Source organism: Sus scrofa, chromosome 2, assembly GCF_054392235.1.
Source record: "Sus scrofa isolate SSC_HxYL_T2T_F1_AM1 chromosome 2, Sscrofa_HxYL_maternal_Yorkshire_Landrace_v2.0, whole genome shotgun sequence".
Classification (NCBI taxonomy): domain Eukaryota; kingdom Metazoa; phylum Chordata; class Mammalia; order Artiodactyla; family Suidae; genus Sus; species Sus scrofa.
This window is the reverse complement of record NC_139384.1, coordinates 12,977,295-13,049,383: the sequence shown is the minus strand read 5'-3', so window position 1 is coordinate 13,049,383 and position 72,089 is coordinate 12,977,295. Positions and strand designations below refer to the sequence as shown.

The window sequence follows — 72,089 nt, the reverse complement described above, 5'->3', positions numbered from 1 at the left end:
AGGGTGAGAGTTTATGAGTCCCTAAAGAGGTAGATCTGAGATTTAGGACCAACAGCAATACTTTTGGCCAAGGAATTTGGAAGGACTCTACAAATTTTGCCAATTGAGTCTTAGCAATGCCATTTTTGTGTTCAACTAAACCAGCAGATTGAGAGTGTTAAACACAGGGAAAATGTTACAAAACTGGTCAAACAACACAAACTCATTTAGGCACCTGGCTATCATGATTCCCTCAATCACTATGAAGTCAGAAGAAATTATGCAGGTAGAGACAATATTTTCCAAAGGAATTTTAGCCACAGAAAAGGCAGTAGCATGTCTGCAAGGGAAGGTTTCTATCCAGTGTGAAAACATAAAAAATACCATGTTTAAAGCATATTTGTATCTATTATTCAAGAAGTTGTATAAAATCCATTTGCCAGACCTCAGATGGTTTGTTTGGCAATTTATAAAGTCCAGGGGCAGTAAAAACAGGTTTTCTGGGTTGTATTTCAGACAAGTGGGACAAATGAGATTGTCACTACGGCAGTCTTGCTAAAATTTACCTGCTAGTATTGATTCAAGAAGGCTATCATTTTGTTAGTCGATTAATGGTTTAATGCATATTCAGTGATGAAGAGTGGGAAATTAAGAGTGTTCAGTAAGAATTGGTTATTACTTGGTCCAAACCACAGCTTGCTCTTTCTACCGAACCAAGAATTGTTGAATTTCCAGTCATTTTCTCTTTTCTGAGGTCAATTATTGAGCCTATCTAGACAGTTTTTCTAAATTATCATTGGGGGAAATATCTCATGATGGAGGTTTGGCTGATGTTGGTCCCTTTAAAGGCAGCATTCCTTGCAGAAGTATCAGCAAGGTGATTTCCCTTCACTTGCAGAGAGTCAAGTTTAGAATGCAGCAGAATCCTAGTAATAGCTAAAGTAGCATATAAAACTATTGAATTCAATAATTCCTGAACATAGGGCCCCATTGTGATTTTATTTCCATTGGAACCAAGGAAGCCACATTGCTTTCACAACATTCCAAAATCATGAGCTATTTTACTGTCAACATAAATATTGAGAATTTTGTCCTTGGCTAAAATACAGGCCTGTTTAAGAGCATGTAATTTAGTCTGTTGGGCTAACATAACCACAGATTAAAAATACTCCCTCCATAATATCAAAAAGAATCATAGTAGCATACCTAGCACAATATTTGCTTTTGTCACCTTTTAAATAAGAACTATCAGTGAACAATGAGAAGTCAGTGTTACCCGACAAGATTTCTTGCAGATCATCATGAAGAGTCAGGAGGTAGTCCATCAGCGTTATGTGGTTGTAGATAATTGGTCAGTGTTGGAGGGGAGAAGAGTAACAAGGTTAAGGTTATTAAAGAATTAATTGAGGGGAAATTAACAAAATTTTTTCATAGGAGGTGAGGTGGCTGGTTGAAAAATACTGGGTGTGATGAGAATTTAGGACAGCTTCTATTGTATGAGGTACAAAATAGTTAAAGGGGAACCCGCACTTATTTTCTCAGTGACCTAAATCCAGAAGGGCAGTGGCCATAATGGCTCTAAGGCAAAGGTCATATCCCTGTGCCAAAGGTCCAGTTACTGGTTATAATACCCTGTATGTCAATGGTGGTCCCTGCTTTCTGGGGCGAGTACTCCAAGGGCATTTCCTTCCTTTTCATATAAAAAAAGGAAAAAGGCAATCTAATCATTGGACTGCCCAAGGGCATCTGGGTTTATCCATCTTTCCCTTAATGCCTTAGGGCCTTGAAGGATCTATCATCCAATTCTTTCCATAAAATTGAGCGGGAGTTGTTATTATCGAATAAAACACATAAAGGTTTGGCCATAAAAGAGAAATTGGAATCCAATTTTGGCAATAACAAAGCAACTGAGAAAACCTTTCAGTTAGTGCTTAGTTTTGGGAAACTTGGAACACTATGGCATCTATATGGATCTAGGTGTGGCCTTTGTTCTGATTAATATTGAATCTGGGTTTGGGCAAATTGCAATTTTTCTTTGGTGACCTTCTGTCCATTTAAGGCTAAATGAATACTGTCTTCCTGCAAGGAGGATTAAAAAGGAGAGCAAAGAAACAAATCATCCCCATACTGCAATGAAGTAGACACTCTAGGGAACTTTACACCAGCCAGATCGGCCTTCAGGATTTGCAAAAATAAGATGGACAGTTGGTATAACCCTGAGGCATTTCTGTCCAGGTGAAATGTTTTTCTGCTCAAGTGAAGGCAAAAAGTTTTGGCTAGCTTCATCAAATGGAATACCAAAGAATGCACTGCTGCATAAATCAATTACAGTAAAGAATTTACTTCCTGTGGGAATGGATATTAGTAATGTATGAGGGTAGGAGCAACACGGTCTTGAGGGATGACAATGTTGTTTATTGCTCGAAGGTCCTGAACAAACCTCCCAACTCAGCCCTTACATTTTCTCACTAGGAATGGGAGTGTTACAAGGACTAGTACAAAGGATAATGAGCCTTGGAATCTTCTATTATGGGATTTATGCCTTAAAGGGCTTCTTTATTTATAGGGTATTGATTAATTCTGGGAAGACTGAGGGGTCTATTTGAATTTTAATGGGAGGTGTGCTGTGAATTTTGCTAACATTGGTTGGAGATTTTGCCCATAAGGGAAGTGGTAGCTGAATTAATAGGGACAAATGATCAGTGTTTACAGAGGAAGCTCTAGTATTGTCAGAAACAGAACAAATAAAAAATGTCAAAGTGTCATTTAATTTACCTCATTCGTCACTTTGATGACTACTGTAAAATTCTAGAATTATTTTCTCTTTTTTTTTGAGAAAGAAATTCAATCATTATAGTCTCTCTAAGAAGCCTCAGCCTAAAAAATGGGTAGGGGTGGAGGAACCAAGGAGAAGAGGGTGCATATCTCTCAGAGGGCTTCAAGAAATGGGTTCAGATTCAGGAATCTCACTAAAAGGCAGTGGGGTTCAGAACCAAGAATGTGGCTTTGGTGTCAATCAGAACTGGAAGAGTTTCACCTCCAATCTGGAGAAATGTTTCTCCAAACCCATTAAGAGGGAGGATTGGGAAGGGCCCCTCGTACTTCCTTGGAGCCTCATCATTGAGAATTAGGTGAACAGTGTAAAGAAAGATTGGTTAGAAGGCAGAAGTTGCCTAATCTAAGCACTTCAATTTGTAACATTCTTTTTCCAGTGTCCTAACTTTGCAATAGCAGAAGCTGGGAGGGCTTTGACTTCGTTGAGGGGGCCTCACTTCTGGAGGTGAAGTTTAAGACTTTTATCCGTCTTCCTCTGAGATGACTCATCTAGAGCATGACCAAGCTGGTTGGCCAGATTAACCAAATCTGGAGGGGATATAGTTTCCCATTCCATCCTGGTCCTTTTTTTCTAGAAGGGGAAGGTCCTGGTTCAGCTCAGTAATAAACAGAGTTAAAAGCCACTCAGCTGGAATCAACTTCTGAAAGAAGACAAGCATTTTCTTTCAAAATAATCTGAAATCAACTGTAATAATCATGAACAGCCTCATCAGATTTTTTTGCGCTTGCAAGCCTGAATTTTCTTCCAGTTAAGAGACTATAACCAATCACTTGTGATAGAATATGATAGAAGATAACATGAGAAAAAGAATGTACATATATGAATGACTAGGTCACTTTGCTGTACAGAAGAAATTGGCAGAACAGTGTAAATCAAATAAAATAATTTTTAAAAAAAGAGTTTGGAAAAGTCCTAAGAGTTGCTTGATGAAGCCCCCTAGTGATTGCCTAAACCTGTTTATATAATAAGTTAGTGGGCTAGTCTCCCTGCTGTAATTCTAGAGAACTTTCAGGACTTTCAGTGATTTTCATCCAGTGTTGAGCCTGGCCTTCACCGACAAGCATGTGAACTAGATGATAGAAGTCAGAGAAACCAGGTGGATAAGTTTGAATGGCTATATTAAATTTCAGGGAAGAAAAGGAGTCACTCTTCCTGCTGGGCTATCTCATAGGGTGTGAGAGCTCCCCCTTCTGGTCTCCTGACTCTAATTGGGGTTTCTACATTTTTTTACAGTGAGAATTGATGGTGGTGGTCAAAAGCCAGTGCTTAAAATCCCCAAATATCACTTGACTGAAATTAAGGTCTCAATTTTGGAAATATTAGTTCAACTTTCAGATCATTTATGATTATTTTGTGGCCACTGTCAATCTTTCCTTTATGGCACCATCATGACTCCTAAGAGGTCTGGCAGAAGCTTTAGAGGATTTGACCCATGCAGTCCTCTGCATGTCACCTTCTTCCTCTCCTTCGATGGCCTTTATCAACTGATTTTATTTTCTGTGACTTTCCATTGCTGCTGGCACAGACCTGGGAGATGGCTTCTTTTAGTACCTGCTGCTAAATATGATTTCTCTCTATATAATTTCTGATACGAAAGCTATGATTGGCTTTCTGTTTGATTCTGACCAGACCAGTTGTGATTCTGTTCACCTACCTGTTCATCAACAAATCCATCTAAACATCTGCAAATTAGATCGCCACGCAAAGACCTGCTCTACCTTTGCTTCCTACCTTACTATTGTAGGGTTGACCTTTGCGACTTGACCTTTAACCTATGTATGCAATGATTTAGGCCAATCCCTGGAAGGAAAAAATATCATGATCATGTTCTATACAATCATGAGCCCCAGACTGCACTCTCTGAGTTTATAGCCTGAGGACCAATGAAGTAAAAGAGGCCTGGAGGAAAACTCTTAATAAAGCCACATTGTACTAATTATCTTCACAGTTCCACAAAGCGCTGATCAAAATCCTCCTCTCTTGTGCTAACCATCTGGGCTCCCATTATCATTTGCAAGTGGTGGCAGCACATGAGCATGGAACCAGCCCCCAGAGGTAGAGAGTCTTCTAGTAAGGAGTTTCTCATGAAGCCTGACTCCAGGGAAAGCAATGAAGGATAGAGGCAGAATATCAACAAAGCAATTCTGTATTTTAAGGGGGAGAAATATTGATAAAGATTTGAAATTAAATTGTGTAGTCACAACTGGCATGCTCAGTGATCTTTCCCTGTCTTCCCCTATAGTAACAATCTTTTTTTTTGTTGTTGTTGTTTTTTTAGGGCTGTACCCACGGCATATGGAAGTGCCCAAGCTAGGGGTTGAATGGGAGCTGCAGCTGCCAGCCTGTGCCACAGCCACAGTAATGCAGAATCTGAGCCTTGTCTTGACCTACACCACAGTTCATGTCTATGCGGGATCCTTAACCCACTGAGAGAGGCCAGGGATCGAACCTGTGTCCTCGTGGATACTAGTCCGGTTTCATTACCACTGAGCCACAATGGGGGCTCCTACACTAGCAATCTTGAAGGGCGCCTCTTCTAAGTTGTTTCACTGTAAGACAGAGGAGAAATTCCTAACCCACACTGGATTTTTCATGGGCAAATATAAATTTATTGTGTAAAGTCACTGTAATTTTAAGGTAATTTGTTAATACAGTATTGCCCAGAGGACTTACCTTTCCACCCAGTGAGCTCTGGCATCCATGTGCATGTGTATGTCATCATAAAAAAAAAATGTCTTTTTGGGCAGTAGGGACGGTAGCCAAGGCAGAGTCCATTGACAACCAGTGTGGATAGGACAGACACAGTTTCTAGTCCACTCACCAGGTAACTATGATCCTGAGATTTGCTTTTCCATGTTTCCTCATCAGTGCAAATGAGAAGCTCGTTATCTCTCTCAGTCCCACAGGGATCTTGCGAAGAGGAAAAAAGCACTCCGAAATAGTTAAAAGATACTCTGCAAGTATTAGATCGAATTTAGTTGGCTTTCCTACATTTTCTTTTTGTAAGTGGAGAGTAGAGAGGAAAGAAAGGGAATATTCTTTGGTGATTAAGAGGCACTTGTTAAGCCTGTTCCCTGGAAGCTCTTCGGTCTTGCCCTCCGTTTTCAAGCATATCTCCTGGGACCAGTGCGATGCTGAACTCTATTGGAGACTGAGGCAAAACGAAAATCAGTAATACTGGTGCTCTTTAAAATTTTGATATTTTATTCTTCATAGATTTTTTTTGCATTGGTTTTTATTTTTTAGTAATATTCTGGAGGCCCCACTGAGGCGCAGTGGGTTAATGATCCATCTTGTCTCTGTGGAGGCATGGGTTCGAGCCCCAGCCCGGTGCAGTGGGTTAAGGATCTAGCATTAGGTACAGGTCACAGCTGTGGCTTGGTTTCAGTCCCTGGCCTGGGAACTTCCACGTGCTGTGGGTGAGGCCAAAAAAATTCCATTATTATTTATTTTGTTTACTAGAGTTTTTGGTGTCACCTTGGCTTTTGAACCCCGCCAGGGTGAGGCACTCACCTTGCCCTAGTCTCAGACTTGCCTAATACCACCCTGTAGTGCTGCCAAGTCCCACTCATTGTCCCAGGAGTATCCTGGGCTTTCCTGCCCTTGTGAATTTGCTCATGATGATCCCCCTTCCCGAGGAGTTTTCCTCATCATTCCTCCACCCTCCACTTCCATCTACACTGATGTCAAAGTCCACCCCCTCTGGGAAGCCATCGCCCATCTACCCTGCCTATAAGCCATCTTGCCTTACACCGACTCCCCATGGCACCTTACCCACACCTCGCTTATGAACTTATCTTGTAGGAGGGATAATTATGTAACCTATTAGGCTGCCTAGTTCTTGTTAACAGGCATTGTGTTTTCTCTTTCAGAGGCATTTGTTTAACTTTGTATCTCTTGTTCTTCATTTAGAATGCTTAGCATAGTGATGACTCAATGATCGATGTGGTCTCATTTTCTCTTGGTTCACATAATTGTCCAAGAGAACAATTATTCCATAATTATTCTGTTCTTCCCTGTCTTCCTTGTTTCCTTTTCTGAATTGAGACATCTTGAAATTCAATGGCCTAACAAAATGCCTCTGAATGTGGGGCTAAAGAAAGACTGCCGTGTTTCAGATGCAGAGAGCTGGCAAAGGCCATGCCAATTTCTCCTCTGGGCAACATCCCAAGCTTTTGTTTTCTCTGCGATTTCATTTGCTTTGAAAGGAAAAAAAAAGGGGGGTGGGGGTGATGGGGATGGGGAGACAATGAAACACCTGACTTCCAGAAAGGGCAGACTTAGAAGGCATGATATGTCTTGCTGAGGTCTCTGTGTAAAGTCCCCATAGCATCCATCTGAATAATGTGACCAAAGCCCTGTGTTTTCAAAACACCATTATTCTTTCCAGGATGTGGCCATAGATTTTGACATTGCTCTGATTAGAAAAACTAAAGCCAGAGACAACTTACTCCTCAAGGGACCATGTAGAACTGGGATTCATGCTTTTTAGATCCCACCCACTTAGTGGGACTGTTGAAGGGCTTTGGGAGCTAGGACTGGGACCAGAAGCCTTGTTAAGAATCCACGTGAGCAATCATTGCCTTTCCTCAGAGACCAATTCAGCCACCCACTGGGGACTGCAAACTTTCAGACTAGTAATGTCTTCTCCAAAAGGGATTTGCACTGGAGTCGGGAGCTCATAGGAAGTGGCTCTTCTCCAATCTTTGCTCTCCAAGCCTGGAACTGAACAGAAATCAGAGTGAGGAAGGCATATTAACCAAGTTTAGTAAATCATGGAAGCAGAAATAGTAAGGGAAGAGACAGAAGAAAGTGCTTGACAGACCAGAACTGGCAAGGGGCTGGAGGATAACATGATGCAGAGAAGACATTCAGGCAGCTGTGACATTATTGTCCCCAAGTTGATTCCCTAATGTGTGCGTGTGCATGTGTGTGTGTCTGATGGGAGTGTAGGAGGAGGAGGGACACTGGAGCCTGGAGAGATTAAGTAACTTGCTCAGTGTCATAGCTGAGCAGGTCATAAGTGGAGGACAAGATCCACCCAGACCGCCCCCTCCCCACGCCACCAAGCACAGGAGTCTCTCCCCAGACCCTTAGGATACTCCTCAAACAGTGGAAGAGAAATGGTTTTTTAAGAGACAAAAGGAAAATTGTGGACAAAGAGAGAAGAGGACAGGCCAGGTAAAGGTAAAGTGAATTCAGGAGGGAAAACCGTTCTGGTCCTTTGGGTTCATGCTCTGTTTGGATCACCAGATCCAATTTCTTTTATTTATCATTTTCTTCAATATGTCAGTCCAACACTCACCTATCTGCCAAAGCCCAGTGCTTTAAAGATGATCAAATATCTTTTCTACCACTGCACCGCACCTCTGCTGAAGGACTTTCTATCCATTAACACAATAGTTCCCATCAGCCTTCAAGTAGGAACAGACTGCAGTGCTGGTGTTCACGCTGATCTATTTACAGGCAAACATTTCCCGAGTCCTCTTGGGCTGTTGGGATAGACTCGTGATGCGTGTAAAATCCTGTTTTAAGATAAATAGGGCTTCTGTGTGCAGTTCTGTTCCTAAAGGCATTTCTACCATTTCCTAGCTGTGCAATCTTGAACACGAAATTGAGTTACTTAAACTCTGTCTCAGTTGCCTCATCTGTGAACTGGGGATAATAAAAATTCCTACCTCATAAAGTTGGATGTGGGGATTAAATGACCTAATATATAAACCACTTAGAATAGTGTCTATCCATATGTTCTCTGTTATTGAGGACAATAGCTATCCTTTTCAAATCTATTCTTGGTAAATTAAGAGGATCTAAAGGTATCCGCTTTCTGTGAGGTAAGCCCACTGTTATGTTGAGAGTGGTAGGGTAAACCCAAAGATTGCTTAGGACCTCTGTGAATATGCATCGATTTTAATGGGTTCTTAGACTTCAGACAGTTTTTGTTTTTAAATATTTTCATAAAAATAAACATAATCACTTAAAGACTTGCACAATGACTTTCCCTTTGTAATGTGATTTACATCTCATTTGGTAACTTTATTTATTCCACAAAACATACTTTTGTTGTTTAAAATTTTGTTGGCATATAGATGACTTACGTTGTGTTAGTTTCAGGTGCACAGCAAAGTGAATCAGTTATACATATACATATATCTGTTCTTTTTCCAGATAGGCCACTATAGAGTATTTAGTAGCTTTCCCTGTGCTATACAGTAGATCTTTTTTACTTATCGATTTTGTATATAGTAGTGCGTATATGCCAATTCCAACCTCCCAGTTTACCCCTTCTCGCAATATTTCCCTTTTGGTAACTATAGTTTGGTTTTGAAATCTTTGAGTCTATTTCTACATAAATACATATTGAGGCCCTTTTATGTGCTGAGCTTCAGGGACACATAACCTGACCAGAGAAAACAGACTCAAGAGAGAATTCTTGTGGGAAGTAGGATCTGAGCTGGCTTTGAGGGTAGTGTAGGAGTTGGGTAGGACCCTGAAGATGGGAAAGATAAAGTGATTAAAGATAAAGTGACTTTTGGAAAGCACAGAGATGTGAGCAAACGAAAGGGATTAGGTGGGTGGAGAGAAGGGTGCAAGGTGGCTGTGGCTGTGGGTTGGAAGTAAGAAAGGGAAACGAGGAAGTAAGTAGGGAGGCCTCATGAAGGTCATTCTCTGACCCTCATGAAGGTTAAAGACTGTCCTGTCCTTGATGCAGCGTCATGCCTGGATTTTTTAATGGGGGCGTGAGATGTGACCAAATTAAAGTCTTAGAAATGTCCCTCTGGCCACAATAAGTAGCAAGAACTGGCAAGGAGCACATCTGAGGGCAGGGAGAGCTGTTAGTGATGCTCTTGTTTTGATCCAGGCAAGAGATGAAGAAGGTTTGAAATAAGGGAGGAACTGCAGTTAGGGAGAAAAAAGGACAGAGTCCTGAAATGGATATTTCCATGGTAGGCAGGACCCCGCGTACCAACCCCTATTGGAATGATAGGGAAATTTTGGTTGAGTGGTTATCTAATGTGCAGGGGGTCACACAGCTAGTTAGCAATAAAGGTGGGAGAATAAGCACTCCTACTATGAAGATACTTACCTGTATCAGTTTTCTTGACATGCTAAGATGACTCCATGTCACAGAACTCCCTTGGAGATAGAAGCTAAGACTAGTCATCTCCAGAGCCTACATGGCACTTGGCATATTCTGTCTGTAGTACATATTCAATACAGATAAGTCAGAAGTACGGTTAAATACTAATTATAGCTTTCAAACTTGCTTCTCATCCTAGCCCGCTCAGGTACCTCTGGCTTCATGGCAGAGAAGAACTTCACCTTGGTGACTGAATTCCTCCTGATCGCATTCACTGACTGTCCTGAAAGGGCACTGCCTCTCTTCCTCCTGTTTCTATTTATCTATCTCACCACCCTTTGGGGGAACTTGGGCATGATTATCCTGATCCGCGTGGATCTCCGGCTCCACACCCCAATGTACTTCCTTCTGAGTCACCTCTCGTTCATGGACATCTGCTACTCATCCGTCACCGTGCCTCAGATGATGGCCGTGTTGCTGGAGCATGGGGTGGCTCTATCCTACACACGCTGTGTCACCCAGTTCTTCCTCTTCACCTTCTTCGGCTCCATTGACTGCTACCTCCTGGCCCTCATGGCGTATGACCGCTACCTGGCCGTGTGCCGACCCCTGCTCTACGTCACCATCATGACGCAGAAGGCCCGGTTGGGTTTTGTGGGTGGGGCTTACGTCGCGGGTGTCTTCAGCGCCTTGGTTCGCACGGTCTCAGCTTTCACGCTCTCCTTCTGTGGAACCAATGAGATCGACTTCATTTTCTGTGACCTCCCTCCCCTCTTAAAGCTGACCTGTGGGGACAGCTACACTCAGGAAGTGGTAATTATTGTGTTTGCCATTTTTGTCATCCCGGCCTGCATGGTGGTGATTTTAGTGTCCTACTTGCTTATCATCCTGGCTATTTTGAGGATCCCCTCCGTGGGAGGCAGGGCCAAGACCTTCTCTACCTGTGCCTCCCACCTCACCTCCGTGTCACTCTTCTTTGGGACCCTCATCTTCATGTATCTGAGAGATAAATCCGGCCAGTCCACTGAGGAAGATCGGGTGGTGTCTGTGTTTTACACCGCAGTGATCCCCATGTTGAACCCCCTCATCTACAGCCTGAGGAACAAAGAAGTGAAGGAGGCCCTGAAGAAAGCTCTTAACAGAGCCAGGCTGTCCTAGCCACCCAAGGTCATCCAACCTTGGAAAATCTGAGAATCAAGCCCCCTGCAGGGCCAGCATCCTGGGAACTCATTATTTATAGCACGCTCAATGTTTAAACGACTATGTCATCATACAGGGTATACAGAAGAACCAGATCTTTTATTTCTGGGGAGAGAAAAGAAAGAAAGGAAGAGGCAGCCTGAGAAGAGATTGGAGCGAGAAATCTAACTCCCAGGACAAGTGACAAAAGAATCTGAAGTTAAACTGTATGCAATTCAGTTGTGTCACACCTCACAGGTCTTGTCTACAAAACAAGACTACAAAAAAATTTCCATCATACAGAAATGTTGAAAATAATGCGTTCCCCCATGCATTGTGAACTCCCTATATCCAGTACTTAGATGCTTTATCACACACACATACGCACACACGTGTGCGTGTGTGTGTATGTGTATAATCTATCTATTCATTTGTCCATCCATCACTGCAGCCACCAATCTGCCTTATTTTTTGATGCAGTTCAAAGTGAGTTGCAGACGTCAGTATTAGTACTTTTCAATTGTATATACTCCAGGACTATGTCAGCAGTTAGGATTCAATATTTAGATTACATTTATTTAAAAATTAAAAAAATTGAAGTATAGTTGATTTACAATATAGTGTTAGTTTCAGGGGTACAGCATAGTGTTTCAGTATTTTCACACATTATACTCCATTTATTTATTACAAGATAATGGCTATATTTCCCTGTGCTACACAATATATCTTTATTGCTTATCTATTTATACATAGTAGTTTTTATGTGTTAATGTCATACCTCTAATTTGTCCCTCCTCTTTCCCTCTGTACTTGGTGACCGCAAGTTTATTTTCTAATCTATTTGAGTCTGTTTCTGATTTGCACTCATGTGTATTATTTTTTAGATTCCACATATAAGTGATATCATACAGCATTTGTCTTTCTCTGTCTGACTTATTTCACCAAGCATAATATTCTCAGGTCCATCCATATTGCTGTAAATGGCAGTATTTCTTTTTAAATGACTGAATAATATTCCATTGTCTATGGATAGCACATCTTAATCCAATCTGTTAATAGGCACTTGGGTTGCTTCCATGTCTTGACTATTGTAAATACTACTCCTATGAACACTGGGGTGCATGCATCTTTTTGAAAGAGTGTTTGCATTTTTTTTCTAGATGTATTGCTGGATCCTATGGTAGTTCTATTTTTAGTTTTTTGAGGAACCTCCATACTATTCTCCATAGTGGCTGCACCGATTTACATCCCCAACAGTGTTGCAAAAGTTTCGTCTTCTCCACAACCTCTCCAACATTTGTTGTTTGTAGACTTTTTGATGCTAGCCATTCTGACAGGTGTAAGGTGATACGGTTGAAACAAACTCAAAATGGTTTAAAGATCTAAATGTTAGAACAGAAACCATACACTCCTAGAAGAGAACATAAGCAGGATGCTCTTTGCAATAAATTGTAGTATATTTTCTTGGATCAGTCTCCTAAGGCAAAAGAAATAAAAGCAAAAATAAACACATGGGGCCTAATTAAACTTAAAAGCTTTTGCACAGCAAAGGAAACCACTGACAAAAACCAAAAGACAACGTGGAAGGGTAGAAAATACCTGCAAATGATTGGATGGATAAGGGTTAATATCCCAAATATATAAACAGATCATATACCTCAATATTAAAACAAACAAACACCACAATCAAAACATGGGCGGGCGCTCTGAATAGGTGTGTTTTTTTTTTAAAGACGATGTATAGATGGCTAATAGGCAAATGAAAAGATGCTCAACATCACTTCGTCAGCGAAATGAAGATCACGCTTATTTTTAATGATTAAATTGAGGTAGTAGTTTGATAGTCCAGTTAGTAAAGCTGACCCTGCTCAAAGTATTCTTCAGACTCCTGTAGTCATTTCTAAGGATTCCTCACACAAATGACGCTCTACATGCTCACACTAACATGTCCATCATTTGCTGTCACCACTGGAACTATGCCCTGTTCGTTTCTTTTCCCCACCTGTTCCAGTACCATTTTGTCACATTTGCCTATGAAACCATCTGGTGATTTATTCATATCATTATTTCCACCGCCCATAGTGGTATCTGCAGGGTCTGTATCATGTTGTCTCTAGATGTTCTTAAAGCTTTTGACCCTGGAGAGGCCAAGCTTTGCTGCATTCCAAGCATGGGTGGGCAGGAGGGAATTCTGGTCTGTACGGGGTCCCTGGGCTCTGCAACAACTCAGCCTGCATCTGAAGCCTCCCAGAATTCACTGGGTCTTGCTCTTCACCTACCCGACTGTAGGTACCTCAATCAAATCCAAAGCACTGGAGGGAACGAGCCCCACCTACTCATCATTTTCTGTTTTTCCTTTGATATCTATTCTTAGAACCCAATCTCCTTTTCTCCTTATCCCTTGGATTCGAAAAACAAACAAATGAACAAAGCCCAAACAAGAACCAAGATCCCAAGAATATGAATGATATAAACCATCATGGGAGGGGATAAAGCGAGTAAAAGTATCTTACAAACATAGGATGATCTCGGACTCAGCCAACCCAAAATGATGCGTCACACCTGCAATTCCAGTAATAGTCTTTTAAATTGAAAGGAGCAGGTAAGTGAAATGTGGAAGATTCAAGGTGAAGGCATCCAAAGAATATTCAGTTTAAGATCATTTATAATAAAACATTTAGATCCTCAAAGACATGATGTTTATCCTAGAAGGCAGGGTGCTTTAAAATATGTATTATAATTTTCATAAGAAATGTTTGATCCCTTTAATGATAGTATGTCTAGTCATTAAAACCCTGGCTGAAAATGTATAGTTGCTCTAAAAGGGGATGTCTAACAAATTGTTCCTGTGTCAATTGTGTTACAGGTGGTGGGAAAAAATTAAGGAAGTAGTTAGAGAGCTTGTATTACCTATAAGAAATTCCCTCTTGACTGAAAAAGACAATATAGGGTCTGTTTGAATAAAAGGAGTACACTGCAGAGTTATTTGCTCTCTTGGAATCTGCCAGAAGGAAGGGAGAACACAATGAAATGAAAAGAACTACTAAGGGAGTAGGTTGCCAGATCTAAGGAGACAGTTTAATGCCTCTTTCTGATTAAATTTGAAGCAGATGAAAACTTTTATTTAAGAAGGAAGGGGTAACTGAAAACACTCTAGGAACCAGTGGTTACAAAGCCCCAACACTTCATTTGAGACTTTATATACCTTTTACCCGTAGAAGGAACTTAGGGGAGTTCTGTCGTGGCTCAGTGGTTAAGGAACCCAATTCACATCCATAAGGATGTGGGTTTGATCCTTGGCCTCGCTCAGTGGGTTAAAGATCTGGTGTTGCCATGGGCTATGGTGTAGGTTGCAGACATGGCTTGGATCTGGCATTGCTGTGGCTGTGGTATAGGCTGGCAGCTGCAGCTCTGATTTGACCCCTAGCCTCGGAAACTTCATATGCCGTGGGTGTGGCCATAAAGAGACCAGAAAAAAAAAAAACAAAAAACAACTTAGGGAAAGTTAAAAAAAATGCTTTCCGGAGTTCGCATCGTGGCGCAGTGGTTAACGAATCCGACTAGGAACCATGAGGTTGCGGGTTCGGTCCCTGCCCTTGCTCAGTGGGTTAACGATCTGTTGCCGTGAGCTGTGGTGTAGGTTGCAGACGCAGCTCGGATCCTGCATTGCTGTGGCTCTGGTGTAGGCTGGCAGCTACAGCTCTGATTAGACCCCTAGCCTGGGAATCTCCATATGCCATGGGAGCGGCCCAAGAAATGGGAAAAAGACAAAAAAAAAAAAAAAAAAAAAAAAAAAAGCTTTCCATTTATGTATGGGAAGGGAAGCAGGGTTAAATTAGGTAACTAAAAAGAACAGGTAATAATAGGGGGGTTACCTTGTAAGTAGTTGTTAGTATTTACTTGTATCGGGCTATATCTTATGTTGTCATCCAAATAAAGCAAACTGTGATTGTTTTTATTATTTTAATTCTGAAATTCCTGTTTTAATAGAAAATATATAGCTGATGAGAGAGCATTCAAAATAGCTTTTGGAAATATATGCTTAGGGAATGCTAGGCTCTTCAGATCAGAAAACACCATCTGCTGGAAGGTTTTGAGTTTGGCTATCATTCCTAAAAGGAGACAGCAAAGGTCTGGAAAGATGAACTTGGAGGGAGTTCCCATTGTGGTGCAGTGGAAACAAAACTGAGTAGTATCCATGAGGAGGCTGGTTTGATCCCTGGCCTTGCTCAGTGGGTTAAGGATCTGGTGTTGCTGTGAGCTGTGATGTAAGTGGCAGATGTGGCTTGGATCCCTCATTGCTGTGGATGTGGTGTAGGCCAGCAGTAGCAGCTGTGGTTGGACCCCTAGCCTGGAAACTTCCATATGCCAAGGGTATGGCCCTAAAAAGACAAAAAAAAAAAAGACAAAAAAAAAAATAATTGCCCTGATCCTTGCCAATCTTGAAAGCAAGATTGTTTCAAGGAGGCAAAGACTATGAAAGCAGGTACAAAGTTTATTGTTAGAAATTCAGTTCACCATACACAAAAATAAACTCCAAATGGATTAAAGACCTAGACATAAGACCAGATACTATAAAACTCTTAGAGGAAAATATAGGCCAAACACTCTCTGACATAAACGACAGCAACATCTTCTCAGATCCACCTCTTAGAGTAATGACAGTAAAAACAAAAATTAACAAATGGAACCTAATTAAACTTAAAAGTTTCTGCACAGCAAAGGAAATCCTAAACAAAATGAAAAGACAACCCACAGAATGGGAGAAAATCTTTGCAACTGAATCAACTGAAAAGGGATTAATCTCTAGAATATATAAACACCTCCTACCGCTCAATACCAAAAATCAAACAACCCCATCAAACAATGGGCAGAAGATCTAAACAGACAATTCTCCAAAGAAGACATACAGATGGCCAAAAAACACATGAAAAGATGTTCAATATCACTCTTCATTAGAGAAATGCAAATCACAACCACTATGAGGTACCACCTTACACCAGCCAGAATGACCATCATCAAAAAGTCACAAACAATAAATGCTAGAGAGGGTGTGGAGAAAAAGGAACCCTATCACACTGTTGGTGGGATTGTAAATTGGTACAACCACTGTGGAAAACTGGATATTCCTCAGAACACTAAAAATAGAACTACCAGTTGGCTCAGCAATCCCACTCCTGGGCAACTGCCCAGAGAAAACCATGACTTGAAGAGACACATGTACTCCAGTGTTCATTGCAGGACTATTTTCAAGAGCCAAGGCATGGAAACAACCTAAATGCCCATTGACAGAGGAGTGGATAAAGAAGAAGTGGTAAATATACACAATGGAATATTACTCAGCCATTAAAAGGAACTAAATAATGGCATTTTTAGCAACATGGATGGACCTAGAAATTATCATGCTAAGTGAAGTCAGTCAGACAATGAGACACTAACATCAAATGCTTTCACTGACATGTGGAATCTGAGAAAAGGACAGACTGAACTTCTTTGCAGAACAGATACTAACTCACAGACTTTGAAAAACTTATGGTTTCCAAAGGAGACAGGTTGCGGGGGGGATGCACTGGGGGGTTGGGATGGAAATGCTATAAAATTGGGATGTGGTGATCATTGTATAACAATAAATGTAATAAATTCATTGAGTAATAAAAAATACGTAAAAAAATAAAAAATAAAGCTTAAAAAAGAAAAAAAAAAGAAACTCAGTACAACATGTGGGAGAGCACACAGAGACATAGTCTATTTAAGAAGAAGCCTCTTGGTTTCGAACGTGATGGAAAATGAAAAAAAAAAAGAGAATGTATGGGTGGCTGGGTCACTGCTGTACAGCAGAAATTGAAGGAACATTGTAAATCAACTATAATAAAACAATTTAAAAAATCTTTTGAATCAAAAAAAAAAAGAAAAAAGGACAGGAGAAAGACAGTAATACACAGCAAAAGAGGAGTGTGGGTGTGGGCACTCTCCTGAATGAGGAGTGCACCAGCGAGGGGATTTAAATCACTTATATAGGACAGTTCTCTTCCAGTCTTTGTTTTCCTTTGGCCAGTTATTTTATTTCTCACACCTGACCAGAGCCAGAGCCCTCCCCAATATGCGTGGGCATTTTTTGGCCAAGATGGATGCCAGAGCTATGATTTGTGGGAAGGTTAGCTTGACTTATTATGGTTTGGCATCTCCTCCCTTTCTGGCCCAGAGGGGTCTTTCTGAACATGTGTAGTTGGGATCTCCCTGACCCTGAGGATGCGAAGTATGTGACCTCTTGGTTTTTGCCCAAGCAGGGCTTACCTGCTCTCTGGCCCTGCCATTATGATTATTTAAAGTGTCCACAGACGACAAATTCCAGTTAATTACCTTGTGCCTGTTGTTATTTCTATCTTGAGTTACAGACAGACAGCTGGTTGTAAATGTCTATCCTGGAGTCTGCCTATCTCTTGCCTCAGTCTAATAGAGACTTAAAGAAGCCAGTCCTGGGATGAGTCAAAAGAAGATGGCTTATCTTAGAATAACGACGGTTTTGCTATTTGGCATTTGGTCAGCTGCTGTGCTTTTATGGAGCTGCACTGCCTTAAGATCATTCTTCCCTAGGAACTCTAGTTCTGCAGAATACTAATCTGCTTTCAATGAAAAAGAGGTTCTGGGATCAGATATTTCTGGGAAATGGTGCATTACAGAAAGCTGACAAAGTTTCTTAAAAATAGGACTATATAGATCCTTTAATCTACTGATGTGCAAAGTGATTTTTCCATGTGGGGGATGCAGTATGCAGTGATTTCTAAACTTATGAGAAGAACAAACCTATTTTCCTCGCTGGAATGTCTACTATGGTAAATGTAAGGGTTTGCAAGTTAGGGGAACACGTTGGTGGTGGTTCTCAGTCTTTGCTGCACACTGTAATCACTCGGGGATTAAAAAACACTGATATTTAGCTCCTACATGCAAACATTCTGGCTTAATTGTTTAGGGGTAATCTTTGGGCTTCAGGGTTTTATTTTATTTATTTTATTTTTTGTCTTTTTAGGGCTGCACTCATGGCATATGGACGTTCCCAGGCTAGGGGTCAAACCAGAGCTGCAGCTGCCTGCTTATGCCACAGCCACAGCAAGGCAGGATCTGAGCCATATATGCAACATACACCACAGCTCACAGCAATGCTGGATGTTCTAACCCTCTGAGAGAGGCCAGGGATCGAACCCACATTCTCACGGACACTTGTGAGTTTCATCACCGCTGAGCCATAAGAACTGCGTGGCTTCAGGATTTTAAAAGCTCCCCAGGAGATTCTAATGGGCAGCAGAGTTGAAAACCACTGCCCTAGGTCCTCTTGCCTTGTGCCTTCTTCCAAACAGGCTTAGTTAGCGGAGCACTGAACTGGTTCAAGTCATTGTTTTTCCACCAAGTAGCTGCACAGCCCTATCCATCTCTAGGTTTTTATTTTTTGTTTTTTTTTTTTTTTAATTAAAAATTTATTAAAGTATAGTTGATTTACGATGTTCTGTCAATTTCTGCTGTACAGCAAAGTGACCCAGTTTTATATACATACATACATATATATATACACATGTATATGTGTATATGTTGATTTACAATGTCCTGTACACACACACACACACACACACATATACACATATACACATTTGCATTCCCTTATGTAGTCACTCCTTAGGTCATTTCATCCAGTCCCATGGATTTAAGTTCTTAAAGCATTTAAATGGGATTCGATTCTTTGCCATGATCTACATGATTCAACCAGGTTGGGTATCTAGCCACCTCCAGGACTATATCCTCCTACCCTCCCCTTCCTCTTCCAAGTCCAATGCCCTCACTGTTCCTTGAGGATGTCAGACATGTTCTCACTTCAGGATCTTTTTTTTCCTTTTTCTTTAATTTTTAAAATGAAAGTATAGTTGATTTACAATGTTGTGCCAATTTCTGCTATACAGCGAAGTGACCTGGTCATACATATTTGTAAGTTCCCTTTCTTATATTATCTTCCAATCATGGTCTATCCTAAGAGACTGGATATAGTTCCCAGTGCTATATACCTCATTGCTTATCCATTCTAAATGTAGTTTGCATCTACTAACTAAAAATTCTCCAACCATCCCGCTCCCTCCTCCTCGTCAACCACAACTCTGTTCTCCATGTCTGCAAGTATCTTTCTGTTTTGCCGATAGGTTCATTTGCGCCATATTTTAGATTCCACATATGTGATATCATATGGTATTTGTCTTTCTCTTTCTGATTTACTTCACTTCGTATGAGAATCCCTAGCTGCATCCATGTTGCTGCAAATAGCATTATTTTGTTCTTTTTTATGGCTGACTAGTATTCCATTTTGTCTATGTACCACGTCTTCTTAATCCATTCATCTGTGGATGGACATTTAGGTTGTTTCCATGTCTTGGCTATTGTGAATAATGCTGCAATGAACACAGGGGTGCATGTATTATTTTGAATGAAAGTTTTGTCTGGATATATGCCCAGGAGTGGGTTTGCTGGATCATAAGATAGTTCTATATTTAGTTTTCTGAGGAAACTTCATACTGTTTTCCATAGTGGTTGTACCAATTTACATTCCCACCAACAGAGTAGGAGAGTTCCCTTTTCTCCACACACTCTCAAGCATTTGTCAATTTCTAGGTTTTTAAATTTATAAGACAAAGAAACATCAAATTTCACTCTCTTAGGTCTCCCGTGAGGAAGGAAGGTGCTGATGGACTCTGGAGAAAATAGTCATCAAGAACGTGCCTTCATTATTTTACTTTATGGAACAGTGCACAGAGGTTCAGGCAGGGCTAGAGAACATTTCCTAAGCCTCTGCCTCTAGGTATAATTTTTGGAGATTGACTAATCCGAATCACCTGGAGTGCCTCAACAATGTAGATACCTGTGCCCTATAGTGGAGAACCTACATCAAAATTCATGGGTGTGGGCCAAGGGTATTCATGTTTTAAATAAATTCCCTGGGTAATTCTTATGCACACCAAAGTTTGAGCATCAGTGTTTTGGAGGAGAGGTGTTTTGGAGCACCGTGAAAAATGTGCTCTGTTTGCCTAGAAGAAGTCTGTTCATGACTTGCTTGTACCAGCCTCTCCAACATCTCATCTCAGGACACTTGCATTTGGACAATTCTTTGTTTCTGCCAAGTAGTGAACTTTCAAAGTCACCAATTGCTGCAGCACATGGCAATGAGGAACAAAACTCATGCTTAGAAAACGGTCTTCTTTTGGGATCAGCTTATAGCTGGCTAGGGTGTCATTGCGCAAAACCCCTGACAAAATTCTCCTATTCTGAGATATAGGAAATCTTCAAAGGAATATATTCATTTTGGTATAAGGCCATCATGAGGCAAGACTAAGAACCAGTCCCATCAGACTCTGGTAGCAAGAGTGGGATGGGGCTTTGGGAGTTTGAAATTAGAGAGAAATCTTCAAAGATATTAGACACATTGTTAGGAAGATAAATTTTCCCTCCCTGGAGACTTACCTCAGGAACCAATTATGGCACATGATGCTGGGGCAGCGAATACAAAAAAACCCACCAGCGAGGTCTAGTGCAAGATTAGAAGCTCAGGGAGAGAGGCTGGTGCCCAAGCCCTGCTATCCTGAGCTGAGTCTAAAAAAAATCTCAGGGAACTCTAATGTCGTGGATGCTTTGTTTTGTCAAGGGTGAGGGGGGCTCCATGAATTGTGACTAAGACATAGTGGTTCTGGAAGCAAATCCACATCAAACAAGTTGCTACGATTATGGGCTCATGCTGCATTCTCGGTTACTTAAGAGGAATGAAGACAAGGTAATTGAAGTTCAGAGGGGAAAATTGTCTTGCCTGGGGTCACACATCTACTGTGAATGAGCTAGAACCTAGATTCCTCTGGATTGGCAGGTTCCTGGCAGAGGAACCATTAATCAAAGGAAGAAGACACTAGTGAAGTGGAATTCAGGTGAGGATGTTTCATGCCCAGTTCATGGCTTCCAAATCTGATTTCTTTTCTTAGTTATTATTTCTAATGGGTCAGCTCAGTATTCGCCTGGCTGCTGGTGCATCAGGTAATCAAATATGGTCAAACCCATCCTTTACAGCCCTATTCTATAGAAACCTTACATGCATTAACCGGGAATCCTACAAAAGTGCTTAGACAACACCAGGCTGCAGAAATATTTCTGCTTTCAAATATGGATGCTGTTTATTATCAAACTTCTGCTTTTATTAGGGATTGTGAGAATAACCAAACAATGTTTAGAGAGATTTGTTAGGTGCTAAAAGGAGCTTGTGTTTGCTCTTCTGTTTCCAAGGTTCATGTGAGTACTTACGAAAACCAAAAAACAAACATAAAAACCTTATAAAAAACAAACATAAAAACCTTAATAAGTCAGCCAACTCTAATTAGGATAACACCTATTTGTTAAACATGCATGTTGTTAGATGGAAATTGAAATATTCCTATAATCAGAGCCAACTGCTGATTGCTAATGGCTTTTTTCTTTGGTTTGTGTTCTTTTGTTCAGAGAATATAAATTACCCTTCCTTAAAACACTCATTTAAAATTTTAAATAGCCACGATATATATGTAGAGTGCTTTTAGTTTTCCAATGCACTTGTGCATCTGTTTTAATCTATGCATTAACCTTATCTCTTAAGCAGGGCAGATATTATGATCCCCTTTTGGCAGAAGAGGAAATTGAGGTTCAGAGAGGTTAAGTGCTTCGTGTAAGATCAAACAGCTAACTGGGGGCAGAGCTGCAAACACAAGAGCTGACTTGTAAGCCAGAGAATCACAGTGCTGTCCATTCTTAGTATAACAGAAGCATTCATCACTTTTTATCTTATATTATAGGGAGCTCTGTATTTGTCCATTTCCACGTTAGGCTGTGAAGTTTGTTGAAGTTGAGGTCTACCTATCAGTCACTCAATTTAAAGCTTTTCTTTTTAAAAATATTTTTAAATTAAAAAAACTTTTTAAAAAAAGGATAGTTGATTTACAATGCTGTGCCAATTGCCGCTGTACAGACAAGTGATCCAGTCATACATTCATTTTCTCTCATTATCTTCCATCAAGTTCTGAAATCTTTTCATTTGAAATGACTGGCACTTCTCTCCTCGGGGATCCCATCCTGGGGTGCTTCTGTCTCCCGCTGCACAGGTAAAGCACTGAATGGATGGCCCAGAGGAATTACACGGCGGTGAGGGAGTTCTTCCTTTCTGTGTTTGCTGAACATCCAGAGTGGGGGCTTCCGCTTTTCCTGGTCTTTTTGGGTTTCTATCTACTCACTCTGTTGGGGAACGCGGGAATGATCTTCCTGACCCGCAAAGACCGCCGGCTCCACACCCCGATGTACTTCTTCCTCAGCCACCTTTCCTTCGTGGACATCTGCTACTCGTCCACCATCGTCCCCCAGATGTTGGCTGTGCTGCTGGAACACGGAGCTGTCATCTCCAAAGCTCGCTGTGCTGCCCAGTTCTTCCTCTTCACCTTCTTCGCTTCCATCGACTGCTACCTCTTGGCCATCATGGCCTATGACCGCTATGTGGCCGTGTGCCAACCCCTGCTTTATGTCACCATTGTGACCGAGAAGGCCCGCTTGGGTTTGGTAGCTGGGGCTTACGTGGCTGGTTTCTCCAGTGCCTTCGTTCGAACGGTCACCGCCTTCACTCTCTCCTTTTGTGGAGACAACGAGATCGACTTTATTTTCTGTGACCTGCCCCCTCTGTTAAAACTCACATGTGGAGACAGCTACACCCAGGAGGTGGTGATTATCGTGTTTGCCCTTTTTGTCATGCCTGCTTGTATACTGGTCATCTTGGTTTCCTATCTGTTTATCATCATGGCAGTCATGCAGATCCGCGCTGCTGGGGGCCGGGCCAAGACCTTCTCCACCTGTGCCTCCCACCTCACTGCTGTGGCCCTCTTCTTCGGGACCCTCATCTTCATGTACCTGCGAGATAACTCGGGCCAGTCCTCAGAGGCAGACCACGTGGTGTCTGTGCTCTACACGGTGGTGACCCCGATGCTGAACCCCCTCATTTACAGCTTGAGGAATAAGGAGGTCAAGGATGCTGTTGTGAAAGTCCTGAGCCAATCAAAGCCTTCTGGAAGGACCTAGATGGACCCAAACACATCATTCCTTAGTTTCTCTATCTTTTCTGGGATTCCTCAAACATCACTGATTGGAAAGACTTTCCCAGACAGCTTTATTAACATTTCACCTCAACTTCCCACCTCCACTTTCTGATTAACTGTATCATGTAATGCTTGTCATCATTTGATGTACCACGTTTTATATATTTGATATTGTCCAATCCTCACAACTCGAAAGTAAACCGCATGAGAGCAAGCATTTTTATCTGTGAGATTCATTTCTGTGTGCCCAGTTCCTAAGCAAAGCCTACATATAAGGCGCTTGATAAATATTTGTTGAATGAATGAAAGAAACTCAGGTTCCATTGTTGACTTTTAAGTTCCAACTTCAGTCCTCAGTTTTCTTATCTGTCAAGTGGGTTTGCCTATTTAACAGGACTATATTTTTGAGGATTCAGGGTGTGAAAGGGCAGGGACCATGTTGGTCTTAGTCTCTAGTACCTGTAAAATGTAGTGCGTTGCCTGGCACAGTTAATGGGTGAAGCAAATAAAAAAGCTATCTACAAATGCCACTGCTGATTGAATCCAAAGAAATGTTCCAAATCCCATTATTTATGTTTTCCTTGTTTCTCCTACAGTTTCTGTAGATTTTGAACAATAATAATAATATTAGTGATGATGATGATGATAGAGGGCACCTAGGATTTATTAGGCAGTTATCACCTTCCAGGAATTGTGATTTTTGCTGCAGGAAGTATCTGATTTGGTACTCATCACAGCAGGGTGAAACATGTTCTATGATTATTCCTGCTTTATAGGTAGAGGAGGCATCTGAGACTTCGAGTTGACTAATTGTTTCAAGGTGAGCAAGCAAGTGGTAGAGTGGGGCTCCAGCCCCACCCACTCCTGAGCTCTTTCTTCCTCGCCATACACACAATCTCCTACTGTGATCTACTGCCCACACTGTATAAGCACTCAACCTGGCATTTAATGTTATCGCACGTTTCTTTTTCCTTTTACTTGGTGAAGAAAAGATAAAAGTCCAATCTGTGGAGGTAGGAGGTCACCAACAACATTTATTCTCATGTGCTAGTACTGTGTAATGTGGCAGCATGTGTCAATGTGTTTGTGTGTGTCTGTGTGTGTGTGTGTGTGTGTGCATATAGTTGTGGTGAGAAAAATCGATGAAATAGATGGCAGCTTCTGAACTCTAGGAACTTTCATTTTAAGGATATATAACAAAATTTCTAGAAAAGAGTTAGGTGGACATGTTTAGGAAAAGATAGCTGGAAAAAAATTGCATTGGTGGCCAAGGGATTTGGATTCACACCTTAGCCTTAGTTTGGGTTTTTGCACAAATCTCTTAAACACTGAAGAACTGGGGGGAAGCACCTCCACAGAGTGTGCCTAGGAGGCCATTTTTTGAATATTAACTGCCACGCAGTGTTCCCCTGACACGTTTCTGTAGTAGGTGATGAGACATTTGTTTTATAGAAAGAGCTCAGAATTTGGTATCAAAGTGTCCAGTCTGTCACTTTTTAGGTTATTATGGTTTCAGATTAGTTAGGGCCTATCAGCCTGCTTTCTCAACTGTGAAATAATACTTATTGAGCATTTACTCGGGGACAGGTTCTATATGTATCTCATTTGTTCTCACAATAACATGGCACATGTGGAGGACGGGAGGGTGCATGTGAAGCTCTATAAGCATAAACATTAGTTTATAAATCGTGTTATGATGGTGATTGTCCCAGGCTCTGCAGCGTCGTGAGCATCAGTGGGTAGAGGGTCCCACAGCTGATCAGTGGGCATCTTCACTTCAGAACTGTCTGGAGTGGTCTCTCCAGGGCCAAGATTAGCTGTGGATCCAGACATCTCCAGAAGTAAAGAGTTCACTAGTTCACCTTTAAACATAACTCTCAAACTAGCGTACACTTAAATGCACACTTAAACTAAAGCTAGGCCCTACACTAAAAGCTTTATATGAATCATCTATTTTAGTCCTCCTGACAACTTTAATGGAAAGTAATTATTATCAACCTCATTTAGCAAAAGGAAGAAATAAGACCCAACATGATTATGTAAATTGCCCAAGCTCTGCAGCAAGAAAGTGGCAGACCAGGGATGCTCTGATCTCAGGTCACCAAAGTATTCACTCTTGTTTTTTTTTTTTTGTCTTTTTGCCTTTTCTGGGGACGCTCCCTCAGCATATGGAGGTTCCCAGGCTAGGGGTCGAATCAGAGCTGTGGCCACTGGCCTACGCCACAGCCACAGCAACGCGGGATCCGAACCATGTCTGTGACCTACACCACAGCTCACGGCAACGCCGGATCCCCAACGCACTGAGCAAGGCCAGGGATCAAACCCGAAACCTCATGGTTCCTAGTCGGATTCATTAACCACTGAGCCACGACGGGAACTCCAAAAGTATTTACTCTTAAATGATGTCCATCTTTCTGTGTTTTACCATCTCTTTCTCCCAGGCCCCAGTATTTTTTGCAATTTGCTTCAGAGGCATCTGGATTTCAATTGCATTCTTGCTCTCAGTATTTGGTAGGTCTGGGCTGGGCTGGGTGCATGGCATGGCCTGACACATATATACATTCATGGATTCACACTTGCCTTCTTGTAGGTCAATGAGGAGGACATGGGGAGAATTTTCTGCTCCCTCAGAAAAAGCAGGATGGGCTCAGATAAACTTATTGCCTTTTGAAGCCCTTCCAGAACACCTCTGGAGTGAAAGCTTCCTCCAATAAGTAGTTCATCAGTACAAGGTCACCAAACTTGTCTTCATGTCTTCTTTTTCAATCTTCAGTGATTGCCTAAGAATTCAATATTCATTTCCAAACACCTATCATTGTTATTTCTTACCATTTAATTGCATTTAAAATATTTTATTACTTTGTTCAATTCATCATTATCTTCACCATCACTATTAATCAATCTATCTATCTATCAATTAATCATAGCCATCTGTCTATATCCATCATCTGTATCTATCTATTTATCTATATATCATCACATAAGATATTACTCAAAGGATGTATCTTAAATCCCTTCTGGTTTGCTAACATCTTTTTTAAAAGCTTCATTGAGGTGTAATTGGCATGCAAGGTGTATAAATTGGTAATTATCTAGGGGTAGTATTGTTAGATCATGTGGTAGGAATATGATTAACTTTTTAAGAAACCATCAAACTATTTTCCAAAGTGCTTGTATCACTTAACGTTTCCACCAACAACCCATGAGATTTTCAGATCCTCTACATCCTCGCCAGCACTTGGTTTGGCCATTTTTTTCTTTAATGTTAGCATTCTAATGGGTATATAGTGATAACTCATTGTGATCTTAGTTTTCAAGTCTCTGATAAGCGATGATATTGATGTTCAATTTTTTAATGTGGTCAATGACCATTAGTAAATCTGAAATATCTGTCAAAATCTTTTGCCCATTTTTAAGAGTATTTTTTGTTTTCTTATGATCAGATTTCGAGACTCTTTATATTTCTTGATGCAAGCTCTTTATCAGATATATGATTTGTGAATATTTTCTCCCATTTTCTACATTGTTAGTTTTGTTATTCTTAACAGTGTCCTTCAGAGAATAAACACTTTTAATTTCGATGAAGTCCTATTTATCAGTTTTTCCATTTACAGATTGTGCTTTGGTATCATATCAAAGAAATCTTTGCTTATTTCACGGTCACAAAGATTTTCTCCTCAGTCTTCTAGAATTATATAGTCTTAGGTTTTACATTTGTGTCTACAATCTATTTTGAGTTGGGTTTTATATATGAAACAATGTATGGGTCAAAGTAGATATTTTGCATATGGACATGAAGGTGTTCCAGCATCATTTGTTGAAAAGACTCTTTTCTTCACTGAGTGGTCTCTGTGTCTTTGTTGAGAATCAGGTGTCTCTATATGCGTGGGTCTATTTCTGGGCTTTTTTCTGTTCCAATGATCTATTAGTCTATTTTTACTGCAATACTACACTGCCTGGAATACTAATAAGTCTAGAAATCAGCAGTGTTAATTGTTCAACTTCATCCATTTTCTTTTAAACAATGAAAATTATTATGAAAATACGACTATTATTTTAGTCCCTTCGAATTTCCATATGATTTTAAAAACCGGTTTATTAATTTCTACAAAAAGTTCCATTGCAATTTTGATTGAGATTGCATTGAATCTCACTGATCAATTTGGGGACAATTAATATATTACCAATATTGATTCTTCTGACCCATAAGATTGATGTATCTCTTATTTAATTTAGATTTTTAATTTCTGTATTTTATACTTTTCAGTGTATAAACTTTTCAAATCTTTGGTCAGGCTTATCCTTAAGTATTCCATTATTTTTGATGCCACTGTAATGGTATTGATTTTTAAATTTCCATTTCCAATTGCCCCTTACTTATTTCTAGAAATACAATTGCTTTTTAATATTCATGTTGAATCTTGCAGCCTTGCTAAACTCACTAGTTCTACTAGCTTTTCTGAGATTCCACAAAATATTATTCTTACATAATCAGTGTGCCTGCAAATAAAAATAGCTTTATTTCTTCTTTTCTAATTCGAGTGACTTTATTTCTTTTTTCTTGCTTTACTTCACTGGCTAGAACTTCCAAAACAATTTTTTTTTTAAATTCCAAATTTGCTACCATTGGTTCTCCTTGGGCACTGCTTTCTGAGCCTGTGGCATTTTATTTCATCTTTATTATCATGTTTATTTATTTATTCCAGTTTTATTGATATAACTATTATATAAGCATAAGCTTGAGGTGTATAAAATCATGACTTGCTATAGGTACATGTTGGTGAAATGATCACCTCCATAAATTTAGTTAACATCCATCACCTCACATAGTTACAAGTTTTTTTCCTTGTGATGAGAATTTTAGGATTCTCTCTTTTAGCATCTTTCAAATGCACAGTACAGTATTGTTAACAGTAGTCATCGTGCTGTATATTACACCCCCAGAACTTATTTATCTTACAACTAAGTTTGTGCCTTTTTGACACCTCTACTGTGCTCCCCCACCTCTTACTCCCCACCCACACTTCCCTTATCCTCCAGCCCTTGCCTCTGGCAACTACAAATCTCTTATTTCTATGAGACTATTTTTTTTTTAAAGATTCCACATATAAGTGAAATCATATAGTATTTGTCTCTTTCTGACCTATTTCATATCCAATACAATATCGAACAGAAGTGATGAGAGTGAAAGCCCCTGTCCTGTTCTTGATCTTTGGAGAAACTTTTGAAGAGTTTCTTTCTCCATTAATTATGTAGACTTTTCACAGATGTCCTTTATCAAGTTAAGGGAGTGTTTTGTGAGACTTAGTTTGTTGAGAGTTTTTTTTTTTTAAATCAGGGATGAATTTTTGATTTTGTCTAAAAGTTTTCCTGCACTCACTAAGATGATCATGCTGTGTTTTATTGTTTGTTTATATGGTGAGTTACTTTGATTCCTTTGGAATGTTAAACAGTTCTTTATTTCTAAGGTAAACTTCACTTGGTCACAGTGGAGTATTCTTTTTATGATGAAAGAAAGTAGAAGGTGTTCTGCCTATTCTTGATGGTTAAAAAGGTCACAGAAGGTATTGCCTCAAGTCATATGCCAGTTTTAAAAGGAATTTATAGCTCCAAGTCATCTAAATCCCTCTATTAAAAAGAGAATATAGACAGAGGCATAATCAGGGAAAGGAAGATAGAAGCAAATAAGAAGTTTGAAATGTTTTCGAAAAATATATGTTCTGAAGGAGGCATTTTCCATTTGAATTCAACCATAGGACGTGGGATGGTGGAGCAATCATTCGGAATTATGCTCATGGGCTGGAGAGGGCAGGTCAGGAATTCCCATTTCAGGAATAATGGTTTGACTCCAGTGGTGTTTGAAACAGCTGATCCCTCCTTTTTCTTGGAAGAATTGTCACTTCCTCCCCATCTTCCCGACATTACTTTATTCTTTATTTATCCCATCTCCTTGGCTGCTGCTCCTCAGACCCCTTTGCTGGGTCTTTATTTCTAGACGTTAGTAACACTGTGAGTTAGCGGCAGAGTCGGACCAGATGCCAAGTCTCTTGGTTACAAATTTATGACTCTGCTACTCCACCTGGAATAATGAAAGCAGAGGTCTGCGATGTTTCATATTGGAGCTGGGAGTGGAATAGAGTGGACTTTGGGGGTACTCAAGAAAGGCAGGACTCTTAAGAGGATGGTTTGGTAATGCACATAAAAGCAGGTAGTTTTTACATTTGTGATGAAAAAACTCAAATAGATCATAAAAATTTGAGACACCATAGAGAAAGGTAAGTGGCTGATCATATATATTCTCTTAAAGAGGTTGGATTTTTGTAAGTTTACAGAAGAATAAAAGTCAGCTTTGACTGGGTACAAATAAACCTAATTTGATAGAGCAGATAGAATGGAGTTAGAGTCCAGGGAACAGCCGAAGAAAAAGGAACAGTTACTATTTATGTGTTTTTTTTTTTTTTTTTTTACTGCTTATGATATACTAGGCACCATGGTAGTTGTCTACATATTTATTTAACCACAAACAGCTTTGGAATATTGGGATTATTATTCCAATTTTATAGACAAAAAGGTGAGTTTCAGTGTCTAAGTAATTTTCCTTAGACCACACAGGTGGGTCAGAACTTGCTGAAAAGTCAGAATTTAGACCAGATCTTTTCTCTGCATTACAGTGCAATTGTTAGAGAGAAATTAGATTCTATAACTAGCAATAGTTTTCTCCAGAGCTGGAAATATGAAAAGAGGATTTGGACAGGGGAAAACCCCCCACATTTTTCTGGGTAGATACAGAGTATTTTTAAGATGGATGTCTCAAAGACATTTCCATCAACCAGTTGTCATCTAAATTCTCAGAATCCTAGAGCTGGAGTGGAACTCAGGGCTCATGTGGTTCAGTGATGGCTTAGCACATCAGGGTCAACTGGAGGGCATTTAAAAAATGCCAGTGCCCATTTCCCTCACTAGAGTGTGGGTTAGTAGATCCAGGCAAGAGTTTTGAAGGAAAGTAGTCAAACGTTGTTTGTAGTCTTTTCCCAGCCTTGGCGAAGTCTGAGGTTTGATACTCTATTAAATCCTCCTGGCAACTAATCTAAGACCTGTATAGGTGCATATTGGATCCAAGACACATGCCAGTCCTGCTGAAATGGCTTTGAGATGACATGAGCACTTCCATCTATGTTAAAATTGGTAATGGAGAAATCTGTAATTGATGACCAACCTGTATTTGCTGAGATACAGCTTCACTAGAAAATGGGTACTAGTCACACACCACGGAGGGGCTATGTGATAAGCAAGTAAATAAAGTTTCCCTGAACTTCAGCTCTGTCTCATGATGGTACACACCCAGTGTTCACTCACATGACCAGGCACATCTCAAGTGTGGAATGACTAGGATAATTAAAAGGCATGCCTGGGAATCATGAGATCTCTACGCTGCCCCTGTGTGTTGTGTGACTGTCCTGTATCCTTTCTTTCTTTTTTGGCTTTTTTTTTTTTTTTTTTTTTTTTGGTCTTTTCAGGGTCGCACCTGCTGCATATGGAGGTTCCCTGGCTAGGGTCTAATTGGAGCTGTAGCCACTGGCCTACACCACAGCCAAAATAATGTGGGATCTGAGCCACGTCTGTGAGCTATACCACAGCTAATGGCAACACCAGATCCTTAACCCACCAAGCAAGGTCAGGAATCGAACCCGCAACCCCATGGTTTCTAGTTGGATTTGTTTCCACTTTGCCATGAAGGGAACTTCCTGTATCCTTTCTTAAAGCTTTCCTAACACTTGATTTTCGTGTATCTTGTGAGTTTAATTGGGTCTGAACACAAGACCACTGCAGCTGGTTGAGAAGGCACTGAAGAGTTTGAAAATGTGAATTAAAAAAAAAAAATTCCTCTAGGTAATTCTGATGTACACCTTCAGTTGGAAACAACTGAGACCAATGATCTCATCTTGTAGATGAGAAGCCAATTTTAAGAAGGTGAGCTGAGGGAGTTTCTGTCATGTCTCAGTGGTTAATGAACCCAACTGGCTTCCATGAGGATGCAGGTTTGATCCCTGGCCTCGCTCAGTGGGTTAAGGATCCGGTGTTGCCCTGAGCTGTGGGGTAGTGCGGCCCCAAAAAGACAAAAGATAAAAGACAAAAAAAAAAAAAAAAGAAGAAGAAAGAAAGAAAAGAAAAGAAAGAAAGAAAGAAGGTGGGAACCCTCCTGCACTGTTGGTGGGAATGTAAACTGGTACAGCCACTATGGAGAACAGTTTGGAGATACCTTAGAAATCTATACATAGAACTTCCATATGACCCCGCAATCCCACTCTTGGGCATCTATCCGGACAAAACTCTACTTAAAAGAGACACATGCACCCGCATGTTCATTGCAGCCCTATTCACAATAGCCAGGACATAGAAACAACCCAAATGTCCATCGACAAATGATTGGATTCGGAAGATGTGGTATATATACACAATGGAATACTACTCAGCCATAAAAAAGAATGACATAATGCCATTTGCAGCAACATGGATGGAACTAGAGAATCTCATACTGAGTGAAATGAGCCAGAAAGACAAAGACAAATACCATATGATATCACTTATAACTGGAATCTAATATCCAGCACAAATGAACATCTCCTCAGAAAAGAAAATCATGGGAGTTCCCGTCGTGGCGCAGTGGTTAACGAATCCAACTAGGAACCATGAGGTTGTGGGTTCGGTCCCTGCCCTTGCTCAGTGGGTTAAGAATCGGGCGTTGCCATGAGCTGTGGTGTAGGTTGCAGACGCAGCTCGGATCCCGCGTTGCTGTGGCTCTGGCGTAGGCCGGTGGCTACAGCTCTGATTCAACCCCTAGCCTGGGAACCTCCATATGCGCGGGAGCGGCCCAAGAAATAGCAACAACAACAAAAGACAAAAGACAAAAAAAAAAAAAAAAAAAAAAAAAAAGAAAATCATGGACTTGGAGAAGAGACTTGTGGCTGCCTGATGGGAGGGGGAGGGAGTGGGAGGGATCGGGAGCTTGGGCTTATCAGACACAATTTAGAATAGATTTACAAGGAGATTCTGCTGAATAGCATTGAGAACTTTGTCTAGATACTCATGTTGCAACAGAAGAAAGGGTGGGGGAAAAATGTAATTGTAATGTATACATGTAAAGATAACCTGACTCCCTTGCTGTACAGTGGGAAAATATGAAAAAAAAAAAAAAAGAAGGTGAGCTCTCATAGCTAAAGTCTCATAGCTAACTTGGGGACAGAATCGGGACTAAAACAAAAGTCTTCTATATACCTGCTCCTGGTTTGCCATTGAAACTCACTTCCCAAGATGTGTTTTGAACTACACTAGTCATCACTCTGTGATAAATCTGGTTCTGTATGACCAAATAAGTTTAGTTTTGAGAAACACTGCATACTGTATTACTATCCTGGAGATTTAAACCATTCTAAAGGCTCCAAGAAGTTGTCTAGTTAAGAAATTTTGCTTTATTTAGGTCAGAATTGTCCCAATGTATGTGAACATGGGACTCTTTGTTTTTATAGCCATTAAACATATCAATGAATAGTAATTTGTTTTGGCAAAACAAACCTTGAGAAAAGATGATCTAGAGAAATTGAGATTGAATAAAGAAAATAGTAAGAATTATCCTCAAAGATGTAAAGCTAGACGGTAGGTTCTGCATATACTTGTTATTGTTTAACTTATAAACAATTCGCACCAAATATAATCTAGATGTGTATTATTATTATTAAAGTTAGTAGTAGCATAGATTATAATCTAGGTATGTATTATTTTTTTAATTTTTAATTTTTTTTTTTTTGCCTTTTTAGGGCCATACCTGTGGCATGTGGAGGTTCCCAGGCTAGGGGTCCAATCGGAGCTGTAGCTGCCAACCTATACCACAGCCACAGCAACACCAGATCTGAGCTGTGTCTGTAACCTACACCACAGCTCACAGCAATGCCAGATCCCCAACCCACTGAGCGAGGCCAGGGATTGAACCTGCAATCTCATGGTTCCTAGTCAGATTCGTTTCCGCTGCGCCATTATGGGAACTCCTAGATATGTATTATTGTGAGTAACCATAGGGTTAAGAGTCTTCTTTGAAGACCAGAGGTATGTGGAAAAGTCCTAGGCTTCAGAGGTTGGAATAGGAGGCAGATATCTGAAAGTTTGTCAAAAGCTGAACCATCATATCTATGTCACAAACTCTGGGTAGAATTATTCATTTTGTTATGGAGATAAAAGGAAGTCATATGCCCAGGGTATCAAAGGGAGATCTCCTTTTCACATTGATGAGTTTTCTCAGGGCACCTTTCATGTCCTTGTTCCTCAGGCTGTAGATGAAGGGGTTCGCCATGGGCGTCACCACAGTGAAGAGTACTGCACCAATCTTATCTCTGTTGTCAGGGTCAGTGGATGAGGGGAAGAAGTAAACCCCCACAATGGTCCCATAGAAGAGCAATACAACTGTCAGGTGAGAGCCACAGGTGGAGAAGGCTTTCCACTTTCCCTCTGTGGATGAGATTCTCAGGACATCCCTGACGATGCAGACATAGGAGAAGAGGATGAGGGCAAAGGGGAAGGTGATGACTGATAAGCCCACGATAAACAACACAAGCTGGTTGATCATCGTGTCTGAGCAGGACAGTCTGAGCAGGGGGGCTAAGTCACAGAAGAAGTGTGGGAGAGTGTTGCTGTCACAGAAGACCAGTCGAAGGAGCAGGAGGGTGTGCGTCAAGGAAACAGTATTACTGAGGACCCACGGGATGACTGTGAGCAGCAAGCAGAGCCTGGGTTCCATGATGGTTGTATAATTCAGAGGGTGGCAGATGGCCACAAAACGGTCATAGGCCATGACCCCCAAGAGGAAATTATCAATAACGACAAACAGAGTAGCAAAGTACATCTGAGTGATGCAGCTCTCATAGGAGATGGATTGACTCTTGGTCTGAATATTCACCAGCATTTTGGGGACTGAGGTGGAAATGGAGGAAATATCAGCAAAGGACAGGTTGGCAAGGAAGAGGTACATGGGGGTGTGAAGGTAAGAATCCAAGCCAATGGCCAGAATGATGAGTCCATTCCCAGCCACAGTGACCAGGTACATACCCAGGAAAAGCACAAAGAGGGGCTTCTGATGCTCAGCCTGGTTGGAGAGTCCCAGGAGGAGGAATTCCGAGATGGTGGTTTGGTTTCCTTGATGCATATTTCTGCTGATCTGGAGAAAGGAACACGAGGTCTTCACAACCCTACAGGAAAACCCAATATGGTACCACTTAACTGTGGCCATTGCAGGAGGTGAGGATGGAGAAGGATTACTTAATAAGGAACTATGTCAGCCATGCAGAGACTCAGGAAATTCCTTAGATAGAAAAGACAGAGGCAGGATAGATACTTCTCAATGAACATGTTTTAAACTCTAACATAACTCTGATTTTTTTTTTTTTTACAGTTGGTTCCAACTATAAAAGAGATACCCTAATTTGAGGGCAATAGTGAGGTATAATCCATTTTCTAAAAAATGCCAAGTAGCCATGAAGGAATTATTTAAAAAATGCACTAAGAGTTCGCATTGTGGCTCATGGTTAACTAACACAATTAGTATCCATGAAGACTCGAGTTCAATCCCTGGCCTTACTCAGTGGGTTAAGGATCTGGCATTGCTATCAGCTGTGGTGTAGGTCACAGATGAGGCTTGGATCTGGCATTGCTGTCTCTGTGACATAGGCCGGCAGCTGCAGCTCTGACCCCTAGCTGGGGAACCTCCATATACTACGGGTGCGGCTCTAAAAAAAAAAAAAAAAAGAACTAAAAGACCTTTGACACCATTCACCTTCATCCTTTAAATCTAAGAAAAGAGAATGTTAAATAGTGATGTAGGTGAGGAGTTTGGGGAAGAAGAAACACCTGAGGGGCAGGAATGCTAATGTAAGTGCTCCTACCCACTCGAGTTAGGGGAGGGCTCCAAAAGGACTGGTCTTGGAGAATGTAAGGGAGGGGAGATCCGAATTTTACTTCATTCATAGCCAGATGTTAGATGAGTGGAGAAAATTTAGGGGATACATAGGAGCCTAAAGATTGTGTTTGTGGGCCCTCTGGATCAGCCAACACCGTGGGCTCACTCTGCAGGTAGGGCAATCCTGCATCCTCATACATAGTGCAGCAAGTTATCCACAAGCCTAGTGGATGCTGCTGGAAGCCATTGAGCTCAAGCCACCTTGTTGGGACTCCAACCAAGAAGGGACCTGCTGGGGTGGTGGAGGAGGCTTTAGCAGTAAGAGGTCAAGGATGGCTCTGTTATGACAGAGATTATAGAGAGATCAGGGAGAAAACTCATTGTCCTTGTTGGGAAACTGCTTCATGAAGTTGTTCCTGAAAAGAATATTGAAGAGTCCCAAATGTTCTTGGGACAGAGCACGTCAGCCACACACAACTCACCAATTGCTAGTCTTCCAAGGCAACAGGCTTGAAGACTTTGCCCTTTTTCTCAGCCCCATTCTTCCCCCTTACTATTTACTGCTACACACTCCCAAGGTACACAGCAGGTTGAGCTCAGGAAGGAGGGCATGTGCTTTGAAGAATATGAAACTGATGGTATTTTTTTTTGTCTTTTTGCCCTTTTTTGGGGGGCTGCACCTGCGGCATATGGAGGTTCCCAGGCCAGGGGTCCAATCGGAGCTGTAGCCACCAGCCTACGCCAGAGCCACAGCAACGCTGGATCCGAGCCGCATCTGCAACCTACACCACAGCTCACGGCAACGCCGGATCATTAACCCACTGAGCAAGGGCAGGGACCGAACCCTCAACCTCATGGTTCCTGGTCGGATTCGTTAACCACTGCGCCACGATGGGAACTCCGGAAGTATGTATTTCTGAGTGGCAATTTCCAATCTCACCCTTCCTATTCTACCTCTCCTGCACATCAGCATTCCTGCATAAATTGTCTGAGATCTTGAGACACCTGCCTGGCTAGTTAAGAGCAGCACTAAAGTCTGAAAGGGCTCACCTCTGAAAGATGGTAGGATCTCAGGAAGTTACTGGAATCCAGACCCGGTAGCTTAACTTGTTGCTGACGGGGTTGCAGCAGGGAGACTGAGAGCAGGTCTTATGTACTTTTCAGAACCAAATTCTTCCCAAGCAGTTAACAGAGCCACGGTGCTGGGCTCATATGCTATAGTAGCTTCTTCTGAGTCCTTGGGGACAATGTCCCTGAGGTGATTTCCTCAAGACAGAGGTCGTTTTCATGTCCCAGGCTCCAAAGAGGTAAATGGGGAGTAGACAGGAAGCTCTGTCTGTTTGTCCTCAGGTGCCGCTTCTCACCTGTGGTTTCCTGTTTGTAAATTACTTGGTTATTGCCCTTTGTAGCAAGTGGATTATTTGCTGTTTATTATTTTGCCAGAGAGAAGGAGAGATTCTGAGAGTTCCTTCTCTGTTCCCTCTCTAGGGTCTGGAAGAGGAAATACTTAGTAAATACCTTGAGAATTGACTGTAATTTCTGCACTAGGGATTATGACTCTGAAGAGAGGCCCTCCCTAGTGGAAGGGGACAGGCTCCAGCCTTCTGAACTGCTTGAAATGAATGTCAGTGTTGGAAGGGAATCTGGGGACCCAGGAACTCAGCCCTCAGGGCTCTTAGTTGCAAACCAGAGAAATAAACTCTGGATTCTCAATATTGAAAAGAAGTATATTGAAATGATGTTGGGTAGTTCAGAGATAGCCGAGAACGCTGGAAATGGACCTTGAAATAGACATGAGAAAAGGAGGCTGTACAGCCAAAGACACAACCAAAATTAATACAAACCTTCCATTGATTTCATGTGCCTCCTAATAGAGTGCAGTTATTTTTCACCTGAAACAGGAACACTCACCTCCTCCTCAGCAGGCAACAACTTAATCTATGGACTAACTGTATAGCTACTCATGACTAATTTTTAAAATAACTGGGTAATGGAGAGGAAAGAAAAGGCAAGTTATCCTTCCTTCCTTCCTTCCTTCCTTCCTTCCTTCCTTCCTTCCTTCCTTCATCTTGGCCATAGCTAGGAAAGAAGTGTGGGTGAACCAGAATCCTTGTTTCTACAACTTGTCCATTTATGAGTTCCTTCTTCTGCTACTGTTATGGTCTGAATATTTGTGTCCTCCTAGAATTCCTATGCTGAAACCTGAGCCCCAGGCAATAGTAAAAGGATGGAGGGCCTTTGGGAGGTGATTAGGTCATGGAACAGAGCCTTCATGAATACGATTAGTATCCTTATAAATGAGGCCTGAAAGAGCTCCCTTGCCCCTTCTGCTATGTGAGGATCCAGTGAGAAAGTGGCAGTCAGCGAACCATGCAGCAGGCTCTCACAAGACACCAAATCTGCTAGTGCCTTGACCTTGGGTTTCTGGTCCCTAGCACTGTAAGAAACAAGTTTCTGGAAACCACGCTGTAGTGCAGTGGAAACAAGTCTGACTAATATCCATGAGGATGCAGGCTCTATCTCTGGCCTTGCTCAGTGGGTTAGGGATCCAGCTTTGCCATGAGCTGTGATGTAGGTTGCAGATGAGGCTCAGATTCCACATTGCTGTGGCTGTGGTGTAGGCTGGCAGCTGTAGCTCCAATTTGACCCCTAGCCTGGAAACTTCCATATGCCATGGGTTTGGCCCTAAAAACAAAAACAAAACAAAACAAAACAAAACAAAACAAAACAAAAAAAAGAAAAAGAAAAAGAAAAGAAAAGAAAAGGAAATAAATTTCTGTTGTTTACAAGCCACATGATTTGTGGTGTTTTGTTATAGCAGCCAGAAGGGAGTATAATAACTTCTGTCTTAGCATAAGTTTCTAAAAGACAATTTAAGACTTGACATTTTATTTGGAAAATGAAGTCCCAGGGATGTAAAGAGGAGGACAAATGAGGCAACAGAGTCTGGGCTGGATGCGGAACAATGCAATGATATGCATTACCGCAAGGGCGATTGTTCACACAAGCATGGGAGAGCCAGAGAAGATAACTCATGAGAAATCTTCCCCCAGCATGTCAGACTCCTCTGGAAGGAGAAATCATAGCCAGGGTCAATCCAGGGAGAGGAGAAAGGGATATTTATATGCCCTGTTCCTTTTCATCTCTTGCTTTCCATCGGTCAAGGTTCATCCCATGGGGACTTAACTCCCTTGAACTTCCAAGTTGCATCATCTGGCCGCTTGGTGGCCACATAGAAAGTCAGGAACTATATTCCACAATATGGCTCTTTATGACTGTTTATCCATTTTGAGGGAAACTGTGTGTGTGCAGGTTTGGTGTATAGGTTTAATGTGGGTGTCCGCTACCTGAGAGAGCTTGGAAAGAGGTAGCAGAGTTTGGAAGGTGAACTAAGTTCATTAGAAAGAAGGAAGGGGTTCCCGCTGTGGCGAAGTGGGTTAATATCTGATTGCACTTGCTCGGGTCACCGAAGAAGCACAGGTTTCATCCCGGGCTTGATGCAGTGGTTACTTCCAGCTGAAAAATTAAGATGATAATGAGACCTACTTTATAGCACTACTATGAAAATTAAGTAAGATAATGCATTGGTGTTCCCTGGTGGTCTAAAGGTTAGGGTCCAGGTGTGGTCACTGCTGTGGTGCAGGTTTGATCCCTGGCCCAGGGACATCCACTTGCCGTGGGTGCAGCCAGAAAAAAAATGTAGACTTAACCTTTGGCTTGATGTGCCACGTTTCCAGGTTCCTACTTTCTCCTTGACATGAGAGGGTTCCTCTGAACCAGTAACCTCTCTATTTGATAAAGTTTTATTTATTCATATATTTTAAAATTAAATTACATTTCATTATTACTTTTATTAGAGGATAGTTTATTTACAATATTTTATTTGTTTCAGGTGTACAATATAGTAATTCAATATTTTTATGGATTATACTTCATTTACTGTTACTATAAAAATATTGGATACTTTCCCTGTGTTGTACAGCATAGCCTTATATTTATTTTATAATTCCCTACCCTGTCTCTCTTCTCCTCTTACCTCTTTCTCCACTGGTAACTACTAGTTTGTTCTATATATCTGTAAGTCTGTTTCTGTTTGTTGTATTCCTTTGTTTTATTTTTTTAGATTCCACATTTAAGTGATAACATATAGTACTTATCTTTCCCTTTCTTATTTTGCTAAGAAAAGTACCCTCCAGGTCCAGCCAAGTTTTTGCAAATGGCAAAATTTCACTTTTTTTTTTTTTTTTTTTTGTCTTTTTGCTATTTCTTGGGCCGCTCCCGCGGCATATGGAGGTTCCCAGGCTAGGGGTCCAATCGGAGCTGTAGCCGCCGGCCTACGCCAGAGCCACAGCAACTCGGGATCCGAGCCGAGTCTGCAGCCTACACCACAGTTCACGGCAACGCCGGATTGTTAACCCACTGAGCAAGGCCAGGGATCGAACCCGCAACCTCATCGTTCCTAGTCGGATTCGTTAACCACTGCGCCACGATGGGAACTCCAAATTTCACTTTTGTCTATAGCTGTGTAGCATTCTATCACATCTTCTCTCCCATCTTTTTAAATTAAATTAAATTAAATTAATTCATTTTATGGCTTCACCCCTGGCATATGGAAGTTCCCTAGCCAGGGACTGAGTCTGAGCCACCATTGCGACCTATGCACAGCTATGGCAATGCCAGATACTTTAACCCACTGTGCAGAGCCAGGGACCAAACTTGCACTTCCAAAGTGACCCGAGCCACTGCACCACTGCACCACTGCACCACAAGTGGAACTCCCCTCACATTCTTTTATCCATTAACCTGTTGGACACTTAGCTTCCTTCTGTATCTTGGCTATTATAAATGATGCTGCTATGAACATTGAGGTGCATGTATATTTTCCAGTTAGAGTTTTTTTTTTTTTTTTTTTTTTTTTTGGATATATAGCCAGGAGTGGAAATGTTGGATCATGTAGTAGTTGTATTTTTATTTTTTTGAGGAACTTCTGTACTGTTTTCCATAGTGGCTAAACCAATTTACATTCTCATCAACTGTGTACAAAGAATCCCCTTTGTCCACATTCTTGCCAACAGCTGTTATTTGCAGTTTTTTTTTTTTTTTTGGATGATAGTCATTCTGACAAATATGAAGTGATATCTTATTGTGGGTTTTGATATATATTTCCCTGTGAGTGAGTATTGTGCTTTAATTTTTGCAGGAGAATTATGACATGTTTCTCAGTTTTCATGATTTCTCACTACATTTTCTCAAAGTTTGGATTAAAAAAATAAACCCTTTTTTTTGTGGGGGGAATGCTGGGAAGGAATTTCCACAAAGAAGTATTATTCCTAATGGTGTAACTAACCCTTCTTTTCATCCACCAGTTACACTGTAAGAAAAGAGTTGGAGAAATCCACTGTATCAACATACCTGTAATGTCATTGTCATGTATTTGGGCCACGAGATGCTTATTGATTCATAGTGGAGACATATGTGTACGCAATTACCCTATGTGATAAATTGTACTTTAATAACTTTTTTTTGTTGTTGTTGTTGTTGTTGTTGTTGTTATTGTTGCTATTTCTTGGGCCGCTCCCACGGCATATGGAGGTTCCCAGGCTAGGGGTTGAATCGGAGCTGTAGCCACCAGCCTATGCCAGAGCCACAGCAACGCGGGATCCGAGCCGTGTCTGCAACCTACACCACAGCTCACGGCAACGCCGGATGTTAACCCACTGAGCAAGGGCAGGGATCGAACCCGCAACCTCATGGTTCCTAGTCGGATTCGTTAACCACTGCGCCACGACGGGAACTCCTTTTTTTTTTTTTTTTTAATAAAATTCTAATGAGAGAGGCAAAGATAGATAGATAGTGGAGCTAGAGGTGATTTCCTGGGCAAGTACATCTCTGGAAGTTAGCTGATACCAAGGACAGATTCATAAACTTAAAGTCTGCGGGAAGGGGATAAACAAGGTTCTGGAAGAAAGAGTAAAATTTGAAAGTAGCAGTGAAGACGCATGAGAGGAAAAATGGAGGGAACCTAAAATAATTTTGCAAGTTCTGACTTTCACTTATGCTACTGAGCATCTACCTTGTCACGGGAAGGACATTTATTTTCTCAGGTGAAACATCACTGGTTGGCATTTCAGTCCCATGATGTGACTCATGATATACTGACATTCCACTCAGTGTTCTAACTTCAGAATCTAATAACTTGATGGAAAGACTCATATTAAGGGAATATACTTTTTTTTTTTTAATAAGAAGAAGGGGAGGAGTTCCCATTGTGGCGCACTGGTTAACGAGTCCGACTAGGAACTATGGGGTTGTGGGTTCGATACCTGCCCTTGCTCAGTGGGTTGAAGATTCGGTGTTGCTGTGAGCTGTGGTGTAGGTTGCAGACGTGGCTCAGATCCCGCCTTGCTGTGGCTCTGGCGTAGGCTGGCAGCTACAGCTCTGATTCGACCCCTAGCCTGGGAACCTCCATATGCCGTGGGAGTGGCCCAAGAAATGGCAAAAAGACAAAAAAAGAAAAAAAAAAAAAAGAAGAAGAAGGGGAGTTCTCGTTGTGGCTCAGTGATTAACGAATCCAACTAGGAACCATAAGGTTGCAGGTTCGATCCTTGGCCTTGCTCAGTGGGTTAAGGATCTGGCGTTACGTGAACTGTGGTGTAGTTCTCAGTGGCAGCTCGGATCCCACATTCCTGTGGCTCTGGTGTAGGCCGGTGGCTAAGGCTCCAATTCCACCCCTAGCCTGGGAACCGCCATATGCCGTGGGTACAGCCCTAGGAAAGAAAGGGGGGAAAAAAAAAAGGAAAAAAAAAGGAGCAACTAATTACATTCAGTTAATACATGTTCGGGAAGGAAATGGGGGCACTCAGTAATTCAGCTGAAAGGATTGATTCACATTTTAGGGTTTTCTTCCCAACAAGGTAATGACCCCTCTGCTCTTTTCTTTCTTTCTCCTTTCCTTTTCCTTCCTTCCTTCCTTCCTTCCTTCCTTCCTTCCTTCCTTCTTTCTTTCTCTCTCTTCTCTGTTCCAGGTTAATTTTCTGTAGGATTAGTGACATCAAATACAAATGAGAGGAGGCAAGGAAATGCAACTGCAAACTTTTCTTTTGTTGGCATTCGAGACAATGCCTAGCAGAACGTGTACATTTAATTGATTCATTATGTTCTCATGTGACATGGACCGGATACGTTCATGAGCAACCTGCCAATCAGAGACCTTTGCGTCTCTTCCCAACATTTAGCTGGAAGCAAAGGCATTTCTAATATTGTTCAATCCATGACTATTCCTGGAATAAATAATACTTTTTAGTTCTCCTTATCCCTGTGTGAAATCAGCTTAAACGTTTTAGAACATTGAAATAGTTTTGAAAAGAAAAAGAAGTAACCAAAGCAAAAAGTGTTAATCTAGGAAAACTATGGAAAGTGGAGGAAGATCATGCTGATGATGATGGAGTTTACTTGCCAAATAAATTTATCTCAGGTTCCTCTTAGAAATTATAATTTTCCCGATTATGAGAGTAATACAATCTTATGTTAAAAATCATGAAAAATGCATAAATGGATAAAAAAGACAAAGATTATCCATAATTCTACAAATCACAGGTAAAAACTGTTAACTTTTTGGTATCTTTCTATTCGTCATTATGTATATGTATTTTTACAAAGTTGGGCTTCTGCTGTATACAAAGTTCTGTACCTTTCTTTTATCACTTATAGTTATAAATGCCCCTTGTTATAAAATGTTAACTTAAATATAATTTTACGCATACAGCATTTATGTATCCAATATTTGAAATTACATCTTAATAATATTTCATTTTCTAAGTATAAGAAAAGCCTTATATTTTTAGTTTTGTTTGACTCTGTTAATTACTTGAGGTTACAATTTTAGAATAAGAATTATTGAGTCACAGAACAGATACTTTTCTAGGCTTTTGGTATACTTAGTTATATGGCATTTGGAAGGATTATACCAATTTCTTAGGCCAGTTTTAAAATCCACTGCAGACATCCTCACTCTTGTTAAAATGAATAAACAAAAACATCAATTAAGGTAGTCAGGGGGCCAGAAGAGGGAGCTCTTCTGCCCTACAATGATAGTAGAGTCCATCAGCCAGAAGTGACTGCCTCTCTTGCCTGCTAAGAGTTCAGCCAATGAGAGACTCTCATAACTCAGCCAATGAAAAGCCACTATACTTTGCAACTCTCACGTCCTCCAATGGACTCTTTGTTTACTACAGTCATACCAACTTCCTTTCAACCTTTTCACAAGGGTTTTTCCTTGCTGTGTGGGGACTTGTACAGACATGGTTTACTCTTGTTGTAGACCTCTAATTGCAATTCTTTGCTGATCCCGAATAAACCTTTTTTTTTTTTTTTTGCTAGGAAAATCACTGGTAGTCTATTTTAGGTCAACATTCTCTCCTTGGAATTGCTAAACAAAATCAGCTTTAGCGGCTGCTTCCAGTTCCTTGCCTTAGAGTTGTCGTGGGAATGATCATTCATTCCAGTTAAGAACTGTCGTGGGAGCTCTCTCCATCTCGTTGCTCCTCAGGGTATGAGAAGGTTGGGCAGCATAAAGGCAGCCATGAATATCAGAGAGGGAGCCGATTCTACTTGAGTGTTTGTGCATGCTTGGCAGCTGGACTTGGCTAGAAGTGTGAGAAACAGTGGCACCACCCTCTGAGTGGATCTGAGTAGCAGCCATTGTGAAGACACAGACGAGGTGAGGTGAGGACAAGTCTATGTGAAAGCTTCCAGGACAGCAAGCACATGCAGGTAGCGCTGGCATCATTCAAATGCAGTTTTTGTTACTCTAGCTTGACTAGTACATAGTAGGTGTTTAGTTAACGAGTGCTATTTCTGGACTGCTCCCTGGTAGGGCAAAATAAAAGAAAATTGAGGCAACCAGATGGGATGGATGGAATGAAGGAAATTGATGCTTTAAATAAGTTATTTTTGTTTGCTTGTTTCCTTTTTTCAGCCACACCTGCAGCATGTGGAAGTTCCCTGGCTAGGGATCGAATCAGAGCTGCCGTTCCCTGGGCCTATGCCACAACCACAGCAATGTGGGATCTGAGGTGCATTTGCAACCTACACCTAAGGATCTTGCAGTATGGCCAGATCCTTAACCCATTGAGTGAGGCCAAGGATTGAACCTGCATCCTCACAGACACAATGATTTGTTCTTAACCTGCTGAGCCACAATGGGAACTCCTAAATAGGCTATTGTTTGTCATAGGTTCATAGCTAAAATAATAAAAATAATAATAAAGCACATTTCTTTGAGTAAAATACATGTTTGTATGGATAGTTCATACTTAAGGCATGCTTCATGGGATAAGTTGATATTGTCTCCAAGTCTAAAGGTGTAAAAGCATCAAACTTTATTCATAGCATGTTTGGGAGGTTACTGATAGACCAACTGACATTGGTGAGCTGTGATCTTTATAGCAGGACCAGTAGTCTAGAGCTCCTACATTGAAATTTCTAAATTTTCAAATCTTATTTGACATGCTGGAAAATGAGTGCAGATTGTGGACATGGAGCAAATATGGCAAAAAATACATATCATCTGCAATGTGTGGGAAATCATATGCTGTATTTGTTATTTTCATTGCAAGTGACTGATACCCACTGCAGTCCCCCTAAGCCTTCAGTTGGTGTCAGAGGCTGCTTTACTGATGATGGCATGTCTCAGAGCGTCTTTGACATCCTTGTTGCGTAAAGTGTAAATCAGGGGGTTGAGTAAGGGGGTGACAAAGGTATAGACCAGTGCGATTTGGCGGTCTTCATCCTCTGAGGTGCTGGACCTTGGACGCAGGTAGACCAGGCTGCAACAGCCATACTGCAGCAGGACCACAGTGAGGTGGGAGGAACAGGTGGAGAAGGCCCGGCGGCGGCCCTCCCCAGAACGGATGCGCAGGATGGCTGAGGTGATGAACGCATAGGAGACACAGATGAGCAAGAAGGGGACGGTCAGCACGAGGATGCCCACGACATACAGGACAGCCTGGTGTACGCGGATATCAGCACAGGCCAGCCGTAGAACCGGAGGCACATCACAGAGGAAGTGGTTGATTTCCCGGAGGTGCCCGCAGAAGGGCAGGGTGAAGATTAAGGAGGTGAGCTGCAGGGACAAGAAGAGGGCCAGGCCAAGGGCACCTGCCACCATTTGAATGCACAGCTTCTGGGTCATGATAAGAGTGTAGTGCAGTGGGTGGCAGATGGCCACATAGCGATCATAAGCCATGACTGCCAAGAGAAAACAGTCAGTGCTGCCAAGGGTGACAAAAAAGAACATTTGGGCCCCACAGCCAGCCAATGGTATGGGCTTCTGGAACCCCCAAATATTGGAAAGCATCAAAGGCACCACAACAGATGTGTAGCAGATTTCCAGGAAAGACAGATTGGACAGGAAGAAATACATCGGGGTGCGGAGGGAGCTGTGGGTGCACACCGCCCAGACGATGGCTGTGTTTCCACAAAGGATCATCAAGTAGAGGAGGAGGAAGAGGAGGAAGAGGAGCGCCTGGAATTCTGGGACGGTGGTGAAGGCGCGGAACACAAACTCGGGGGGACCCGACTGGTTGAGCACAGGGCTCCCAGCCACCATGTCTCCTGCAAAAGAAGGGCAGAAAGTGCTGAACCTTCCTGAAACTAATACAATAGTGTTAAATCAACTATATCCCAATAGAATTTTTAAAAAAGAAAGTGCGGAACCTCCCTTTGCAGAGTTATTTAATTGCCTGAGTAGAATCAGGGATTTAAGATTTGACTTTTGATTTTGAATTACCTATTGTGCATCCGGTTTGTAATCTCAGTGCTTGGGAATGAATTCACAAGAGAGGACATGGTATATTTTTCCTTGGAAATCTTCATGAATGGGATTGTGTCTAATGTGTAGAAGTTTCTGGTGACAGAGATGCCACCAGATGTTCCGAAAAATGTCTTTTTTATTTATTTTTATTATTATTATTTTCTTTATTTTTTCTTTTGCTTTTTTTAGGGCCGCACTCGCAGCATATGGAGGTTCCCAGGGTAGGGGTCTAATCAGAGCTGTAGCTGCCGGCCTACACCACAGCCACAGCAATGCCAGATCCGAGCCGTGTCTGCGACCTACACCATAGCTCACAACAACGCTGGATCCTTAACCCACTGAGCCAGGCCCAGAATCGAACCCACAACCTCATGGTTTCTAGTCGGATTTGTTTCCACTGCACCACGATGGGAACTCCTTTTTTTTGTAATTCTGGTATTTAAAATCCAATTGACGAGGGCTAATTCTTTGCTTGTATTTAATTAAACATATGAGTTGTATACAGTTGCACTTCGGCATTGTGGGGGATTGCTTCTGGGTCCTCCTTAGATACCAAAATCCACGAAGGCTCAAGTCCCTTTCATAAAGTAGGATTTTATTTGTGTATAACCTACATACATCCTCCTGTATGCTTTAAATCATCTCTAAATTACTCATAACATCTAATACAGTGCTATGTAAATAGTTGCCTATGCCTGGCAAATTCAGGTTTTGCTTTCTGGAACTTTCTGGAAAAATTTTTTTTCAAATATTTTCTAATTGGTTGACTCCAAGGATGCAGAGTGCATAAATAGGAGCCACTGTAGCTGTAGATATTTTTGAAATTAGTACATGGATGTGATGTTTACTTTTTTGGTAAAACTTTTTGAAATATAACACATACAGAGAACTTCATAAATTCTAAATGTACAGCTTGATTTTTTACACGGTAAATATACCAGTATAAACACTACCAAGATTAAGAAAAAAACCAATTCCAGTTATTTACAAGCATTCTTTATGTCTTCTCTCAGTCTTTATCCCTTACAAAGATAACTACCCTTTTGGTTTTTATCACTGCGGATTAGTTTAGCTATGCTTCAGTTTATATATATAACAATAAAGTGTGTATTTTATTGTAACTGGCTTCAGCACTATGTCTGCAAAGTTATTCTTGTTGTTTTGGGTAGCAAGACTTTGTTCTTTCCATTACTTTATAGTATCCCACTTTTTTGGGGCTATGCTGTTATTTATTCATGAGTTGTTCGCTTTTCATCCAGTTTTGAGTCCATACAAAACTAGTCAAACACATTTTCTTTCAGTCCTTTCTGATATATCCTCTTTATGTATTTCCTCTCATTTGAATACTTAAAAACATTTTCAAATGTGAACATAAACTTTTAAGATTTAGACAGATTCCAACTAAAGGAACTTCTAAGTGAATATGTTAATAATGAAGTGGGGCTGCCTGAGTCAAGAAAAGACAGGAAGAAAACTAAAAATGCAGTAGCTGAATTCAAACAGACATTAGAACAATCAGGTGAATAAGAGATTTATGAGCATCTGTGAAGGGAAAAGTGCCTATCAAGTAAGAACTTTCTATAGGTTGAACTATAGTTTTATTTTCAATACAAAACCCCAAGAGACAATAAAGCTATGTTTTACAGAGTTTTAAGAAAAAAAATTCTTGTGGAAGAATTCTATATTCAGGCTTTAGTGATTTATGTTCAAAAGCAACAGAAAGACTTTCTCTGATTTACAAGTGCTGAGGAAACACAGGGATATCTCACAGATATTGTGGGTTCAGTTCCAGACCACAGAGATAAAGCAAATACTGTGATAAAGCAAGCCATAGATTTTTTTGTTTCCCAGCGAATACAAAAGTTATGTTTATACCATATTATAGTCTATTAAGTGTGTAATAGCATTATGTCTAACTAATGTGCATACCTTCATTAAAAAATGGTTTATTGCTAAAAAAATGCTAACAATCATCTGAGCCTCAGTCACAACCTTTTTGCAATAATAACATCAAAGATTGCTGACTGCAGATCACAGTAAAAAAATATAACAATAATGAAAAAGCTTTAGATATTGTGAGAATTACCAAAATGTGACACAGAAACTTCAAGTGGGTAAATGCTGTTGGAAAAATGGTGTGGATATACTTGTTCAACGAAGGATTGCCACAAACCTTCAATTTGTAAAAAAATATTTAATACCTGTGAAGCACAAGAAAGTGAAGGGCAATAAAATGAGGTGTGTTTGTATATCGATCTAAATACAAATAAAAAAATTCCTCAACGAAAACTCTGAGTTGCTGGATGATTAATTAAAATACATAATTCAAGATGGAGGAAGATGTAATACATAAACTTGATTTGAAAAATCAAAGATTAAAATATGTAATTAACACTAAATGGTTAATGAAAATACTGTTAAAAGCAAAAAAAAATTCCACTAATAATTATTGAAAACATACATAATATAAAATGCAAAAAATTAAAATAATTATGCATATTTAAAATCACAATCAGACGGTTGAGAAATTGGTAGGGAAGGATGGGAGAAGTCAGAGTATACTAATTTCTTCAGTCTACAAAGGGAAGGATTTAAGAGCTATTTCATTTAGATGTGATTAGTTAGAGAAATATCTATTCAAACATATATATATATATATTTTTTTGTCTTTTTACCATTTCTTGGGCCACTCCTGTGGCATATGGAGGTTCCCAGGTTAGAGATCAAATCGGAGCTGTAGCCGCCAACCTACCCAGAGCCACAGCAACGCGGGATCTGAGCCATGTCTGCGACCTACACCACAGCTCACGGCAACTGCGGATCCTTAACCCGCTGAACAAGGCCAGGGACCGAACCTGAAACCTCATGGTTCCTAGTTGGATTCGATAACCACCGAGCCACGACGGGAACTCCATCAAACATATAATTTTGAATAATAATTATCAGTAGAAGAAACACACAGCATATCCATTCCAAATGATCTGATTTTAAAAAGTAAATATAATATAGAGAGCAAAAGACTGAAAACAAAGGAAAATGTGAGCAAGCATATACGATAAAATAGCTTAACATAATCTGAGAAAATAGCTTGTTTCTGAAAATAGGTTTAAGTGAGATTTATGTTTTATAAGAGAGTCTCCTCTTTACATAAGAAAACATTTGACTAAGTTTACATATAGTGACATTAAAAGGCTAGCATCACTTTTATTTAGTATTGTGTTTCATTATGTAGCCAATGCAATAAGACAGAAAAAGGAGACAGACGATCTGATTGTTTGATTTAAGACACAACAGAACCAATTGAAAAATTAAGATGAATAACAGATTCATTATGGTGGTTAGTTCCAAATGAAATGTAGTAGGGGGTCTCTTAACTAATCTTTACTTAACTCATAGGTTAGATTAACAAATGCTCCTCATTCTCTCTGTACAATATACTAGATGATGCCTATGGTATACTGAACACAAGAGACCTGTAGCTTATTCTCTATTATGTTTAAGCATTCCTACAATCATAAATTGGATTGTATGTCTATAAGTCATATAATCGGATTTCCTTCAAACCTATCTAGACCATTTACATTTATTTTTGGAATGATATTATTTTATTAATTATTAAAAAATCTGATAACATGTGAATATAAAGGTTTTTAAGTACGGACTTCCATTATGAGATAGATAAGTCCTGGAGATGTAAACAAAAAAATGGAATGCTTCAGAAATACCTTATAATTAACAAGTTGCTAATTTTCCTGTGGAATAATATGTGATAGAGACCGCTGTAAAAGGATGGGAAGGAAAAAGCTAAAATTTTGAATAATTTTATATTCATATTTGTCACAGGTCTAAATACTCACCTGGTGTTGTAAAAGCTGAAACTGGAATTAATACATGATGCATGAGATGAAAGGCTTAAACTCCAGATAACACAAACTCAAAGTCAAGCCCTTTAGATATATATCAAAAGATTGATGAATAAAGTCCTTTTGCATATTTTAAGTTAAAACAATCATTAGGATAAGTATGTATTTTATGCTTTGAATCACAGGGCTTTGTTTTTCTTTTAAAATCAGTTATACTAGTTAGGAAATGCCCTTTCTCCAAACGATAACCAAAATGAATGAATGAATGAAAATTAAAAACACACTAGTAGATAAACTTAATAAGCACAAGTAGGAACTATTTGGAAAAAAACTGGAAGATAATATAGATGAACATTTTTCAGACTGAGTACAACCAGATGAGCAGAGGACATACAAATATTGATACTTTGACAGAATAAAAATTTAAAAGTTTTGTGTGTCAGGAATACAGTAAGCAAACTAAAGAGAAAATGAAATTTTACAATAAGAAAATCTGCTGCTAGGAAAAGGGGCAATTCAAAAAAGAAAAATGTAAGGGGAAACAAGTGTATAAAAATTTGGTTTCATTATTATTCAAACAAATATGAAATTAAAATTGGATACTATTTTCTGTTTAGAAACTGACATTTTTGGAGAAAAGATAATAGTGGGTGTTGCGAAAATTGCAAAGAGAGATAGATTCCCAAATCCTGCTACTGGAAGAATAAAGTGCTATAAAGATGTGTAGAGAGCAATCTGGTAATATGGAATAAAAGATGTGAAAAAATGCCTTCACTTTGTTTCAGCAATAATATTTTAAGAAATTTATTCTTATAAGCTAACCATGTGTATGTGTGAAGATTGTTGATAGGAAAGTTCATTACAGCTTTCAATATAATGGTGAAATATTGTATCACTCTAAATATCAAAAATAAGAGAATACCTAAATTTAGTGTGGTCTATTCACATGATGGGACACGGCAATCTTTTGAAAATAAAGTCACAGAAATATATTTAATACGATTGGGAAGCTCGTGAAAAGGCAGATTATAAAAAAGCATTATATCATAATCCCATTTAAAAATAATTATTTTGATTCATAAAAAAGAAAAGAACATGCCTCAAAATGTTAACAATGAGTGCTACCAGGTTGGTGAGATTTTAGTGTATGGCTCACACTTTACTATGTTTACAAATTTTACATTTCACGTACTCAATTTTGCACTTATGTACTAAATTAAAGAATTTCCTTTATCTTTTGGTATTTTCACATCATGTGGAGGAGGAAGAATGGTAAAATGTGGATTTTTGTAGTCAATTCGATCTGAATATGAAACCTAGTTCCCTTGTTAATTTAATATTTACATTAATTATGCGACTTGTTCTTTCATGTGTGGTTGGAGCTGTGAATATGGAGCCTTAAAGGAAATTCATGAAAATTAAATGTTTCAAATACATAATGTGCCTGGTACGTAATAGGTGTCCAGTGAACATAACTACCTTCCCTTTTCTTTTCTCACAATGGTGAGTGTCCTTTGGTTATTTACCCTTCAGTATCTTTTCCAGAGTGGATCGTGAGGCTCCTCTAGAGCTTTATCCCCCCCTGGCTTTGCAGTCGCTCTGCTAAATCTGGACACTAAGAAGAGTAAAAGAGAAAAGAAAGAAGAAGAAAATAAAATGGAGGAGAGATTTCTGTAAAATAATGTGATTATATATCTCCAAAACCAAATAAGAGAGCTCTTGACTCAGGAACACATTTAAAAAAGAATCTACCTTATTAAGACATGAACGGCAAATGAGCAGCTTTGTACCTCAATGGGAACAGCCAAAATATGGTGCAAAACATACTTAGTCAGTGGATAAAGTGAGACATAGAGTATTGGAACCTGATATCTTTCAGGACAAGTTGTGTTAGGACAATTTCAAGGGAAAAGACTAGCACATATATTCAAGGTGAAGCTATAATCTATTAAAAAATAAAACATATCAGAATTTGTACTTAGAATTTTACCTTTCAAAGGTCACTTTCAAAGGTTTTTCATTTATTCTAATGGTGTTTCTTTCAAACCATTTTTGGAGTGCCTCTGGGGGTTATTTTAAAAGGCTCTCCATGTTTTCTTGAATATCATCCGTTGTGACATAAGTTCACAATTGAAGTACACATTTGCTTTTTTTTTTCAGGGTCACATCCTTGGCATATGGAAGTTATGGGTTTGAACGAGGGGTTTAATCGGAGCTGCAGCTGCCAGCCTATGCCACAGCCACAACAACTCCAGATCCAAGCTGCATCTGTGACCTACACCACAGCTCACAGCAATTTTGGATCCATTTAGTAAGGACAGGGATTGAACCCGCATCCTCATGGATACCAGTCAGGTTTGTAACCCACTGAGCCATAATGGGAACTCCTGGCTTTTTTTCTTAATAGCAAAACATTTGTGGTACAGTAAGATAAAATATGGTAAATAACTAGGTGGTCCCATTTTTGCACTGTAGAGTTTGATCAAAACGGGAGTTGGTGAAGCTAATATTGTTGTTCAGTAGAAACATGATTTTCTTCAGCTTTTTATGAAACATAAGAATACCTGTTATCATTGCTTCTAGGATGTTTGGCATGATCTTTGTGAAAGTTTTCCTCATGTTCAATTTTGCAACAAGTTATTAATTTTGTCATTCAAATTCATCTCTTTTGACTGATGACCCTGAAGTCATCTTGCCACTGGCACAAATGAAAAAACATGACCATCTTTCCCCAACCCTGTGGTCCTCATCTTTTATTCCTCTGAATTTCTATAAAACTTTCTTCTCATCTCAACTACAATGCCACTAGAGCTTATCGATAAGAAAATCTAGGGAGTTCCCATTGTGATGCTTTGGAAATGAATCTGAATAGCAGCCATGAAGATGTGGGTTTGATCCCTGGCCTTGCTCAGTGGGTCAGGGATCTGGCTTTGATGTGGCTGTGGTGTAGGCTGGTGGCTGCAGCTCCAATTCGACCCCTAGTCTGGGAACTTCCATATGCCATGGGTGCAGCCCTAAAAAGCAATAAATAAGTAAATAAATAAGTAAATTAAGCAGAAAAACATTTATTATATTATGACCCCAAGTCTTGGGCGCAGCTATGCGGAGATGTATAAGGAAATTATAAGACATTGCCAACTTCAGCCTCACAACACGACATGACATGTATGAAAAGAAACACCTTCTGAGGAACTAATTCCTAAATTATGTTCCTTAGAGCAGACTTCTTCATGACACCTCAGAAATGAAAAATTTCATGGTCACATTAGAAAACATTCACACCTTTTTTCAAGACTCACAGTGCATATCATTGCAACGAAGTTCTATGAGGTCCTATGGTAAAGCAAACAGTTTAAGTTTACCTCAAAGATTTTCCAATTTTGCTTCACCATGGGACCATGGGATACTTTTATTTTTTTTCTTTTTAGGGCCGCACCTGCGGCATGTGGAGGTTCCCAGGCTAGGGGTCCAATCGGAGCTATAGCTGCCGGCCTACACCACAGCCACAGCAATGCAGGATCCAAGCTGCTGTGCAGTACTTTCTTTTTTTTTTTCCCCACAAAATAACCCCCCCCACCCCACGAAGCACCATTAAATGTTTATAACATATTTCTGCTTGAAAAAAGTGAGGTCCATGCTGTACTTTTTAGGATAGTTCTGTGGACAGAATATTCAAAATAAAGGCAAAAATTACCACTTTTACCCTAGCTTTATACTTATTACTTACATGATGGCAGGTAATTCAAACATTTATCAGAGGTCCCTTTCCTGTATCTGTCAAAATGGGTAGTAGTACCTACTCTGGTATTTCATTTGTTTCCCACAATTCAATACACCCACCCACCCACACACACACACACAAATATTTTTCCCCAACTATAAAGAGCTACAGAAATTTGTTGAATTTGTTTTTAGAAATAAAATCGAAATCAAATCCATCAAAGAAGTGAAGTTTCTTACCGCTTTGAAATTTGCTTCATTCCATCAGCTTAAACTTTCTTGCTAGTATATTAGAAGTTCTTGCCATAGAGGATAGAGGAGCTCTTTCAGAGAGCTCACTGACCCGGCTTGTCCTCTTCTTAAGGCATAAAATGGAACAAGGATCCACGAACCTTGTGCTGTGCAAGATCTCCTGAACAGGACAAGTAGACAGTATACGATACCTCCATAATGTCTAGGTGAGAATGGAAAAAAGTGTCCTTTGCATGTTAATATTCAGGAGAAGAGCCACCTCTTAGAAATCTGTGATCAGGGTGAAGCAGGATGAGAGGAACACCCTTTGGAAGGATGATACTGTGGAATCATCCTATATGTTAAGTCCTGGGTGAGAAGAACTATCTCCGTAATGACAGAAAATTGACTCTGATACATCCGCCCAGAGTCCATTCATGCCTGATTTAGCCAGGTTATTTGGTGTCCTTTATGAAATCTCTTTAAAATTAATGGGTCCCCACAGAGGAGGAATTTCCCCAGGGTTTCCTTAAACTGAAGTCAACTCAAGAAAATATTTGAGAAGAACTGAGCTGACAACTAAGCAATATTAATGGGCAACTCTTCTGCATGGTCACCATAGGCAATGCTTATCTGGTAATTCTTTTTTATTTAGGGCTGCACCTGTGGCATTTGGAGGTTCCCAGGCTAGGGGTCCAATCTAGCTACAGCTGCCGGCCTATGCCACAGACACAGCAATGTGGAATCCGAGTCACCTCTGTGACCTACACCACAGCTCATGGCAACACCAGATCCTTAACCCACTGGGCGAGGACGGGGATCGAAACCTCATCCTCACGGGTAATAGTCGGGTTTGTTACTGTTGAGCCATGACAGGGACTCCGTATCTGGGAATTGTAGATGGCTATCCTCATTCCTTTTCTATACCCAAAGGGAACGAACTGATGTGTTCCAGACAGTCTCCCAATGAGCATCGTTGAAGTCACACATTCATTTCAGCTTGAGCTCTTGGACCATGTGTAATGCACTAATTTAACACTAGCCTGGGAATCTGGAAACCTGGAATCTAATGATGCGCTTTGCCCTGTGGTAGCTGTTGACGTCAGCAAGCAGTTGAATTCCCATGTGAACCTCCTCATCTGTGACAGGACTTGTTGGAGTAAGTGGACTTACTTGGATACTTCCAAGGAAGGATACTTCCAGCTCTAAAAGTCTATGAACTCTCTTTTTTCTTTTTTAAAGTTTTGTTGAAGAATAGTTGATGTACATGTTGTGATAATATCTGCTGTGCAACAAAGTGATTCAGTTATACATGTACACACATCCATTCTCTTTCAGATTCTTTTCTTACATAGATTGTCACAGAATATTGTGTAGAGTGCTCTGTGCTATACAGTAGGTCTCTGTTGGCCAATCATGTCATATACCTCAGTGTGCATATGCCAATCTCAAACCTCCAGTCCCCCCCCCACCTGTCCCTTTTGGTAAACATGAGTTTTTCAAAGTCTGTGAGTCTGTTTCTGTTCTGCAAATAAGTTCATTTGTATCCTTTTTTAAAAAAGATTCTACATATAAATGATATCGTGTTTATCTTTTACTGCCTAACTTCCCTTAGTTTGATAATTTCTAGGTCCATCCATGTTGCTGAAAATGGCATTATTTCATTTGTTTTTATGGCTAACATTTTATTCTATGTATGAACCATATCCTTTTTGTCCACTCCTCTGTAGATGGACATTTTGTTGCTTCCGTGTCTCGGCTATTGTAAATAATGCTGTGATGAACACTGGGATGCATGTATCTTTTCAAATTATGGTTTTCTCCATATAGATGCCCAGGAGTGGGTGAAGTGTGAACTGAGTTTTTTCTTTATATATATATATGTATATGTAGTCTTTTTGCCATTTCTTGGGCCGCTCCCGCGGCATATGGAGGTTCCCAGGATAGGGGTCGAATCGGAGCCGTAGCTGCCAGCCTACGCCAGAGCCAGAGCAATGCAGGATCCAAGCCGCGTCTGTGACCTACACCACAGCTCACAGCAACGCTGGATCCTTAACTCACTGATCAAGGCCAGGGATCGAACCTGCAACCTCATGGTTCCTAGTAGGATTCGTTAACCACTGCGCCACGATGGGAACTCCATATATATATATATATATATATATTTAGTTTTTTCTTGATAAGTACAATTATGAAGAATTTCTCCACAATGACTCCTTTTAATCTTTGGTTTCATTTTTCCTCATCCTACTTATTTCTACTTCTTGATCAAGTTTTCCCTCTGCTTATAATTTTCACATCTTAAAGTTATCCATAGGCATTCCAGCTGTGGCTCAGTGGGTTAAGAACCTGACATAGCATTCGTGAAAATACAGGTTCAATCCCTGGCCTTGCTCAGTGGATCTGGCATTGCCCAAGCTGTGGCGTAGATCACAGGTGTGGCTTGAACCCAGTGTTGCTATTGCAGTGGCATAGGCCAGCAGCTGCAACTCCAATTTGACCCCTAGCCCAGCAACTTCCATATGCTGCAGGTGTAGCCCTAAAAAGAAAAAAAAAAAAAAAGAAAAAAGATATCTATGTGTCTTCTTTTTTGGTAATTATAGTTACATTTCCATCCCTTAACCTACCAATTTAAATTTTTTCTCCCTTTCCACCTCCCTCCATTTCTCATGTATTTAAAATCATACTTTCTCCTCATTGTGGCCATTAATTTCAAGCCATATTCAGCATCCAGGTCTCATGTCCATAATTAATAATATATCTTTATTTAATATGTAACAGATATTATTGAATTTCTACTATGAGCCAGGTCCTGTTTCCATTGGGATACATCTGTGTACAAAAGAGACAAGAATTTTGCCCACTCAGAGATAATATTCTTGGAGAGGAGAAGAAAGGCAATAAGCAGTACATAAGGATAAGAACATAATAATGTGGTAGAAGGGGTGAGTGCTATAGACAAAAGGCAGTCAAGGGTAAGGGCACTGGGGGAGTGTGTGTGAGAGAATGGTTTGATAGATACGACAGGTGCAGAGTTCTGGGAAGGGCTCCCTGACCCAATATTTAGGCAATGATCTGAGATGACAAGCCACCCAGGAGAAAGGATGGGAAAGCACTGCAGGGCAGAGGCAACAGCATGTAAAATGGTCTTTTCGGAAGTCAAAATAAGCATATCGAATTTATCCGTAAAGTCCAAAATATCTAAAACCCATGTGAATGAAGACAGCTTGCCTTTTATATTCATGGCAATAGTCAATTAAATGGCTCTGTGCAGGTTCTTAAAGTTGGACCGTGGTGAAGTGCATGTGGAGGTTATATTCAGACTTATTCTCCTTTTTTCTCACCCAGATATATTTATTTATTCAGATGGCCTCATTTCTACATTTTTATACTCTTGCAATGACAGCACATAGTATTTCCATCGAATAGTAGGTTATAAATGTTTTTACAGGTAGTATACACAGGCTATACTTTTTGTGATTACTTAATATGAAGAGTATTGATGTTCTACGATTAATTAAACTATTACATAATACTGAATATTTAAAATATTTTAGGAGTTCTCATTGTGGCTCCATGGGTCAAGACCCCAACGCTGTCTCTGTGAGGATGTGGGTTGGATCCCTGGCCTCGCTCTGTGGGTTAAGGATCCAGCATTACTGCAAGCTGTGGCATAGGTTTCAGATGTGGCTTGGATCCAGTGTTGCCATGGCTAGTGTGGCCATAAAAAAAGGAAAAATATATTTTAAGATCCTTTTCCATTGTAGTTTATTATAGGATATTGAATATAATTCCTTGTGCTATAAATAAGACCTCATTGTTTATCCACTCTATATATAATAGTTTGCATCTGCTAGTCTCAAACTCCCAGTCCAACACTCCCCCTTTGTCTCCCTCCCTTGGCAACCACAAGTCTGTTCTCTATGTCTGTGAGTCTGTTTCTGTTTCATAAATAAGCTTGTTTATGTTATATTTTAGATCCCTCACATAAATGATAACATATGGTATTTGTCTTTCTCTTTTTGACTTACTCTGCTTAGTACGATCACCTCTAGGTCCATCCATGTAGCTGTAAATGGCATTGATTCATTCTTTTTTTATGTCTGATAATATTCCATAAGCAGCAGAGGATTATTCACAGGCCTTGAAAACTAATGGAGTTTGCCCTGTTTTATTTCAAAATTGGTTGGAACCATTATGTCCTTTCCCCCTTCCATTGTCTCGTTTTTGAATGGAAATACCTGTAACTGTTATCCTATGCCTGTCTCACCATGTATGTTGGGAACAGATGGCTTATTTTCTAGTTTTTCAGGTCCACAGATGGAAAGGCATTTTATCCCAGCATGGTTCATACCCTAAATTTCATCTAGACCTTGATTTAGATGGTTTAGATGATGAAATTTGGGAGTTTTGAACTAATGATATTTAGATGAGAATTCTGGACTTAATGCTATAATGCAGTGAGGTTTTTGGAGATGTTGGAGTAGGGCAAATATACTTTATGTTTGGGATGTGTTATTAAACATGACTGTCAAAAAGAGCTTTACTTGATATGAACATTTTATTGAGCAAGAAATTATTTGCAAATAGTGAGACTTCAGACTAGAGTGATCAAAAGCTCAGAGGCATATTATTATAAGATGGCTTATGAAGTGAGAATGAAGAAGTTGTTTAACATTTATAATGATTGATTATTAAAATGGGAGTTTCTAGATGGCAGGGGATTGGTTAAAAGGTGTTACATCATTTTAGGAAGACAATTTAAATTTCTTTTCTTTTCCTTTCTTTTCTTTTCTTGGCTGCAGGTGCAGTATATGAAAGTTCCCAGGCTAGGGGTTGAATCAGAGCTACGGCTGTCAGCCTATGACAGAGCACAGCAACACCATATCCAAGTCACGTCTTCAACCTACACCAGAGCTCATGGCAACACCTGATGTTTTACCACTGAGTGAGGCCAGGGATTGAACCCGCATCCTCATGGATACCAATCAGTTTCATTTCCACTTAGCCACAATGGGAAATTCTTAAATTTCACTTATGATTATCAGAGATGCTTACAAAGAAATATCTAAATTAAGTTTCACTTATATTCATGAAATAAGCTAGACTGCATTTTACTTACATATCCTGACTGGTTTTATTTGCTCAGGTGATTCTCAAGCCCAGTATCCATTTTATTTTAACACAGTAAATCCTTTATCAACCCCCACCCCCAAAACACACAGAGATTTTAGGTTCATCATAGTTATATGGCTAGGAATCAAAGAGAAAAAAGTTTATATTCATATGGGAAAAACCCCCACAAAGATGTAAACTGTTTCTCATCAGAAAAATAGGATCCAGAAGACAATGGAATGACATCTTTAAAGAGAAGAATGAAAAAAGATTATTTCTAGAATTCTATATCCAGGGAAAATATTCTTAAAAATGTAAAAGAGGAGTTCCCATTGTGGCTCAGTGGTTAACAACACAACTAGTATCCATGAGGATGTTGGTACGATCCCTGGCCTCGCTCAGTGGGTTAAGGATCTGGTGTTGCCACAAGCTGTGGTGTAGGTTGAAGATGTGGCTTGTATCTGGCATTGCTGTGGCTATGGTGAAGGCTGGAAGCTACAGCTCCGATTCAACCTCTAGCCTGGGAACCTCCATATGCCGCAGGTGCGGCCCTAAAAAGACAAAAGACCAAAAAAAAAAAAATGTAAAACACTACTTTTAGAATTCCTTTAAAAACTGTTGAGTATTTAAAACAAAAATAACAGCATATGATGAAATTATGAGTAAGATGTTACAATAAGAGCAAAACTGGCGTGGATGGCAGTAAATGGAATTGTACTTTAAAAAATTTCTTACACATTTACTTCAGCAGTGTCATAAAAATTCATGGGAGGCTGTGATAAGAATGGGTCTACAAAATATAATACAATAGATACAGCTGAAAAGCCAACAGAGACAAAAACTTCTATAAATTTGAAAAGAGTCTGAGAAGAAACTAAGAAATAAAGAAGAGAATGAATTAACAATATACACTTCAGGAGATGGTGTATATAAATGCTACAATCAGATTGGATTACAAAGAAAAAGTATAAACCTTATGCTCTTCATCCTGCTGAATAGCATTGAGAACTATGTCTAGATACTCATGTTGCAACAGAAGAAAGAGTGGGGGAAAAACTGTAATTGCAATGTATACATGTAAGGATAACCTGACCCCCTTGCTGTACAGTGGGAAAATAAAAACAAAAAACAAAAAACAAAAAAACCTTATGCTCTTTATAAAAAACATACCTTACCTATGAGGAGAGACAGTTAGAAATCAAAAGGAAGAACAATATGTATCACAAAAACGCTAATCATAAGAAAAGACAGTGTGGGCAAATTAGATGAGGCGAAATAGATTTCTGGACCAGGGAAATTACTAGCAACAAAAAAGAACACTGCTTAATGATAAAACAGCTAATCCCTCCATGAGCTACAACAATGCTAAATTCATATATATCTAATAACAGAGCTTCAAAACATAGGAAACAAATTGTCAGAACTAAAGGGAGAGATGGAGCAATCCACAATCACAGTTGTGAATTTTAATCCACTTCGGTTAGGCACTGATAACACAAGTAGACAAAAATATATAAGGATAGAAAAGATTAGCATTACCTTATATTCCTAGGGTGGGATGTCTAGGGAAAGGAGTTTAAATAGGGAAGCAGGGCGTCTCTTTCCACATCATCTTTACTCTGGGGTTCTTTCTAATGAGGAGGTCTCATTATACAAAGAAGGCCAATGAGCAAGTGCTTATCAAACTCTTATTTTGCAGCATGTTTACTGATGTCACATTGGACAATGCAAGTTCAGAACTGCTGTGGGAGGATAGGTAGTGGGAAACAAGATTCTTTGGGGCAGGCACTACTACAACAGTCAACCTCAAAAGAAAGGAATACAATTATTTTTACTTACCGTTGGCATGATTGTGTACATAGAAGGAGATCCTGCTGAATAGCATTGAGAACTATGTCTAGATACTCATGTTGCAACAGAAGAAAGGGTGGGGGAAAAACTGAAATTGCAATGTATACATGTAAGGATAACCTGTCCCCCTTGCTGTACAGTGGGAAAAAAAAAATAAAAAATAAAAAAATAAAAAAATAAATAAATATAATAAAAGAAAATCTGAAGGAATTTAGAAACAAATAGAACTAAAAAGTGAATTTATCCATGCTATGTCAATGGATATATTTGCAGTTTTTCTGTGTACTGATTGGAAACAACTGACAACTAAAATAAGAAAAACTACATAGAACAGCATTAAAAAATATAGCATACTAGGTATGAATTTAATGAAAAATATGAAAGATATCTACACAGAAAACTATAAAACATTACTAAGAAAAATTGAGACCAATAAAAAATATACCAAGTTTATGTATTAAAATGTTTAATTTTGATGAGGTCCCATGGGTTTATTTTTGCTCTAGTTTCTATTGCTTTGGGAGACTGACCTGAGAAAATATTCATGATGTTGATGTCAGAGAGTGTTTTGCCTATGTTTTCTTCTAGGAGTTTGATGGTGTCCTGTCTTCATCAAACTGAAACGCTTTTGCACAGCAAAGGAAACCCAAAAGAAAACAAAAAGACAACTTACAGAATGGGAGAAAATAGTTTCAAATGATGCAACTGACAAGGGCTTAATCTCTAGAATATATAAGCAACTTATACAACTCAACAGCAAAAAAACCAATCAATCAATGGAAAAATGGGCAAAAGACCTGAATAGACATTTCTCCAAAGAAGATATACAGATGGCCAGCAAACACATGAAAAAATGCTCAACATCGCTGATTATAAGAGAAATGCAGATCAAAACTACCATGAGATATCACCTCACACCAGTCAGAATGGCCATCATTAATAAATCCACAAATAACAAGTGCTGGAGGGGCTGTGGAGAAAAGGGAACCCTCCTGCACTGCTGGTGGGAATGTAAACTGGTACAGCCACTATGGAGAACAGTTTGGAGATACCTTAGAAATCTATACATAGAACTTCCATATGACCCTGCAATCCCACTCTTGGGCATCTATCCGGACAAAGCTCTACTTAAAAGAGACACATGCACCTGCATGTTCATTGCAGCACTATTCACAATAGCCAGGACGTGGAAACAACCCAAATGTCCATCGACAGATGACTGGATTCGGAAGAAGTGGTATATATACACAATGGAATACTACTCAGCCATAAAAAGAATGACATCATGCCATTTGCAGCAACATGGATGGAACTAGAGAATCTCATCCTGAGTGAAATGAGCCAGAAAGACAAAGACAAATACCATATGATATCACTTATAACTGGAATCTAATATCCAGCACAAATGAACATCTCCTCAGAAAAGAAAATCATGGACTTGGAGAAGAGACTTGTGGTTGCCTGATGGGAGAGGGAGGGAGTGGGAGGGATCGGGAACTTGGGCTTATCAGACACAACCTAGAATAGATTTATAAGGAGATCCTGCTGAATAGCATTGAGAACTATGTCTAGATACTCATGTCGCAACAGAAGAAAGGGTGGGGGAAAAACTGTAACTGCAATGTATACATCTAAGGATAACCTGACCCCCTTGCTGTACAGTGGGAAAATTAAAAAAAAAAATGTTTAATTTTTTTTCTTTTTAGTGCTGCATCTGTGGCATATGGAAGTTTCCAGGTTAGGGGTTGAATTGGAGCTGCAGCTGCTAACCTACACTACAGACACATCAGGACTGGATCTGAACCACATCTGCATACTATGCCACAGCTTGTGTCAACACCAGATCCTTAACCCACTGAATTGAGTCCAGGGACTGAACCTGCATCCTCATGGATACTACATTGGTTCTTAACCTACGAAGCCACATAGGAACACCTTAATTTTGTTAAGATATCAATTATATTCAAATTGATCTCTAAAGAGTAAGTATAACACAGAATAAGATCTCCTTGTTTACTTTTATAAATTGAGGAAAGAAATAAAAATGACTTGGAATAGCAAGATCATCTAATAAATGAAAAGCAGTTTTGGAATTGCTATGGTCTTCGATTTTAAGACCTACTAAAAAGCCACAGTAATTATGACCTTTGGTGCTACCATAAGAATAGAAAAATTTATCAGTGGTCCAAAGTAGAGTCCAGAATTAAACTCAAACACACACACACACACACGTACATGCACACACACACACACAAATTGATTTTCCACAAAGGTACAAAAGCAATTCAACTAGGAAACAAAAATATTTTCAATAAATGGCACTGAAATAACTACAAATAATACGAAAAATATGAACAGCAAATACTTAATGTCATTTTAGCTATTACTAATAACTACATTGAAAACGTACATTTTAGCTATTACTAATAACTAGTATTTGAAAACGTACCTTTAAGGCTACATAATATTCTTTCATGCAATACTTGTTTTGCCAATACTTTATAATGGAGATATTGGATTGTTAACATATTTTCATTTTTACATAAAATCCTATAATAAACAATCTTTTTCTGATTATTCTGTTTGCCCCTAATCTCAGAGTACTTTTCTGTCCTTCTCCATCTCAAAAGGTTAACTCCTGAGAACAGAATCCCTCAGTCCCCTTTGCCCTCTTGCTTCAAGTTGGGCTGGGGACGTGGGAAACCAAGCAAGAGATGGGAGAGCATGAGCAGAGAGAGGTTGAAGTGTGTGTCTTCCTACTCTCTCCTTGCACTGCCATAGTTCTGTCAATAGCTGCTTTTTTTTTTTTTTTTTTTTTTTAAGCCATAGCTCCTACCAAGAGTTTTCTCACAACAAATCTCTTATTGGTCTCTGATAATACTGTATCCTCTTATGTCTCTGAGGTCGAGGGGTCACAATGGCTTCACGCTATGGCTAGCATGCAAAAGTGTAGCCACGTATTGGTTCCCTTACTCATACTTCTGAATATCATCCCTTTATTATTTTTTTTTTGATTCAACTCTATTGAATGAACCATCTGTTTCCAGCTGATACCTGAGGGGCCGTCTTTTACTTGTCACTGTCTATTAAGTTGTGCTCATTCATTACATTAAATTCCAGAAGAGAAATTACTGAATCAAATGGTGGAAGCATTTTGAAGATCTCTGGCACACGTAGCTAAATAGTATCTAGATAATTTATACCATTTTTTAAATTTTTTTAAATTTATTTTTATTTATTTATTTATTTTTGTTGTTGTTGTTGTTGCTATTTCTTGGGCCACTCCCAGGGCATATGGAGGTTCCCAGGCTAGGGGTTGAATCGGAGCTGTAGCCACCGGCCTACGCCAGAGCCACAGCAACGCGGGATCCGAGCCACGTCTGCAACCTACACCACAGCTCATGGCAACGCCAGATTGTTAACCCACTGAGCAAGGGCAGGGACCGAACCCACAACCTCATGGTTCCTAGTCGGATTCGTTAACCACTGCGCCACAATGGGAACTCCTATACCATTTTTTTTAGATCAATTTTCACATAACTGAGAGACATCCCATGGCATGGAAATTTGCATGAGCTGGGCCAAAATCTCTTACCTAAGAGGTCAGACCCTCTTCTAGCTCTTCTGGGAGAGGTAATTCCTGGTGAGAACTCTCCCAATGGCCCCCTTCATCTCACTGTTCCTCAGGGTGTAGACAAGTGGGTTGAGAAGTGGGGTTCCCAATGTGTACACCAGTGAGACAAACTGATCCTGCTTGGGGTAGTAGCTGGAGCTGGGGCGTAGGTACATGAAGGCGCAACAGCCATACTGCAGCAGGACCACAGTGAGGTGGGAGGAGCAGGTGGAGAAGGCCCGGTGGCGGCCAACTGCTGAGTGGATCTTGAGCACAGCAGCCACGATGAAGGTGTAGGAGGTGGCAATAAGGAAGAAAGGTATAACTATGGCTAGTGTGGCTGCCACCAGCACCGACTGCTCATGGATGTGGCTGTCGGCACAAACAAGACGCATCACTGGTGGCACGTCACAAAAGAAGTGCTCGATACTCCGCGTCGGACAAAATGGCAGAGAGAAAATAAAGGCCATCAGTTGCAAGGACAGGAACAATCCGATGACCACAGAGGCTGAAACCAAGCGGACAGAGAGTGTTAAAGTCATGATGAGAGGGTACTGCAAGGGGTGGCAAATAGCAACATACCGATCATAGCCCATGGCAGCCAAGAGAAAGCAATCAGCACTGCCAAGGCCGATGAAGAAAACCATCTGAGTGGCACAGCCCGGGAGGGTGATGGTCTTCTCCGACCTCAGGATGTTGATCAGGATGTGAGGCACCACCACAGCAGTGTAGCACAGTTCTACTCCCGAGAGGCTGCCCAGGAAACAGTACATGGGTGTGCGTAGGCGGGCTTCTGTCCCAACGGCCCCTGCAATGAGGCCATTCCCGGTGATGACAAATGTATAAACCAGGCTGATCCCAAGGAAGGACAAGACTCGCAGTTCTGGGTGGGAGGGATAGGCTAGGAACACAAATTCCATCGACACCGAGCGATTTTCCCAGGTCATTGAGCCTTCAGCTTTTCTCTGTGGAGAGTTACAAAGAAAGAAGAAGGAACCAGACAGACAAGATAGTCATACTCGGAGTCTTGATGCAATCCAATCAGGACAGGAGATAGAATTCATCCCCCTTTCACCAGGTTTCCTCACACAAGTATGTACAACTGACTATATAACTGCCAAGAATTGTGCTAAGTTTTATGAATTTTTTTTTTGAGGAAAAGAAGCAGAGGACCTTTGTGGAATTCAAAGTTATGTTCAATAGAAGTGAAATGAAAATTAGATTATTTCAGTAAACTTGGAAACTGTCAAGGAATTCTTGAGAGCAGGGGTTGTTAAGTTGAGAGCAAGAAGCTATACATTTACTTATTGATTGATTCATTCATATATTTATTCACACACCATGCCTCCTGAGGTATTGACTCAGGGATATAGGAATGTAACACTGAAAAGCTAGTGATATTATGGAAAATGAAGAAAAAAACTGAAGCCCATGGGCAAAGAGCTGACATAGGCTTGAGATTGACAGTGTTAGGGATGAAACAGAAAACAAAACCCCCCTGGGGAAATCTATTCAGTACTCTGTGATGGCCCATATGGGGAAAGAATCTGAAAAAGGATGGATATATATGTATATGTGTGGCTGGTACACTTTGCTGTACACCTGAAACTAACACAAAATTGGAAGTCGCCCATACTCCAATAAAATTTGTAGGAAAGAGAAAGGGAAAAAAAAGAATATTAACAGAGGAAACAAAGCCCTCCTAACTCCTCGTTTTTCTATTTATATCCAGTCATGGAGTTTTATTGTAGGGCTCCTCCTGGCTTGTAGTGGCAAGAAAATATGTGATCATAAGATGTTAGAGAACTAAGAATCTTTCCTGTGAGTTTGGAGATGAAGACCAAGCCAGTCTCCATTTATTTTTCCTCTCTTCCAAGAAGCTAAAGGAAATTCCAAGAAAAGCCACCTAGCTTCCTTGAAAACCTTCCAATGAACAAACTTAACTCTCAAAGGGCATCCATTTCACTACTTTTCCAAGACCAACGACTTATTCAAGAAGGTGAAAAAGAGGCAACAGGTGACCTTGATTCAACTTTCTCAGTTTTAATGTGTATTATTTATTATGCACTTTGAAGAGAAATCGTAATCCAGAAGCACCACCCTAGGAGAAACCATGCACATACACCCGACTTCGTGTCACAAGCGCAGGGCATGATGTGATTACAGACAGTCATAAATACTAAGAGCAGCCAGGGCATGGATGGCTTGTTTTTCCGACAACTACCAGTGATGTCTATCCATTTATGCTCTTTTCCTCTTCTGCACTCCATCAATGCTTTAAATGATTTCTAATGTCACCTAGCACCTGTATTGTCACCTGAGGAGGATGACCGGTGTATCTGGATGAAATCAGTTTTGATATTAAATAATGTGGTGTAAGTAAACCTCTTTTCCCGGTTTTGTGACACTGTTTTATACAATGGGAGCATTTCTACACGAAACACTTCAGGGATTAGAAAATTCTTATCATAACAACCTAAACTTTCTTCCTAATTCCTTTTTTTTGCTGTTACTCACATGATGTGGTTTTGGTGTGTCTCATAATTTTACCTCTGGAAATTCTCTCATTTTAAATACCTTAAAAGTGTACTGCATGGGATGGATCACAGGAATGGTCAACTATAAAAAGATATGAGTATCATCTATCTGTTCATTAGCAGTCCATTTCGTTAATCAAAATTAGATTAATTCACGTGTCTGTGTGTGATGTTTTGATGGTGTCCTTTGGACCGATATGTAATTCTCTGGAGCTAAAACTCTAAAACATTTTTTCATTCAGAGAACATCCCCCATTATTCCTTTAACACTGGTCCGTAGCTCTAGTCTGCTGAGACAGACATTTAAAAAAATCTTCATGTGGTATATATACACAATGGAATACTACTCAGCCATAAAAAAGGATGACATAATGCCATTTGTAGCAACATGGATGGAACTAGAGAATCTCATCCTGAGTGAAATGAGCCAGAAAGACAAAGACAAATACCATATGATATCACTTATAACTGGAATCTAATATCCAGCACAAATGAACATCTCCTCAGAAAAGAAAATCATGGACTTGGAGAAAAGACTTGTGGCTGCCTGATGGGAGGGGGAGGGAGTGGGAGGGATCGGGAACTTGGGCTTATCAGACACAACCTAGAATAGATTTACAAGGAGATCCCGCTGAATAGCATTGAGAACTATGTCTAGATACTCATGTTGCAACAGAAGAAAGGGTGGGGGAAAAACTGTAATTGCAATGTATACATGTAAGGATAACCTGACCCCCTTGCTGTACAGTGGGAAAATAAAAAAAAAAATCTTCAATCTGTGACTACACATTAACTATCCTTCCTAGAGTCAGTCACATTTAAAAAAAATAACTGAATGCCCATCCCACGTACAATGATGATCAAAATAGCACAATTGTGCCCAAGTCATCATATATCTTAATGAGAGAGACAGACAGAATCTAAAGAATTATATGCCATATATATCCATATAATGAAAACTGTGATTAGGTGCTGTAAGGATTGGATAAAGAAGAAGTGGTACATATACACAATGGAATATTACTTGGCCATAAAAAAGAATGAAATAATGCAGCAACATGGTTGGACCCAGAGATGATCACACTAAGTTAAGTAAGTCAGACAGAGAAAGACAAATATCACATGAGATCACTAATATATGGAATCTAATAAATGATACCAAAGAACTTATTCACAAAACAGACTTGAAGATTTCAAGACCAAACTTATGGTTACCTAAGGGGAAACACTGTAGAGAGGGATAAATTTAGAGTTGATATTGGCATAAACACACTACTATATAAAAAAATCAACAAGTAACAAGGATCTACTGTATAGCACAAGAAAATCTATTCAATAATCTCTGATGGCCTATATGGGGAAAGAATCTGAAAAATAGTTTTTAAAAATACTGATTCATTTTATTCTGTGCTTTACTTCTATACAGATAACTTTAAAATACTTATTAATTATAGTAAGTTTCTGACTGAAAACCACAATAGGGTTCATTCTGGTCAAATTAGAATTTCTAGATAACAAGATCACCATATGTCAGCATGTGCAGTGCCCCCCCACTCCACAACCTGCAGTGGCTGGAATGCTGGCCCGCAGCACAATGTGATGAGAGGGGCCAGGCTCAGAGGGAGCTGGTCTTAGATCACTTTCATTCCCTTTTCACCTTGTCCCCCTTCTCCTCACTGAGCTTGAACAAGGGAATCTGCTATCCATCCTTGAGTACTAAGAAGACCTCCTGAAGTTTCCACCTCTTAAAGGGGGCATCTGGGGAAGAGCTGACATAGAGATAGCTCTCTGACATATAGATAAAATTAGTTTTATCTATCTATAAAGATACACACACACACACATAAATAAAACTGATTTACTTTGCGGTACACCTGAAACTAACACAACATTGTAAATCAACTCTACTCCAATAAATTTATAAAAAAAGAGAAAAATTGTGTGTTATGACTTTGTGCAACTTGAGGCTTTGGCATAGTCATGATTAAGGGATTTTGAAATGGCTTCCTAGAGGAAGTAATATTTAATCTTATATCTGAAAAATAAAATTAACTGGGAGAAGAGGGGTAGGTAGAGTGATGGGGTCCATATTATGGACAGATGAAATAGTGGATTTTATGGTTGGAAGAGAGTGAAATGTATTATCTCAACATATCATCAATTTGCCATTCCAGATGGATACTAAAGATATTGCAAAGGATGGAAGCAAGATAAGAGCACTTGGGCATTGGCCCCAGAAATCTGGCCCAGGCTGGCGTCTGTTGTTCATCAATCCACACCCATCTCCATGCCTCCAAGTCACATCCCACACCACATTCTCACCTTCCTTCTTACTTCTCCCGTAAGACCAGCTCCAGTAGGTAAAAACATTGTGAGAAACATTGGCCGTATGCATTCTAGAAATGCAGAAAGTGTAGGCTGCAGTAGCTTTCCAATTGTCTAGTGAACATCGTGTAAAAAAGAAGGTTGGTGGTTTTGGCAATAACAGATCTGAGGTAGCATCTCCATCTGTTACTGTTACTTGGGCAGATCATTTTACATTAATTTCTCTTTCCTCATGTTTAAAAGATGTAAATAATACTCCTTACCTAATGGAGTTGTGATGAGATTAAATGAGATAAAGTATTTAGAATTCTTGATGTATGAAGCCTTTTAAGTTGCATGATAAATGTTAATTCTTCTCTCCTTTGAATATTTTAGGGGGATGATAATGATATCAGCTTCATAGTAGAGGATTAAATGAGGTACCTTATGAAGAGAAGGTTTTTATTAATTCTTAAACCTTATGTGAATTTATATTAGTCATTCCCTCAATATTTCCTGGACTGAGATTAGTAATTACCTTTTTTTTTTTTTTTGGTCTCTTTGGGGCTGCACCTGGGGCACATGGAAGTTCCCAGGCTAGGGGTCAAATTGGAACTGTAGCTGCCTACTCATGCCACAGCCACAGCAATGCAGGGTCCAAGCTGTGTCTGCGACCTACACTGAAGTTCATGGCAATGCTGCACCCCTAACTTACTGAACGAGGCCAGGGATCCAACCTGCATTCTCATGGGTACTAGTTGGGTTTGTTACTGCTGAGCCACAACGGGGACCCCGGTAATTACCATTTTAACCAGAAGAAATGAACTCAGAACTTCTAAGTGAACTCAGGGAAATAGTGTAAGCACAGGGCTGAAGTAAATAAGTGCTAGTACTGAAGTTCCAGCGTCAGCAACTGATGGGTATATTGCAAATTTATAAGGAGGTAGAAAAAGACTTTCTCTTACCTTTAGCGTGAAAAAGGAGAGGCATATACCGGACCAGTGTTCTCAGTTACATTCATTAGAGACAGCACCTAGGAGATGATGTCTGATGTCTCTGGTGGACAGAAAGGAGGACCATGAGCCTGGAGATACCGCCCAGAAGGACTGAGTCTTTGGTAACCGTCCCCAATTAAAAACCATGGCAGGAGTAAATTGCTTTGTTATCTAGGGTCCTGTCTCATAAAAGCCATCTCCCAGAAGAAGGCGGTGTGATTGCTGATCTCCTGTTACCAGGTAATTAGTCCAAGTGAAACTGTCTCTCCACTTGGGATCCCCCCATCAATGGATGATCTGGGGTATGTTTATCATGGTAAAGGCCAATATTAAATCCTTTATCAACATTCTCAGTGCTCAAAATAATTTCCTGAGAAATATGAAGTTACCTAGTCAAGGTCATTTTATTTTATTTTTTATTTTTTAATTTTTATTTTTTTGTCTTTTTGCTATTTCTTTGGGCCGCTCCCGCGGCATATGGAGGTTCCCAGGCTAGGGGTCGAATTGGAGCTGTAGCCACTGGCCTACGCCAGAGCCACAGCAACACGGGATCCGAGCCGCGTCTGCAACCTACACCACAGCTCAGGGCAACGCCAGATCGTTAACCCACTGAGCAAGGGCAGGGACCGAACCCGCAACCTCATGGTTCCTAGTCGGATTCGTTAACCACTGCGCCACGATGGGAACTCCTAATGAAGGTCACTTTAACCTTGTATTTCAAAGAGGTTATTCCCACCAGATTATCACAGCTGAGTTCCGCCTAAGTCTCAAATTATTATTTTCTGGAGAACTGAGACCATATTTTCTATTTTATCTGGCTTCCATGAGACCTAGTATAGTGCTATATATTTAATAGATCCTCAATATTTATCAAACATTTCACTTTTTCCATGGCATCTTTCTTTGTTTAACTGTGAACAGAGACACTCCTCTAGGTTTTAGCAAGTTAGTTTGTTCCTTGAATAAATGGTGCTTGGTCATATGTATATAAATCTTTATATAACTGTGTATTAATGTATGATCCCACGTGCCCCATTTACTCAAAGGCAAGTCCTTTGCATGGTTCTTGAGTGATCAGAGCAATTCTTTGATGTGTGTTCAAATGCTTGTGTACGTGTGTTGAGTGGGATGGGATAGCGCAGGGCAATCAGGTCCAACAACCAGGCAGGGCTGAGCTACAAGTTATACAAGACTTCTGAAATGTGTTTTGTGTCAAGTGTTATAATAATTACAGTATCTAAGTTTCATATTGCACTTACCATAATTCACACACACTTTGCACATATTAACCCGTTTTATCTTTGATCAATTCTAAGAAGGAGGAACTATTGGTATCACATTTATGCATTATATTATGTAATCCTTACAAGAACTATGCAAGGTGAGGGTTATTCCTATTTTATAGGTATAAGTCAAAGGTAAAAGATTTATAGATTTAAAATTTTTCTAATTAAAGTATAGTTGATCTACATTGTGCCAATTTCTACTGTACAGCAAAGTGACTCATTCATATATATGTGTGTATATATGAATATATGCACATTCTTTTTAAATATTATTTTCCATCATGGTCTATCCCAGGAGACTGGATATAGTTCCCTGTGTTATACAGTAGGATCTTGTTATTTATCCATTCTAAACGTAATAGTTTACATCTACTAAACCCAAACTCCTAGTCCATCTCTTTCCCTCCTCTCTTTTCCTTGGCAGCCACAAATTAGTTCTCTATGTCTATGAGTCTGTTTCTCTTTTGCAGATAGGTTCATTTGTGCCATATTTTAGATTCCACATAAAAATGAAATCATATGGCATCTGTCTTTCTTTTTCTGACTTATTTGACTAATATGATAGTCTCTAGTTGCATCTATGTTGCTGCAAATGACATTATTTAATCTTTTAT

The 72,089-nt window shown here is 40.0% G+C and overlaps 5 protein-coding genes across 5 annotated transcripts; 2 read left to right on the top strand and 3 right to left on the bottom strand.

The window, feature by feature from the left end:
• Positions 1-10,118: 10,118 nt before the first annotated feature.
• LOC100519181 (olfactory receptor 9Q1-like) lies at positions 10,119-11,054 on the top strand. The gene has a single exon (XM_013994317.1). The coding sequence runs from the start codon at positions 10,119-10,121 to the stop codon at positions 11,052-11,054; it is 936 nt and encodes a 311-aa protein (XP_013849771.1).
• Positions 11,055-22,241: 11,187 nt separating this feature from the next.
• On the top strand, positions 22,242-23,186 carry LOC100512703 (olfactory receptor 9Q2). Its single transcript, XM_003122750.3, has one exon. The coding sequence runs from the start codon at positions 22,242-22,244 to the stop codon at positions 23,184-23,186; it is 945 nt and encodes a 314-aa protein (XP_003122798.2).
• A 6,087-nt stretch (positions 23,187-29,273) lies between these two features.
• On the bottom strand, positions 29,274-34,397 carry LOC100512519 (olfactory receptor 1S1-like). Its single transcript, XM_021085039.2, has 3 exons — positions 33,474-34,397; positions 33,133-33,147; positions 29,274-29,282 (listed from the first exon to the last, which is right to left on the bottom strand). The coding sequence occupies exons 1-3, from the start codon at positions 34,395-34,397 to the stop codon at positions 29,274-29,276; spliced, it is 948 nt and encodes a 315-aa protein (XP_020940698.2).
• On the bottom strand, positions 34,097-65,300 carry OR10W1 (olfactory receptor family 10 subfamily W member 1). Its single transcript, XM_085015133.1, has 4 exons — positions 64,336-65,300; positions 53,784-53,997; positions 36,198-36,521; positions 34,097-34,440 (listed from the first exon to the last, which is right to left on the bottom strand). The coding sequence occupies exon 1, from the start codon at positions 65,298-65,300 to the stop codon at positions 64,356-64,358; it is 945 nt and encodes a 314-aa protein (XP_084871259.1). The 3' UTR covers positions 34,097-34,440; positions 36,198-36,521; positions 53,784-53,997; positions 64,336-64,355.
• OR10Q1 (olfactory receptor family 10 subfamily Q member 1) lies at positions 44,512-47,072 on the bottom strand. The gene has a single exon (XM_021085038.2). The coding sequence runs from the start codon at positions 45,754-45,756 to the stop codon at positions 44,797-44,799; it is 960 nt and encodes a 319-aa protein (XP_020940697.1). The 5' UTR covers positions 45,757-47,072; the 3' UTR covers positions 44,512-44,796.
• Positions 65,301-72,089: the final 6,789 nt, after the last annotated feature.

Coding starts and splice junctions, on each gene's coding strand:
- OR10W1 (XM_085015133.1), bottom strand. CDS start 65,300: ATGACCTGGGAAAATCGCTCGGTGTCGATGGAATTTGTGTTCCTAGCC.
- LOC100519181 (XM_013994317.1), top strand. CDS start 10,119: ATGGCAGAGAAGAACTTCACCTTGGTGACTGAATTCCTCCTGATCGCA.
- OR10Q1 (XM_021085038.2), bottom strand. CDS start 45,756: ATGGTGGCTGGGAGCCCTGTGCTCAACCAGTCGGGTCCCCCCGAGTTT.
- LOC100512703 (XM_003122750.3), top strand. CDS start 22,242: ATGGCCCAGAGGAATTACACGGCGGTGAGGGAGTTCTTCCTTTCTGTG.
- LOC100512519 (XM_021085039.2), bottom strand. CDS start 34,397: ATGCATCAAGGAAACCAAACCACCATCTCGGAATTCCTCCTCCTGGGA.